Source organism: Phragmites australis, chromosome 2, assembly GCF_958298935.1.
Source record: "Phragmites australis chromosome 2, lpPhrAust1.1, whole genome shotgun sequence".
Lineage (NCBI taxonomy): Eukaryota > Viridiplantae > Streptophyta > Magnoliopsida > Poales > Poaceae > Phragmites > Phragmites australis.
The window spans coordinates 1,506,761-1,557,808 of record NC_084922.1 but is presented as its reverse complement, the minus strand read 5'-3'; the positions used below and the strand labels follow the sequence as shown (position 1 = coordinate 1,557,808).

The 51,048-nt window shown below is 43.7% G+C and overlaps 4 protein-coding genes and 1 pseudogene across 5 annotated transcripts; 3 read left to right on the top strand and 2 right to left on the bottom strand.

The window, feature by feature from the left end:
* Positions 1 to 5,175: 5,175 nt before the first annotated feature.
* LOC133892899 (protein transport protein SEC13 homolog B-like) lies at positions 5,176 to 9,250 on the bottom strand. Its single transcript, XM_062333891.1, has 2 exons — positions 9,141 to 9,250; positions 5,176 to 6,436 (listed from the first exon to the last, which is right to left on the bottom strand). The coding sequence occupies exon 2, from the start codon at positions 6,365 to 6,367 to the stop codon at positions 5,450 to 5,452; it is 918 nt and encodes a 305-aa protein (XP_062189875.1). The 5' UTR covers positions 6,368 to 6,436; positions 9,141 to 9,250; the 3' UTR covers positions 5,176 to 5,449.
* Positions 9,251 to 9,649: 399 nt separating this feature from the next.
* On the top strand, positions 9,650 to 14,619 carry LOC133909748 (protein DJ-1 homolog B-like; annotated as a pseudogene).
* A 3,573-nt stretch (positions 14,620 to 18,192) lies between these two features.
* On the top strand, positions 18,193 to 21,594 carry LOC133892888 (transcription factor bHLH30-like). Its single transcript, XM_062333880.1, has 2 exons — positions 18,193 to 19,637; positions 20,793 to 21,594. The coding sequence occupies exons 1-2, from the start codon at positions 19,338 to 19,340 to the stop codon at positions 21,273 to 21,275; spliced, it is 783 nt and encodes a 260-aa protein (XP_062189864.1). The 5' UTR covers positions 18,193 to 19,337; the 3' UTR covers positions 21,276 to 21,594.
* A 15,116-nt stretch (positions 21,595 to 36,710) lies between these two features.
* On the top strand, positions 36,711 to 41,749 carry LOC133892879 (inactive TPR repeat-containing thioredoxin TTL3-like). The gene is made up of 7 exons (XM_062333869.1): positions 36,711 to 37,851; positions 38,513 to 38,708; positions 38,794 to 38,978; positions 39,362 to 39,695; positions 39,788 to 39,992; positions 41,015 to 41,121; positions 41,206 to 41,749. The coding sequence occupies exons 1-7, from the start codon at positions 36,998 to 37,000 to the stop codon at positions 41,356 to 41,358; spliced, it is 2,034 nt and encodes a 677-aa protein (XP_062189853.1). The 5' UTR covers positions 36,711 to 36,997; the 3' UTR covers positions 41,359 to 41,749.
* Positions 41,750 to 45,824: 4,075 nt separating this feature from the next.
* LOC133892865 (phosphoacetylglucosamine mutase) lies at positions 45,825 to 48,779 on the bottom strand. 2 transcript variants are annotated; one of them, XM_062333850.1, is made up of 7 exons: positions 47,957 to 48,779; positions 47,698 to 47,840; positions 47,357 to 47,608; positions 46,853 to 47,271; positions 46,567 to 46,742; positions 46,282 to 46,378; positions 45,825 to 46,173 (listed from the first exon to the last, which is right to left on the bottom strand). In XM_062333850.1, exons 1-7 carry the CDS (start codon positions 48,425 to 48,427, stop codon positions 46,031 to 46,033), a joined length of 1,701 nt encoding a protein of 566 aa, XP_062189834.1. In that variant the 5' UTR covers positions 48,428 to 48,779; the 3' UTR covers positions 45,825 to 46,030. The 2 variants fall into 2 exon arrangements, with proteins under 2 accessions (XP_062189834.1, XP_062189841.1); XM_062333857.1 differs by having other exon boundaries at positions 46,567 to 46,736.
* Positions 48,780 to 51,048: the final 2,269 nt, after the last annotated feature.

Genomic DNA, 51,048 nt, shown 5'->3' with positions numbered 1-51,048 from the left:
CTTCGACTCTTCCCGCTCAAATCCCTTTCTATTTGGGCACCAAATCGGTGGGAATGTAGAGAGGAGGCACCAGCGGGGTTTTGGGGTTCTGCCTCTGCTGCGTGCGGGAGAGAGGGCCGGCGCCCAGCCTGTATACTCCTCTGTCACGCCAAAGGGGTTGGCGTGGCTGGAGTCGTGCCAACGTCCTTGGCGTGACAGAGGGACACAGCCGGCGCGCCTGTATGGGCCTCTGTCGTGCCATGGGGCCTGGCGCGACTCCAATTGCGCCACGCACTCTGGCGTGACCCAGGCTACCACGTGGCACGGGGCGGACTGCCCGCCCACGTGGTATGGGGCGGACTGCCCGCCGATGTGGCACCGGAGTCACGCCAGGCTCTTTGGCGTGACCAAGTGGTGAGTCACGCCAAAGCCTGTGGCGTGACAAAAGGGACAAATTTCTGAAAATATAAGTCCCGATGAGCTATTATTAAAATATTAATTTTAAAAAGACTAAAAAAAAATTGAAGCACATTTAAGACGGAGGACGCCCCCCGCTTGAAGGCAACGAGAAGGGCGACACGACGAACATTCAACCAGCCGAACCACCACAGCTTCATGGGGGTACCCTATCGGCCCCAAACCAATTCGGCTGCGCTCCGGCTCTTTCAAGTGAAGACTAAGGAACATTGTCCATTTGTATGTTGAAGTGACCAATCTCATGCACGGTTTATCTCAATGATTGGTGTTGCATTAGAAGGAAGCAAACGAACAAGTGTTTAGTTATTCCCAGGATGGGGTATTGGGGTCGCAGACTCACATGCAGACTTGAGACTTCCAAGTATACGTTACTTGTCTTGGGGACAATGCAATGCAAGGCCTCAGGTTGGCCGCTTGAACCGCACACTAATCATGGCAACAACACACGGAACCGACGCAATCTTTGTCTTGAACTCTTGATTAATCGCAACCAACCTGCGTACTCCGTACGCCAAACCGGGAGGGGTGGACGAATGTTCTGCCTGCTTGGTGAAGCCGGCCCGAAAGTTCCACGCAGAGCCAGCCGTCGGCTTCAACTAAAGCAGCGGCGAAGTGGACGTCCTTGCACACAGCCATACTACCACTACACTAGCCGTGCATGACCATGTCCCGTGACCTCGAGCTGATAGCCTTTTTTCCCGGGGCGGCCTGGTCCGATAATGCCAAGGTCGTCATCGTCAATCAATGTTCAGTTCAGGGTTCCTCCGTTTGTTATTGGCTGCACAATGTTCTCGATCATCCGGTTAAGCGACTGCTCTGTTCTGTCTGGCAACTGGCAGGGTGATTCCTCTAATCCACTGGGTCACAACGCGGCCCGCGACTAGGACTGCTCTTTGTTCGATTCTGGGTTCTGTTTCATATCGATCCGTTACAATCCTCTCCTTTTTTTCATTTTTTGCAGGAATACCGAGTGCCTAGCCACACGAGATGACAGCTTTCTTTTGACTCTGAAAGATCCCTGTCATGGATTAATCGTACGTGTAAATTCGTTTTGGAATGTTCATTAGAGATGTTGAGAGCTTTATATATGCTAGCTCACCCTTGAATCGATGCCCTGCTGTTCTGCAGTTCTCCCAAGCAATTCACGTGTCAGGTTCTTACTATGTTGTCCTCAGCCCAAGATGAGTTTGCTGGCCAGGCAAAGTTTCCACAGGCTGTTGGGCTTCCTCTCTTGCCCCTCGCGCTCTGGAGCGCGCATGATTTGGTCCAACGCCACCTGCATGACCCGAACAGTTCCAGAGGGGAGCTGAGTTGAGCCGCTGAAAATTCAGCGACCACGGAGTTCGCTGCACGCCGGCCAACCAGCTCGGAGCTCGCTTCTGCCGCGCGCACTCACTAGCCGAACTTTTTTCTAATAATATTATTTTATTGAAAAATTACAAAAATAATATTTAAAATCTGATATTTATTTAAATAGATATATGTCGGCACGTTAAGTACCGATTAGAGACTTATCGACACTCTGCTACGTGGCAGTAGGCGGAGTGCTGATAGTTTTCATATCTCGCAGATGATATTTAAAGAAAATTTTATAATTTTTTTATTTAATCTCGAACGAATATTATCTTTATATAAAAATTGTACCTATCAACAATATCTACAACTTTGTAATTGAACACTTTTCTATTTGAATATGTCTAGATACCCAATAAGTGACTAGAAATTTCAAATCTAATTTTTCAAATTTATAATTTATAATATTTTTTATCTAAACAGATTTAAATGAAAAAAAATCAACTAAAAGGTTATAGCTACAATTGTCATATAAAGATTATTTTCATCTGAGATCATATAAAAGATTATGATTTTTTTTAAATATCGTCTGCAAAACACAAGACTTGTCACACGCGGAGTGCCGATAGACCCTAGGGACTACTGCCACGTAGCATGTTGGCCGTAAATTTTAATATTATTTTTATAATTTTCTAATAAAATAATAATATTTTAAAAAAATCTCACTAATCTCCCTTCCTCGTTGCTCCGTCGATACTGTGTAGTGGAGTAGCAGTGTGACAGAAGAAACGGACGGTCGACGGACCGTGTGGCAAGTCGACGTCGGTGGCCTGCCGGCAAGGCCCACTGTGCACATCATGTACTCGATCGACCGGCGGGAGACGGTTCGAGGTCACATGGCGGTCTTCGGTCGATGAGCTCCTGAGGATGTCGCAGGAAGATTTTGGGTTCGCAAGGGATGGCGGCAGGATCATGTGGACCTCTTGATACATATCAATCGCTACGCCCCCGTAGTCTGATGGCATGTGCTGGGAAAAATATTCTAGCTAACAGATAATACTAAAGGAAGTTGTTAAGAGCTTCTCTGAAACTCTCAGGGTCCGTATTCCTTATAGAAGCTAAGGTTATCAGAATCTACGAAGCTCTTAGACCACCGTCTTTCTACACAGGAGAAAAATTGGTCTCCAGAGATAATATCAATAAAAAGAGAACACTAAAGATATTGGTCTGACACGAAGTAACCAACAGTTAATGCCAATATAAATAGTGACCACTCTGACCTCCTGATGTAAGTAGAGGCCACTTTGACACCCGAGACAATACGACGTCACAATTAACGATTGGTTAGGTACCGTGTCCTTAAGGTCACTTACACTACTATATTTGTCATAGTAGATAATATCTTTCGAGTATAGTAAACGTATCTAGACCCAAAATATATGATTCGGCCGTTCCTAAATCCTTGTGGTATAGTGATAGTTTGTACCACTATGTCTATAGAGTATACTTGTACATTTATACCCTAAATAACACTATAAATACATATCCTTGGCCACCAGACCAGGGGATCCAATCTTTGTTACAATCAACATGTCTTTAATTCTCCCTCCTCTCTACTTCTTCTCCGAGCTTGAGTCTCCTCTCTAGAAAATACTCTCGTCACACTTTATACATAGAAGACGTCTTTTGTTCCGCCAACATCGTGTTGTCTGTGCGGACTTAAACATAGAAGTACAAAGCGAGGTAGGACACCACCAAAGACCACCACGACGCTAGCCCAAGCAGCTGTTTCCATCGCCGCACCCATACAAACGAATGCATGGCAGCAACGAACATGCACATCATGTGCACCCACCAGTTCCGCAGCTGGGCAGAATGACGAACATCTGACCACCATCGACCTAACAGCTTGGGTTGGCACGGAGGCCCAAGCCAGCGCGGAGGCATTCCAACAGTGGCACAGTGAGGACCCTGTCGCACCCGAGGGGTTATGGCTGAGACCACAACCAGACAGGCTGCCCTATAATGATTCTGGACGCTCAAACCCAGGGGCACTCACACGTGGGCCCTGCCCCTAGATGCCTCCTATGACGACGCCCATGGCACCTTTATCGAGCTAGTGTACTTTGAGAGCTTAGTCACCCGACGGCCCCGATAGCCTCCCCGTGTGGAAGCAGGCTCCAAGGAGACCACCGGTCTCGGGGGCCCGAAAGGACAATGATGCCTCCTAGAGGGAGAGATGAATATGCGTTTTTACAAAATCCGTCCCCTTTTTTCTTTGGCCTAAACTTGCAGCAAAAAATAAACTAACAAATTTTTCACAAGTGAAAATCCTAAATATGCTAGACTCAATTAGTGCATAATCACCATAAATAAGTGTGGATGTCACAATCCTAGGGTGACAAAAATTACTCAAGTCTAGCAAAAAATATGCAATAAAACTCAAAAAGAAAAATCCTGAAAACATTGTTGACCTGGATACACTGGATTCATATTGTACAAAAACCAGAGTTTCTGTGTTAACTCGGATTCTCTAGATTCAATATAGAAAGAATTTGAAGCTGAAATTAAAGTGAGCCTAAAGAGTCATAACTCAAACCAAATGAAATCGTGTGTTCAAAATAATAATTCCAAATAGATCCATAGAGTACCTATAATCAATTTTACATGAACAAATAGACCGAGTAATATGCATAAATATTGAGCAAGAACATAAGAACAAGGAAGGAGGCACAAGATTTATTTTTTGAAATTCAAACACCTCCTCTAGATGTTCCTACGTCTCCGTTGAAGATTTCTTTTCGATTTTGTTTTGGTGCTTGTCTTGGAGAGGATCCCGTAAGCCAAACAATTTTTTTTTTTCATAAGATCCTAGTCTTGGAGAGGATTCTTTGGGTACATAAATTCCTAGGATTAGATTTTCCTGATAGGAATTGTATCCTGAGTTGCCACACAAGCACTGACTCTTTCTGAAAACGTTGACGAAAATGACCAGTCGAAAGCAAGTGCTTGCTGGAGGGTCAGGATAGAAGCGGCACACGACATATTCGGAACGGCACTAGGAGAGCTACTTTTGGCCCTTAGTTGGCACTAGTGGACCAAACTTTGCCTATACAGCATCCTCGTCTGGTTTCTTCTTTTGACATGATTTCACGGCAGAAAACTTGTCCAGGTAGCTCAAACCTGCAATGAACGAACAAACCGCATGGGCCACTCGGAAATGCAACGCATGGAATGCGGCTGCAAATTCTTGAGATCTCTGGAATCCAGATCGGTTCTGGAATGCCCCCAGTGCAAAAATTAGGCTGCTAACATCTCAAATAGGAACTCTTAAGATTTGTGCAGGTAATATTATCCTGTATACAATAGCTAAAATCTCAACTACAGAGCATCATAATCAACAGCGGAAGAGAAAGACACCGAATCAAGACACAATATGATCCATAGAACTCATAATTAGCAGTAGTGTCGATTATCCTACAATACGGGACACCACACACGAGCACAGTTGAAACGGTAGAGCTAATTTCCTGCCTTTGTTAGAGGCAAAACCATGTCCCATACCCTGTTCGCGCCTTGCTAATTGCTATGAAAGCAGAAGCATAACAACTACGAACAGCTCCACCTGTGACCAACCCACCTTGCCGGAAAATGACATTATTATGATAATGTAACAAAGGTCGACGAATAACTCAAAAATCTATGGCTCTACAGTGGTCACTTGCTGCCATTCACCATCCACAGCTTCTTTCCACAGGGTCACATTGTTGTTGCCATCAGACACTGCCAGTATATTTCCAGTCAGCGACCACGACAGCCTCCACACAGGAGTTCTGAAATCATACAGGACTCGGCCTTCCCACTGCTCACCCTCTTTTGCTGCTGTCCAGATAACAACCGTTCCATCCTGAGAGGCACTGGCAATAGTGGACTTTGGGAGGCCTAGGTTTGGTGCCCATGCAACGTCTCTCACCCAATCCCTGTGCATCTGTAGGGCGGGGAAACAATCCATCCTCCAACTTCCGTTGTTGAGCTTCCACACCTTTACTGTATTGTCGCAGCCACCAGAAGCAAGTTTCTGAACATATTCAAACTGGCCAGAAGATCCTGGACTGATAAGAGCACCCGGTGCCACTGCTGGAGCCCAAGAAACTGAGGTAACACCCACTGGATGCGCCTGATCAATGCGTGTTGTGTCCCACACTCCATCAGAACGAGCAGTGAAGACTGAAATGTTCCCATCAGATGAACCACAAGCCAAGCATAGACCCAGCTCATGAGGTGCCCATGCAATGGAATTGACAGAGGACTTGTGCTCAACAAAAGTGTGTACCTGAGCCCATTCATCAGGTTTGCTCCCTTCTTTCCAGATGATAACCCGGCCATCATAGCTGCAGGATGCAAGCATTGAACCAAACTTAGGATGAGCCCATGCGACTTGCCAAACTGGGCCCTGGTGTCCACTCAAAGTTGCAAGTTGCTGGTGCGAGGTGCCACTTACGCCAATGATCTTTATCGTGTTATCAGAGGAGGCTGTAGCAAGACGCTTCCCATAGTAATCCATGGCAATATCATGCACCACATCTTGATGCCCAGTCTCGATCTTATGAGGTGGCATTGCTCCAATGATATAAATTGAACAAAAAAGAATGAGAACCAACTCTTCTGTGTTGACCACTTTGAACTCCTATTTGATTAAAAAAAAGTGAGGGCATCAGGTCAAAGATAAATCAAAGAATGATATAATGTGTGAACACTTAACTGAAAATAAGGATATGCTATAAATCACAATATCACATGGAGTTGATAGTATGCCATATTGCAGTTACAACAATATTGATACACAACAGTGATGGTCCAATACAATAGCTTCTAGCTTGTACCATTATTTAATTGTGGATCTTTTTTTCACAAAAAGGTCAAACAATTCGTCATTCATCAGATTGCTTACAAGACACAAAATCATTGGGGATACACCTCTGATCAATACTTTTGATTAAATTAGCTTAATAAGGTAAGAATACTGGGCAACACTATATCTACCACATCATCAGGAAAAACAAACCAACACTCATGAATAGCGATTGGAAAGTATTTTTGTATGAGAATAAGCAAAACAAAGTCTAGCAGATGAATAAAGTACATCACATTTGGTATAATAACACAGTTTCCCACTTTTCGGGTATTTTGCAATCCTCTCTAAACCACTACATCTCATAATGAAGCTCTTAAATAGACTGAAATAGATGGTAAAAAGGATTCCACAGAGCTTTAACAAACTTCAGCAGCTGACAGAAGGGCATCCTGACCTGAAAAGCTGCAGAAGCAGAGGTTGAACCAAAAATATGCGCAAATGGTGGTGCTAGTGCTACTAATCTCACAAAAATAACTCAAGGGACTCGGCCACAAACTTAAGCAGATGGGGTTAAAATGTAAAAAATACTGCAGTAGCAGGTTTGATTGTCCAATCTATAATATCTATACAAGTCATTCCTCTAAACCTCGCACCAGGTTGAGCCACATCATCCGAAATTAGTCCAGCCGTTGGATGTTGAGCTTCCAATCAGATCTGTCCTTTCGTGTGTCATCCCCTTTCACCCCACCCCTGCTGTCAGTACAATTTCTCTCCCACCGAACAGAGCATTTCCCACTCTCTCATCATCAACGCCATGCTCCTGCTCAGTTACCATTTCTTCAGCCGAACAAATAAATTCCAATTACACACCTCTCTACTCCCTCATCCCACTAACTACAGCAAGGTGCTCCAGCAGCCGATGAACTTATCCACGTCTGTAACTGCACAAATGCGGCGAATCGCTCTGACGAAATGGTAATTGCCTTTATTATCCTCAGCAGCTGACGGTGGACAATGACATCTTGATCGGATTGCATACCCACACAATCCTATCAGTGCCTCCACGCCGCCGTTGTCACCAACAACTACAAGGAGCATCGTCGATGCCATACCGCCGTGGCTTCGCCAATCATGACGGACGCAGCTCCAATCGATCGCCTGTCGTCAGCTGTCTTCTTTTCTTGATTTATCATATTTCTGACACACCATTCATTCATTGCTCAATAACATAATTTCTCCTCTTTTCCAGGTTCAATCTGAATGACACTTATACCTTGGATTCAAAATAGTTCCCTATATATCATTTTTTGGCTTGGTTTCCCTTGGGTTTCTTAATTTGGATGGTCTGTATCTTATGTTCATGGTCTCCTTGAGCACACGGTATATTAATTTGGATGGTCTGAATTATTATGAGCCACAAAACAGTAGCGACTGAGCTTCTCCGAGTTCTTTTGTTCATTTTAGCTATCGTATGAAATGTCTCCAATGCTGAAATCAAATTTCCATATATTCACTGCTCCAATGGATAGTCTCATCATGTTTTTGGACTGCATCCGATCGAGCTCAATAAAATTGTTTGAAGCAGGTGCCTGTCTTTACTACTGCACCTTTTCCGAATTTCAAGTTGATCCCTTCTCCCTCAAACATACACACATAGACATAGTTATCATGGTCTACCCTTTTCATCCAAATTACTTGACTGTAAAGTATTGTAGTTTTTCTAATTTTTTTTATTAACTTGGCTGACATTAATCGTACGCAGCATGCAACCCATAGTTTTATGCACAAGCAACATATTGTTTTTCTTTATCATAAATCATTTCAGCATCCCTAAATCTTAAACAAGAAATCCCGCCACAACATGCAGAGAAGTCATCTAGTTCCTTTTTTGCTTCAGTCCAAACCAGCAAAAGCAAATAAACTTCCCAAAAGCATTCAACACGAGCCAGTAGTGAAACAACCAATTTATAACGATTTGGTCGAGATCAAATCAAATATTAACATTTAGCATCAACATGGCAGTAGACATTCGCATTTGAATTTAGTAAGAACCTAGCAGCATATATTTGCAGCAGAAGATGTATCTAAAAACGCCAAAGCTGAAATTTTTCTTTGCCCTCCCTCACCTCCCTGATGCAAGTTTCCTCAGGATTCACCTACAGGAGTACTAGAGGATGCAGAAACGCGTGGGATACAAAGATATCTCAGGGAGTAAACATGTCCTGGACAACAAGTCACCGGGCCAAGGGGCCAATCTGAGAACCCCCTACATGGCTACATCTCAAACCAAACTATTCGTCCCCAAATCCTTGCCTGCCCCAACATCCCAACAGGATTCCTTGCCACACAATCCAGGCCATCCTATCTCACGGATCGGAAGGACCGAATCCAAACCCTGAATCACTGTTTCTTGGCCACTCGCGAGAAAAAAAAAAGAAACAGGCCCATCCAAGAAAAGGGAAAACGCCATGAATCAAGAACAAGCCACACGCTACATCGGAGGAGAGGGCGAGGTCATGGGAGAGCTCTTGCTTACCCTCGGAGGCCGGAGGGGACGACGAGGAGCTAGATTGCGATAGAAGCCGACGACGAGGAGCGAGATCGCTGCGGCGGAAACTGGCGACCTCTCCGCGTCGGGTCGTCGATCTATAGGGGCTGGGGTTGAGCCCACTATGCGATCGCGCGTCTCATGGGCCGGATCCGTTAGGCTACAACAGCCCAACAGGACGATTTTATTTCGGCTTGGCCAATCGACGTTGTTAGAATTATCATGGGCTTGGCCTATTTTATTTCGTGGATAATTCTCAATAAATTTATTTTGTTAGAATTATCATGTCGAAAGTTTTCTTGGAATCCTTTCAAGGTTTTTTCTCGGATTGAAGGAAAGTTCTTTTGTCCATGATGGTGGCCGTCAATGGCGGCCGCGGTGGGGACCGGAGCGGGAGGCGAGAGATGGTGGAGGGCCGCAGATCGAGCTGGATGGTGAGTAAATCAGCGCGAGACGGGAGCCGGCGGCGATCTGGATGGCCGGCATGGGGAGGAGAAGTCAATGAACTTCTGCGTGAAGCAGGCCAGTCCAGGCCTTCTTCAAGTCTCCTCCCGTACATGAAAAACGCGGGCTCAGTGATTGCACGCCCGTACCCTACCCCGCATCGTCACAGCCGCCCGCACGCCATGTCGCGCCGAGTCCTCCACTGAGCCCTCGCCACCTCCCCACTCCACATGCATCATCTCTGACCCATCGAGCTGGACAGCGCTTGGCCGACACGATGAAATGTCCGTGTTTAAGGCCACAGTTCCACACCTCCACAGCCTAGTTTGATCGTCGCGGCGATCGAGTACTCACTAGCTAGGAAGCGAGCGAGCACCCGTCGCCGTCAATGGCGTCTCCGGCTCCCGTCAAGACGGTACTGTTCTCTGGCCTGCTAGTGCGCAGTGCGGTCTCCCGGCCGATCTTGCCTTGACGCGTAAACCATGGCGGAGTGTGCATTGTTGCGCTGTGCAGGTGCTGGTGCCGATCGCCGCCGGCTCGGAGCCCGTGGAGGCGTCCGTCCCCATCGACATCCTCCGCCGCGCCGGCGCTGACGTCACAGTCGCGTCCGCGGGGGACGCGCTGCTCGTCAAGGCCATGTACCGGGTCAAGATCGTTGCGGACGCGCTCGTCGCCGACTGCGCCGACGCGTCCTACGACCTCATCGTCCTCCCTGTAAGAAGCCACCGCTTGGTTTGCCAAGACTGCGCGCGGTGGCGGTGTGCTCTGCCCGCTCGCGCTCCCGTCTCGCGCTGATTGACTCGCGTCCGTCGATTTCCTGCGATGCAGGGAGGGGTTCCCGGCGCGGAGAACCTCGGCGGCTGCACCGCGCTGGAAGGCATCGCGAGGAGGCACGCGGAGAAGGGGGGGGGGGGGCTCTACGCCGCCATCTGCGCCGCGCCAGCGGTGGCCTTGGCGCCTGCTTAACGGCCGCAATGTATAATATCTGCATGGCTCATCCTGACGCCTAGTTTGTGACTTGTGAGATCGCTTTGGCACAATGGCAGCTACCTACTCATTGATGTGGCTTGTGTTTGTGAAGGCAACTGCTCATCCATGGTTCGTGGGGAAGTTCCCACCCGAGGTGACCGCCATAGACGCGAACGTGGTGGTCGACGGGAAGGTCGTGACAAGCCGTGGACCGGCGACGGCGATGGAGTTTGCTCTGGCTTTGGTGGAACAGCTCTACGGGAAGGAGAAGGTTGAGCAAATTGCTAAACCAACGGTACGTGACTGTGTGTTCCTGCTCCTTGATTTCACTTTCACATAAAAAGCAGTTTACAATGCGAAGAATTTACAGGAATCCCGTAGAAACTTCACAGAAATAGTCATTAGGATCCTTCTTTCTTTTACAACGTCTCAGAGTTTCAAACTGTATCATATGTATATCAAAAGTGCGTTCTTAAATAGTTTCATACAGAAAAATATCTATATCAAGCAACCATCAGACTTTGAACACATCAAATATCCATATACAACATACAAACTTTAAAAAGTTTTATATGAACTTAAGAAAGCATACCTAGGACTTGGTATGATAAATTTAGTTCTTTCTTGTTAGAGTATGAGTATGTCATGTAGTCGGTTGATAAAACTTTATTCACTCTTAGACATATTAAAGATTTTCTACTTGTTCAGATTTACGTGGATAATATCATTTTTGGTAGCTCTTCTCATGCACTTGTAGTCAAGTTTGCAAAAACTATGAGTTGTGAGTTCGAGATGTCGATGATGGGTGAACTCAACTTCTTTCTTGGAATTCAAATTAAGCAATGCAAGTAGGGTATATTCGTTCACCAGATGAAGGACATCAAGGAGCTGCTGAAGAATTCAACATGGGCGATATGAAAACCCTTGGTGACATGTATGGCTACCTCGATTGTGTTTGATCCGGATGAACATGGTGAAGCGGTGGACTAGCAAGAGTTCATGAGTATGATTGACTCCCTCCTATATCTGATGGCGACAAGATCGGACATCCACTTTGTTGTCTGCCTCTGCACGCACTTCCAAGCTTCACCGAGGAAGTCTCACCACCAAGCGGTGAAACGCATTCTGAGATAACTCAAGCACACTCTCAAGTATGGGCTCTAGTTTTTCACTTTCTCTTTGAGGTTTTTTCGATGCGGATTTTGCTGGGTGTAGAATTGAGAGGAAGAGTACTTCTGGCACGTGTCATTTTTTGGGTACTTCACTTATGTGTTGGTCTTCTCGCAAGCAGTTTAGCGTTACACAGTCTACTGCTGAAATTGAATATATAGATGCCGCTAACTTTGTGTTTCAACTCTTTCTTTGATCTTCATATGTGTTGTCAATAGACTCATCAAGGGGGGATTGAGAAACCAAGTGGATATATGTCTTGATTTGCTTGTGATGAGTCATTGACAATAATTGATTTGAGTTGATCTTGGTTGGCATAAGTGTGTTTATGTATAATTTTGCTTATGACTAACCACTGATGGAGAGTACATTATAGTTAACATGAGGCTAGGAAAAGAGTGATCACCAGATAATTCGGTGTGAGAAAATTTATCTTTATCAGATAGTCCGGTGTTCTAAACGAGCAGACGCTGGAGTATTTTTGTGAAGAAGCCAAAGTGGAGTTAAAGCATCAGATGATCCAATGTGGTGCTGATGCTGACACCAAAGGTTTTCAGTTTGGTGGTAAATTTTGAAATAGGTATCGGATGGTCAAGTGTTGGCTACTTGTGTTCACCGGACTATTTCCAACAGAGAAGGGTCCAAACTGAGTTCTAGTGACTTGTACTCACTGGACAGTCCAGTATTGAGCTGTGTGAACGCCGGAGAGTACACCAGATATTTTCTTGTAGAGAGCAATTTTTCAGTGCATGTGGGACTTTTGTGCACAGGATTGTCCGGTGGTGGACAGTGTGCACACCGGAGTATATCATCATTTTTTATAATTCTTGCAGAGAGTAAATTTTCAGTGCAAAGAAAGAACTACACTCACCGGATGGTCCGATGTTCAGAGGATGAACACATCGGAGTATCCGGTGTTCACGATTTCTACATGATGTGCTTTCATTTAAGAATTTTTGTTTTCAGCTAACCTGGAGATGGTTTTGGAGTGGAAGAAACATGTTTGCTTATTTCATGGTGTGTAGACTATGAATGTGACTTGGTGGTCAATGGCGAGATGATCGGGACCAAGCGAGAGGCTTGTTGCTGGATGGTAAAAAAGACTGGACGGAGGCAAGGGTGATCCTGGCGATACACATGGAGGTCAAGCAAAAGCATAGATGGAGAAGGATGAATATGACATGTTGACAAAATCAAATGAAGGGGATACCGATGCAAGTGATGAGACGGCTCAAGGAATCTGGAGCAGAATAGACTTGTTAGCGGTCAAGATAGCAAAACGGAATACACGCGTCAACATCGGAGCACTTGCTTAAGGCAAAGCAAATAGCAGCTAGTCATGCTTTGAGAAACATGCTAGGGTTTTATGTTTTGGCCACAAAACTGCGGGATGACTAGAGGGTCACATGGCATCATCGTGAAGATTGCGTCGAGATGAAACTAAGTTGTGAAGAAATCATGACTACTTGATGGACGGAGCAAAAAATAGATCAAAATGCCCCAGTAGTAGGTATGAGTGTATTACCAGTGAGGAGTATTTTGGGAATAAGGAAACGTAAGGGCCAAAACACCTCTCTAGGCCTATAAATAGACGGATAAAGCTGTGAGAGAGTCTTAAACTAGCCATTTAAGAACCTAGTGATAGGTTGGAGGAAATAAGATGATAGACTTAGTTTATGTAACAAGCTAGAGGTTTTATGAGAGAAACAAATTTGTAATCTGTCGAAAATAGGGTTAACCTCTGTACTTAATAAAGATTATTTTCTTGCATATACTTGTGCTCATCTCCTTCTAGTCTTTTTCTTTTGGTTCTCTTGTCTTCCTTGCAAGTTTTTTTTTTATTTTCATGTTGATTTTCGTTTTTTCCTTTAAACTGCAATCTTTTCATCTTGGAAAGTTGTTTTCCCTGTTGCTAAGTATAAATTTCACATATTCATATATATGAGAGGGTCTTGAGTTACATTTCCTCTAGATTATCAACCTGGAGAGTTTTTTTTGCCCGGTAATAATCTTTTTTAGTTTCTTTGCAAGTTGAGAGCTTTCGAGTGTTAAAGACACATGTAATAGTCTTGAATAGAACCTAGAGTTCATATTCCTTCTGTGGAGTTATGTTGTCTCACAACATTTCTTTTGAACTTTATATCTATTTGGCTTCTGCTTGTGCGTTTTTTAGAAATGTTTGATGAACACGGAGTATGTTATCTATTTCGCAAGAAATTTATAAGATATCTATTCATCTTCTCTAGTTGTCTACCTGATCCTACGTTATCAACTTGTCATTAACTTGAAAGTGTCTGTCATTGTAGGGCAAGAAGGCAATGGCATTCTCACCCATGTCACATCTGCTCACAGATCAGAGTGCATGCAAGCACAGGGTTGTCGTCGATGGTAACCTTATCACCAGTAGAGCCCCAGGGACTATAACTGAGTTCGCCCTAGCCATTGTTGAGAAGCTATTTGGTTGAGAAAGCAGTCAGTATAGCAAAGGAGTCTGTTTTTATGTGATTATACACTGTGCTGGCGTTTTGTGCAGTGCAATCACGTGGATAAACATGTCAGGAACCTGTTAGTGATGCTTCTGTAGTTCTGTTTATATGCATGTGGTGGTAAGTGCTGCCTGAGCGTAATAATTCATTGGTACTATAACATTACATTGTAAACTGTGATCCAGGAATGTACATCACGCATACTACCATACCATATGTGCAAGGAATCATTCTTAGATTTAGTGAGGACTACAGGGGCATTCTTTTACTTCACAAAAGCAGAGGATCTGAGTCCTTAATTTGTTTGCTGAAAGATATGAACTGGAGTTGCATGCCACTCCATGGCTCACCTGCTCTGATCAGCATGGATCACAGCCTCGAACATAGGAAAGAGTGACCTAGTCTTCATGTCATAGTAAACTGTACGTATATGCTACCGACTTTATATGCACTGTATTCTTTCCTTGGTATAAACATTTTATCCTTGCTAGCTACTTGTACAGTTCTTTTGCTTTTGTTCCTCTTATGTGCATGTTTGAGATATAGGATTCGGTTAGAAGAACTAAGCAATGGATACTTTTAAGAGATCAAAGTATAACTCTTGAAAGCATTCTGTGTAGCTTATCCCCTTTAACTGTTATTTCTGGATTTCGAATCTGTTGGATCCTCCAGAATACTTGAGAAAAGCTTATGGGTTATGATTGTTACTTTCATATCAGGAATACTAATTTGTGGATGGAAATAACATGAGCATAAAGCAATAGGAAAGTGGCATCTTTCTCTTTTGTCCTGGATCGAGAGTGATAAGTGGATGTGAATCACTTTTACTTTTGGAGAGTAGATCATGCTAAACCAATCTATGACTGGATCCCTTCAATAGACGATTCTCGCTTTCCTAAATCTTGAAGTGCTTTGAGCTTCTCTGTCACACAATATGATAACTCTCTTGTTGGTTGTTACTGGTATTCCATCTGTTGTTTAGCATCCTTCTGAGTTCTGATCGGCAAACCTTTAGTGATGAAAAGGAAATAACTCTTAAGTAACTTTTGGAAACTTCGTTATCGATATGTTTAACCCGCACTTGAGTACTGTTGCTTTCCCATATCGTGTTGTCCACAACTGACCAAAGAATAGTTCTAGTTCTACTGCTAGAGTATTGTGAGGCTATTTTTGGAAGCTGTCATCCTTTTTATTCTGATCTGAAAGCCCCTTTCGGTGAAGTGCATTGGTGCTTTCACCGTGTCCTTTGGATATCCAAGGTTGTGTGCATCATGCACAGATAATTGATTACATTGACAACACAACTGTTATGATAGGTGCTAAAAAATGTTACTGCTGACTTAGCATTGTAGTTTTGTTTCTCAATTTTCATTGTAAAATAGTTTTGTTTCTCAAAAAAAAAAATCACTGTAAGACATTTGACTTGAACAATCATAAGGCTACCAGGAAACCAAAAATTTTCACCGAAGCAAACCTCACTGGAAAAGGGAAGCAGTACATTCCTTAGTCCTTATAAAAAAAACTACACTCATTTGCAATCTTTCAGTGAACAAATACCCGTACCAAGACAGTAATGCTCAAATTATTAAATTCAAAACGCAAGGCTCTCTAAACGCCAGGTGTTCAGGATTATCCCTGGTTCCTTATTGGTCCCCTGAAGGGATCAGCTGTTCCCGTTGCTATCAGCTTTGAGTTGTCTAGCCAATTAGTCCCGCTTTCTTCTGATACAGAAGATCCATTGAAAGATCACGAGCAACTATCTCGATGTTCCAGTCACCGACCTCACTAGAGCCTCCGATATAAATTGATTTGTCCTTTTTTTGATGCTAAATAGTGGCATCCAATGATAATTATTTTTTTGGAGGATCAATACTAAATATTTGAGGGCAGTGTGGTGGCATATGTACTTGTTTGTCTGATGCAACCTGGCGTCTAATCATTTCGTTGTTTTCTCTTTGTAATTTGTTTTAATAGTTGATGTCTACTTAGGTTCATGCATATGAACTTAGTTTGGTCAGACATGTTGCAGTACTTTATAAAATGAGACATGTTGAAGCTTACAAGTCAAACAAAAAGAATAGGTTGAGTCATCTCATAACAACATGTCTGCTTGTTTAGTTAATGACAAAATTAGATGGATGTTATTGTAAAAATACCTATATTAAAAAATATTATCGGTTGTGAGAATATCATATGGTCCAGAACCCACATGTCATCCTCACGCCGATGTTATTTATTAATTTTTATAATTTTTACTATTGTAATCAGCAAATTGCTCCGTTGCTAGTAATGCCAAGTACGAATGTTGGTCATCTATACCAAACATCATGTCGTGAATTATTTTAAACTTATGAGTACGGACTTGAGAAGCAGAATTGTATGCGGAAAGCTTGATGTCATACCTCACTTAGAGGCAAAGAGGATGGTGAAATGGCAACGTCAAGATGCTTAGAGCTGTGCTTGTTCACAAATAGATAAGGTTGATTGAACTACCTATGTAGTAATATATATTCTTTCCTTTCTGTATTTTCTTGACAAAATTTATCCGAAATACAAATCTTCCAAATTTTTTTGGCAAAGGTGTAGCTGCAGAAAACATGCAAAGGTATTATAAATCAACAGTTGGGAGTTGTTGCTCCAAATGCCCCATCACACTTCTATATTTTGCTTATTCGTATACTACTGTGTAAGAATGTTTGATTGGACCATCGATAGCCACTTGTAACTCTTTGTGCATGTTTGTATTTGACAATTTGGATTCAAATCATTTTTATTCAGATTTTCCAACTAAGCTCTAAAAACCTACTTTCTATACTGATTGTACGAACAATATTAGTCAACCGAAAATTTTGCATTTGTGGATGGAACCTGCAAATCCATCGCCCTGAGCCAAAGGCCCTAACAGTATTAGTACTATACTTAGGAATACGAAAATCTTTCAGCATTCTGCGGCAAGCTTTAACAGTTGGAAATCAAATTTCTTAGACTCAAGTCAATCTTAAACTTAACAAAATGAACTTCACCCTGGCTTCTTTGATTACTGCTTGGCTTTCTTCTCTTGTATAGTGTTTCCTCTTTTCTTTGTGGATCCAAATCCTCTGACTTCACCCTGGTAAAGTCAGAGGTAAACAGGTATTGTAGCACCAAATGATGTAGTAATATTGTTGTTTATAGAACACTGTAGCATCAAATTCTATCCATCCACTTGAGATCCAACGCCTCCGTGAAGTTAGAGGATATGGTTCTCCTCTCTGCCCCCTCCCCCCTAGTTTTGTTCTTGGTTTTGGCCTCCTTGTACATCTAGAGTGCTGGGTCTTGTATAGTTTTGTAGTTCCCTTTTATATATTTAATAAAATACAACAACAGGGTTCCCCTACTGTAATCCTTCAAAAAAAAAAATAGTACTATACTTCAGTTGCTGGCTGACGCAAAGTTTGATAGCTAAAGTCAGGGATAGGTGAGAATATTTCAAATTTAAGTGTCCACACTCCACACGACAGTACCTCTAAAACAATGATATCTCTTATTATGTTGTCCCTGTAGCAAGTATACGTTTTTTTCCAAAAAGAAAAAAGAAAGGGAAGTGATGTTGGCATTGGTTAGATATGTTGAATCAAATTTGATCCATGCTTCTGAGTTCCCTTGCAAGTTGCATAGTTGCTCAACGGTGCTCGTATTAAAATTTTCAAGACCAATAAATAGAAAAAATATGCGCAGTTCTTGTCTAGTGAAAAGTGATAAACCCTGAACATTACGTATGCGCATCACGAAATTCTTGTACCGCTGTCAGGACAGGGAAAATATATCCAAACAAAGTGCAAGAAGCCAAGAAAGCAAACCAAAAACAAACACAGCAAGTAACATAGAAAATTTACAACAAGTCCTTATCCTCTACGTCAATTTGCAGAAAACAACCTCTAATCAGACAAGAACACATAGGTTACATATTGTCCCTCGCTCTCAACTGCTTCCCTCACAAAGAGCTAGAGCTAGATCTTCTTCTTCTTCCTCCAAGCAGTATTCTGAGAGCTCTTTCCTTCCCTTCTCACAGAAGCTCCTGAAAGCCACAAACCAACAGACCAATCGCCAAGAAACCAAGAGGAAACTGTATTCAGACATATATCACCTGCGTCAAGATGATCCCTTTCACAAAGCAGAGGAATTCCAAGATGAAACATTGCCTCCACTAGACATGACCTTGAACAGGAGTTCACTGAAGCCAGTAATGGATGTGCAACGCGGCATGCGAGGAATCGGCACCGGTGGAAGCAAGGAGGATTCGGAGCAGAGGAAGCTGCAGCGCGTCAGGCTCCCCTTCTGGTCCTGTCCTCCAAATCGGCCTCCAGGCACCTGAGCTGGTCTGGTGTTCTCGTTTGTGTTCACTTCCAAATCAAGCACTTGCCTCTCTGCATCCCCTTCTCTTGGTGTCCTCCTGACCTTGAACAAGCTGAAGGGCATAGGCCAGGTTTCCTTTGCCCTTGTGCTTCCTGTCTGTTCCTGTCCTTTTCCCACCCTGGAACGACATGGCTCCGCTTTTCCTATGATTTCGTTGCGAGTTTGTTCCTGCGATTCTGCGTCCTGAGGCGATTTTGGGAGAAGCGCTCTTGTCTTGGCAGTGCTCTTGGGAACCAGGGCTTTGGTGTTGCTGCTGTTTGCCTCCTTGTTTCTTGCTCGCTTTCCTTGTCAAAGCTTTGCTGGTCCTTGGGAAACAAAGGTGCTTGGACTTTGCTCCTCTCTTGTGTGCAAGATCTGTGACATTCTGGAGGCGTGTTCTTGGCCCTTGCGACTGTAAGTTCTTGGGTGCGGGTTGTCTTGTCCCTGCTGATCCCTTGGAAGAAGCGACAGCTCTTGCTCAACTTGCACCACGGCCTCGTTGTGATAATTAGCAGAAGGTGCAGAATCCTTGTAACCTAGTTTTGGGCCTTGCTCTTTATATATCGTTCGCCTTGTACCGTGCCGGGCCAGTTCAAGAAACTGTACTCCGACTTCTGAGTTCCTGACACTGCATCTGCACCGGGAAAGTTGGGAGTTTGCTTCTCCATAGCTGCAGTTGCACTGTTTTGCCATTTTTGCCTTCTGGGTCATCGACGTTCCGGCAGCTTTAATCCGCGACGACATGAGCTCTGTCCCCTTCAGTGAATCCGGGCTCTTTGACGGCTGCTACGCTGGTTTCGGCAATGGCCATGGTCGTGAGTACGACCTCAGCCAGCTGGGAGCGTCGACGTCGTGTGCCCTTTTAGACGGGAACACACAGCAGTTGAACGCGGCCGCAACGGAGGTGCCGAAGAGGAAGGAAGACCGGGCCGAGAAGGCGGCGATGGCCCTCAAGAGCCACAGCGAGGCGGAGCGGCGGCGGAGGGAGAGGATCAACGCGCACCTCGCCACACTCCGGAGCATGGTGCCCTGCGCCGACAAGGTACATGAGTGCTTCCCTCTTGCTGTTGTACGTCTCGTGACAAAACCGATGTCCAACATGCATGCGATGTGTTAGAGATTTAGTAGTTTTACTTTCGAAGAACCTAGGGCATATTTGGTTATTCACTTCAAGAAGCTAAATCAAAAAAAAATTCACGTCTAGAAAATTTAGCTTCCATTTCTATAGCAAAGCTAGGCAAAGTTCTATTATCCAAAATAACCGTCTCGATTTTTATTCGGCCAAAATTTTAATTCGATCTTAAATCAAACACTACTACTCGATTTACTTCGATTTTGATATGACATATGGCCAAATTCGAAGTTGACTTCTTAAGTCGAGAACCAAACATCCCTGGCCCATGAGACTCTAGATGTGGTGGTGGGGGTCGTTGCACGGCCGTGCGCCTGCCCGCCCCGTGCCGGCTAGGGTGACGCCGCTCGGTCGAGCAATGGCAAGTTGGCAGTTGGCAGCCGATGGGACTGGTGACCGGCGAAGCCCAGTCTAGATAAAGCCTGCTTACTGGTCATCGGTTCGTTTTGGGTGGTCCAGATAAAGCTTGGTCCAGGTCCAGATGGCGAGCCCACTGAGCCAACCCAGGCAACTCATGGTATGATCGATCGATTTCCTTGATGGCTACTTATGGCAACCTTGGCACGGTGCCGAGCGGACGGCAGAGTGCGAGGATGATGCCGCGACAGACAGTAGAGAACGGTTCGCACACAGGACGGACCTGCATGGTGACCAGAAGCAGCGGCCGGCACGGTACGGGATCGCGAGAGAGACGGTCGCGCCGCGGCGCGGGGGGCGGCTGAATTCAGGGACGCGCCGCCGGCTCGTGCGCGCGTGGCGCCGTGGCGGAACGCAAGCACAGCGATGGTGAGTGAGCGGCGGCGGTGCCGACAGGGCGCGGCACGCGATGCCAAGCCAAGTTCTCGAGGGGAATAGCGTAGGTTGCACCACTAGTTACGTGCGCGCATGCATGTTCACAGATACGTCTCGTTTCCAAATCTTGACTGGCAGCCCAGTTTCCGCACGGGCGAGATTCTTTTTGCTCCATCGAAGCTACCTTCATCATCGATCAGTTCGCCACCCCGTGAACGCACATCAAAACACGTTACGGTACGGCCTAACTGCTGGATACTCTTGTTCTTGCAGATGGACAAAGCCGCGCTGCTCGCAGAAGTAATAACCCACGTCAAGAAGCTCAAGGCCAACGCGGCGCGAATCAGCAGGCACTGCCCCGTCCCGGCCGACGCGGACAACGTCACGGTCGAGCTGGTCCCAGAAGCATCATCATCCCGCGGCACGATCGTCGGCTGCAACGGCGGCGGCTCCCTCGTCAAGGCGACGCTCAGCTGCGGCGACGGCGCCGACCTCTTCGCCGACGTCAAGCACGCGCTGCGGCCCCTGAGGCTCAAGGTCGTCGGCTCCGAGTTCACCACGCTGGGCGGCCGCGTCCGCTTCACCTTCCTCGTGTCGTCGTGCGGCGACGACGACGTGAGCCTGGGCTCGGTGCGCCAGGCGCTCCAGTCCGTCCTCGACAAGGCCAACCCCGAGCTCGAGTTCGCGCCGAGGGCGTCGCTTCTGAACAAACGCCGGAGGGTCTCGACCTTCGAGTCCTCGAGCTCTTCTTCTTGACAGATTCAGAAAGGACCAGTGCTAAGTGTCAGAATTCAGGTTATCATGCATGCATGATGCATGGACCAGATCGTACTCCTTGCAAATGATCTTGCCATTTGCTAGGTCAAGAAGAAGCTGCACTGATTTCTAAAACATTGGCTTGCAGTAGTGCTCGTGTTGTTTAGTACCTATTAATTTGTAAGAACATTTTACTCCCTGCATGCATGCTTACTTTTGTAAGAGCATCACTCTCCACTGTAATTTAAATTTACTACTAGTTGGTCCCTTTTATGTATCAGACGACAGCTTTTTAATTACTCGGTCGTTGTTTCTTACTTCCTTCCTGACAGAGACATGTCATTGATAACCTTGACAGAGACCTTGATGTACCTAAGTCAGAAACAATGAAGGCCACAGGGAGTGGTCCTGCATAAAAAAAGGGAGAGACAGACAAAAAAAAAACACTAATGAGGATTCTCATTTGAAATGCTAGAGATTTGGGCAAGACAGTTAGGAGGAAACAATTAAAGGACTATATTGTGCAGGAAAAGTTGGATATCATTAGTATCTAGAAAATTGTGAAGAAGGGCTTCACAGAAAAATAGCTTAAAGAAATTGTTGATAATAACAATTTTGTTTAGAGGGTTGTACCTGCTCATGGTCACTCTGGGGGGATTTTGGTAGGGGTTAAAGAGGACCTTCTGGAACTAGAGCATTGCGATATCGACCAATTTTGTATTCACATTACCATGAGGGTGAGGGTCACTAACCTCATATGGGAGTTTATAACTGTTTATGACCCTGCAGATCACATCAATTCAAGGGATTCCGTCTGTGAACTGGATGACATATGTGATAGGATATCACTGCCAGCTCTTTTGGGTAGTGACTTCAATCTCATTAGAGATGCTGAGGATAAAAATAATGACAACATTGATAAGAATCTTGTGGACCTCTTTAATGGCTTTATTGAGAAATTTCACTTAAGGGAAGTGAAAAGAGCTAGCCCCAAATATACTTGACTAACAAACAGTTAGCTCCAGTTATGGTAAAACTTGATAGGTTCCTTATGTCCAGTGGCTGGGAACAATCCTTTCCTCTATGTCATGCATGGAGCATGACTAGAGTTAGCTCTGATCACACACCGGTTTGCTTGGACTCAGGGGAGGCTAGGATCCAGAGATGCAAACACTTCATCTTTCAAAGACAGTGACTCTTAGTTGACAACTTCAAAGATTTTGTATGTCAGAGGTGGCTAGAAAAGAAAGCAAAAGGATATGCTAATTGTTACTCTATGGATAAATGGAATGGCAGTCTTGGTGACATTAGGCAGTTTATGAGAGGATGGCATAGACAACTGGTTGGTGAATAGAACAAGAACAAGCTGGATATGTTGGCCTAGCTAGTTGTGCTTGATGGTAAAGCAGATTCTGAAGTGTTATCTAAAGTTCAATGGGAGATCAGATACAAGCTAGAAGAAAGCATTGAGAAAATTCTCTTCATGGAGGAGATATTTTGGAAACAGAAATGTGAGAAGACCCTGGTGAGAGAGGGTGACAATAACACAAGATTTTTTCATTTGTTAGCCAATGGAAGAAGGAGGAAGAATCTGATCCTATCTATGAAGGCTAATCATGAAGAAATCAACTCTCAGGATGAACTTAAGGAACATATTTATGACTTCTATAAAAAGTTGTTTGGCCATGACTCTAAATATGGGCTAAGATTAGATGAAGCCTTCTGGGATAACCATTGCAGACTTTAAGATGAGGCCAAAGACACCTTGATTCAACCCTTCTCTGCTAAAGAAATTGAGACTGCCTTCACATAGATGAAGGAAGGTTCCGCCCCTGGGTCTAATGGTTTCACAGCTACCTTCTTCAAGGTCTTCTGGAACTGTGTTAAGGAGGATATTTTCGACATGTTCCATGACAACCATGATGGGAGGTTGGATCTAAAAAGACTAAATTGTGGGGTTATAACTTTGGTGCTAAAGGTCAAGGAGACCAACACCATTAAGAAATACAAACCCATTTATCTTCTCAATGTTGATTATAAAGGCTTTACCTAGGTCCTTAATAATAGACTGACCCCAGTAGTCAAGGAGGTTATTGGTCTAAGTCAATATTCCTTCATTATGGGGAGAAACATTCTGGAGGGTGTTGTGATCCTTTATGTAGTAATTTATGAGTTAAGAAGGACAAAGCAATATGGGGTGTTGGTGAAAAATAGACTTTGAGAAGGCGTATGACAAAGTAAAATGGAGTTTCCTAGAAGGAGTCATGGAGGGGAAAGGGTTCCCTCCTATGTGGGTAGAATGGATTATGCAATCTGTCGGGGGGGGGGGTAAAGTTTGCATAAATATTACTGATCAAAGGGGGCCTTTTTTCAGAACATACCAGGGTTTGAGATAGCGTGATGCACTTTCTCTTTTGCTCTTCAATATTGTTGCTGATGTTTTGAATACCCTGATGGACAAAGTAGCAGCCAAGGGGCTGTTCAAGGGGGTTGTAGACCACCTGATTCCAAGAGGAATCACACATGCTCAGTATGCTGATAATACTATACTGATGATTGATGGCTCTGACAGCTTTGTCTTAAACCTCAAGATCATTTTTTACTGCTTTGAATGGATCTCTGTTCTTAAAATTAATTTTCATAAAAGTGAGGTCTTTGCTTTTGAGATGGAGAAAAATGATCAGGAAATGATAGCAAATATGCTCAACTGCAAGCTGGGTTAGTTCCCTCTGAAATATCTGGGTATTCCTGTTTCTAACCACCACCTAGGCATGGTTGCCTCCTCTAGTACTCTTAACAAAAATGATCAAAAGGCTAGACCCATGGAAGGATAAAAACTTGACTTATGGGGGCAGACTTACACTGATAAACTCTTGCTTAACCAGCTTGCTCATTTTTACCATGGGGTTCTATCTCCTCTTTGGAGGGGTTCACAGGAAGATGGACACCATCAGGTCCAGATTCTTTTGGAGAGGGGCTGAGGATGTCAATAAATATCATTTGGCTAAATGAGGAGCCATCTGTAGGCCTAAAGACTATAGAGGTTTTGGCATTCTAAACACAAGAATTATGAATGAGTGTCTGCTTATCAAATGGGTTTAGAAGCTTTGCTCTGGATCTGAGGACACCTGGTTTAAGCTCCTTGAAACCAAGTACATGCCAAATAGCAATTTCTTTACGTCTAGGAAGAAGGACACTTCTCAATTTTGACAGGGCTTACACAAGGTGAAGCTCATTTTCCAGTGGGGAGCTATTTATAAGGTGAATAAAAGCAACAAAGCTCTCTTCTGAAAGGATATGTGGCTGGGAAATACCCCACTCAAAACCCAATTCCCTGACTTATTTGTCTTATGCTCTGATCCTGATGCCTTAGTTTTGAAATGTTGGGTCAATAATGAGTGGGAGGTTCAATTTAAAAGAAGTTTGACTGCTGCTGATCTGCTTTAGTTGGAGGAGATGCTACAAAAGATGCAGAATGTTCAGTTGAATGATAATGGTGATGAGGTAGTCTGGGCTCTAGATAAATCAAGGAGGTTTACCACTAAGCCTCTATGCCGGTTTCTCACCTTTGAGGGGGTTTCTAGCAAGGGGGCTATGAAAATTTGGAAATGCAAAATCCCTCACAGAATTAAGATCTTCTTGTGACAAATGTTACATAATAAACTCTTAATGACCTCCTCCCTTAAGAAGAAGGGTTAGAAAGGGAGCTCGATCTGTTGCTTGTGTGATAGTCCTGAGGACGTTAATCATCTCTTCTTTAGATGTGTACTGGCGTAATTCTCTTAGAGTGCCTTGAGAGATACCTTTGGCTGGAATGAGTTTCCCACCTCAGTAACTGACTTATGGGCAAGCTGGCTCCTGGAAAAATTTAATATCTTTCAAAACCTTGGGCTTTTCTTTTTTGCAGGTTTAGCCTGGCTCTGTGGGGGACTCGAAACACCATGGCGATTGAGAAGAAGTTCCCCAACAAGCCGACTGAAGTTCTAATCCTAACTATGTCGTTTGTGCAGAAATGTAGCATACTTCTCAGAGGTGACAATGGACTGAAGGTGAACAATGCATCATCTCTTATCTGTGAGTGGATTCGGGGCATCACTCTGCTGCTGGTTCAGGCTCAGATGTGTATGATCTCTAGTGTAGCGCTCAAGTGCCCTTCATGTAATTAGCTAGACTGGTTTGGTGTTCTGACGTTTTTCTGTGTTGTACTCTTTGGGCTCTGGTTTACTAAGTAGCCAGCTTTCTCGTTTGCTTTATTTCTTCTCTTTTTTTTTCCTGAACTTGATAATTAGCTTTCAATATAAATCGAGACAATCTTTGTAAAGAAAAAAGACAGGCATGTTAATTTTCTTTTCCCTGCATGTCGGTGTATCAGGAACCAGGGGTCCCTGAGTCCCGAGACTGGGCCGGCCATCCGCCACGCGTCACCATCCCGCGAGGTCCGCCCTGCAAGATAAGAAGAAGCTAAGTCCCGGGAGAAGGTGCTCGGGGCTGCCGCCTCTGATTCCCGAGCACCCCAGTTCCCCGATGATCCGCAGAATCCAAGTACTGGGAAGGAAGTGCTCGGAAGGGTCCTCGCCTACCCCCGAGTACTGTAGTCCCCCGATGATCCAAACGGCCAAGTGCTCGGGAGAGAGTGCTCGGGGCTGCACGTGGCAGCCCCCGAGGACTCGGTTCCCCGAAGGTCTCCCCCAAGTGCTCGGGAGAGAGTGCTCGGGGCTGCACGTGGCAGCCCCCGAGGACTCGGTTCCCCGAAGGTCTCCCCCAAGTGCTCGGGAGAGAGTGCTCGGGGCTGCACGTGGCAGCCCCCGAGGACTCGGTTCCTCGAAGGTCTCACCGGAGTGCTCGGGAGAGAGTGCTTGGGGCTGCACGTGGCTGCCCCCGAGGACTCGGTTCCCCGAAGGTTCGTGCAAGATCGTCCGACGACCCGAAGGGTCCCATCGTCGGGGTGTCAGCCAGTCAAAGGCCCAATGCCGCATTTAATAGGCACGCGCGGCCTGACATCCTGACATTCTCAGCTGCCCACGCCCTAGTGTCAGACACTGCCATGCTCTGGCAGGGGGGCGTGGGTCCATTGAATGCACGGGTTCCGTCCCGTTTCACCCGGGTGCCTCGGGATGACGTTGCCAAAATTGAAGCGCTCCGCCTGCCCCCCTGCCCCGGCAGAAGAATAAGATAGGGTGGGCGCACCGGGCACCTCTGTGGCTGCCCGGTGGGCCCTCTTAATGGCGCCGGAGGACCTCCACAGTAGCGGGTGGTCGGATGCACGCCGCAATTTTCCACCGCCCCTGTCACTTCGCCAAGACGGAATGATGACGTCTTTCTCCGTGGCACTTCGGCACTCGCGCCCCCTCTTTCCCATTCAGGATAAGACGAGGTCGGCGCGCCTATAAAAGGAAATGATAGAGAACACATAAAACGACGACTCTCTCCGCCTCAGATCCCGAAGCTCTCAAGAGACAACCCGGAAGCACCCGAAGCTCAGATCAAAAGACGAAGAACATCATAAACAAGCTCAAGCCAAGCTAGAACACGAGAGCCTCAAGCTCTCTGTAGACGGCTCACCCCTGTAGCCAGATACATCCTTGAAGAATTCCCCTCAAGGAGAGATATAACACTCACACAGGAGTAGGGTGTTACGCCTCCGTGCGGTCCGAACCTGTCTAAACCCCGGTGCACCCATCTTTCTTGCACTAGGTCGATCATCTCCTACCACCAGCCACTGCATTTATTTCCGTTCCCGTTTATTTTCCAGACAAGCTCGTTCAGGATCATCCCCCGGCCGAATCTCTAAAAAGGGGTCTCTCGGGATCCCTGCGACAGGAGTTCATCCTCCGACACTGCATATGTAGAACTCAGATTAATGCAGGTAAGATAGTCCAGCTACCGAGCTGATGAGCAATCAAGACTGCTAGGTAGATGTTGATTTTCAAACTGGAATCTTGCAAACAATTGGCCAAATTGAATCTTCTGTGACGACATTGCGTCTGGAACCTTGCCCCAACATACATCTTGCAAACAGTAACCCTATGATCAGTTCGATCAAAGCCCCTATGGCCGGAGCTGGATGTTCAGTGGAACGATCAACAGTCCCTACTCCATCTACTGTGCCCGCCATAAGTAGACGACAGCAAAGGATCTCTGAGATCTTAAATTCTCCACAAAACGTTCTCCCTTGTACCAATGACGCTAAGCATATCACAGGTGATACAGATGCGGCCATAGGTGCAGGAAGAGAGAGATCGATCCCCATGTGTTGCAACAGTCAAATCCACAGCAGCAGAAGCTGCTGGCCGGGGCAACCCAGAGCTTGACCCATTCTAGGAATCTATCTATCGCTGTTAACCTCGTGCAAGCACTATTAAACTCGGGTACGTAGGTACTATTCCCATCCGAGAATGAGATCAATCAACTCAGATTCCCCTGCTTTAACTGATCTCAAGTTGATCTCAGCTAATGAATGACTATTAAGGTTGCACTGTCCCAATGGGCTTGATTCAACGTCCATTGCTGTTCACACGTATTTGCATGAGAAAAATGTAGGTTCTCTATTCTATCCTCTTAATTGATACGGCGGAGCTCCTTCCGTTTCCGTAAAAAAAAATTATAGATTCTCTAGATCAATTGGTCTGGAGAGGTAGAGGTGAACCAAAAGGAGAAAGGCGAAAGATATATAGGGCTAGATAAATGTTACTCTACATAAAGCATAGTAACAGTAAACTACTCCTTCTATTTTTTTATTTGTCCTTTTAGAATCTATCCGGTCAAAATTTTAAAAGTTTTACCACTAATATGTTAAAACTATTAAGATTGGTTATATGAAAATTGTGCTATTGGATTTATCTTTAGAAATGCTTTAACAGAAGTACAAGTTTATTAGTATACGCGGATATTATGTTATGAAAACTATTGATCAAAGTTATATTTTGAAAACCATGAAAAGTCAATAAGGACAAATAGAAAAGAATGGATGTAGTATTTGGTGATATTTTTGTCAATTGAATAACATATCCTGTGCTACCGACTAAGAAAACACATGGTGCGGAAGGGAATGACTTGGGGACTAGGTTCTTTCCAGATCCCGGAGGAGCAGAGCAGTGCAGCGCAGGGTTGTCGATCCCAAAAAATAATGACTGATAAACAATTCGAGCAAGTTCTTCCTGAAGCCGGATAGTAGTGATGTGTTAATGACGATTAGTTAATTAAATCAAGTCTTGCTCTGGCATTGGGTTCCTCCACTTGATGAGCGACCCGCATGTGCCGCTACCTCATTGAGATCTCGAGCGATGAGAATAGATTCTCCTGTGTACGATATTCTTACATTGTAACTGTAATTTAGTGGCAATTATAGGATGAGTCTGGACCTAAACTATTATTCCTATCGATTGGATAGAGCTCGTGAATACGTATCAGGTTTCTACATTACTACTCGGTTTAAGTAACCTTCGCCAAAATTGATCAACCGCGCTATCCAACTTTAGAAGCATGTGCCTGTGGTCATCAAGAAACCGGGATTCCATTTCCGGTTTCTGAAAATCAATGGTGCAGATTGGTATATAGAAAATCGTGAAAGTCCAAGTTTACAAGTAGCATATAAGGAATTATCTCAACAACGAGAACTAACCTCCTGTATGAACCACTAACCACAGCCGGCGTTCCTAGTCCTAGCAAACACACATACACAGCCAGAGTATCCCTAATGGCCTGGTCGATCCCTGTATGTCCAACGCCAATAATTTCCAGGGTTTTCGATCAACAACGCACCTCCAAATGGGCATATCCTACCTGGTGCGTCGTGCTTGCAGCTATAGACACGCGCAGAAGCCACTGGTGCCCCAGCTCATCGTGCGCAGGTACGTACATTCCAGCTTGGCGCCCCTATGTAGTGTAGTGTATACCGATACACACACACACGCTGATCAAACATACACCTGTGTAGTGTAGTGTATACCGATTGATTGATTTATTGATAGAGGCCAGCCGGCCGGCACCGGATTTGTTTCTTGTGCGTCGAATAATAGTCGAATTTCAATCATGTAGTTATTCAGGACAAACGGGGGCAAGCACTGCTGGCTTCACCATTCATTCGTATGTACACGCAAGAGCACCTGCACAGTGGAGTGGAGACGATGTGACGGATCGCTGGAGAGCTGCTGTGTACGTGATACGATGCGTGAAAAATGAGGAGCTGGAGTGTGCCGTTGCTCGTTGCCAGCTGCACTGCAGATGGCTTTGAGATCTCCAGGGCTCCAGTGCAGGGACGTGGGATTTCGGCAGCTCGTCGTCTTTCTTGGGAACACGGCCGGGGTGCTCGATTTGTTGTCGCCTCTTTTCACATTTTCTTGGAATGAAAAATACTCCTCTCTTTGGCGTATTTTTGGAGGCTTGACTGATCCCAGATGGTCTTATCCTAAAGCACGTGAACCAAGATGGGTTCTTCACGAGCATGAGAGATGAGACTCTGACTGACTTTACCCTCTACTAAACTGTCCAGTGTATGGGGCTCGGCCGCTCATGATTTGGCACACTCCCTCACCAAGGGTGCAGTGGCTAGTGGGTGGCACTGACAAAAGCGGTCCATTCTTTTTCTCTTGTCTGCAGAGGGGCGCCGTGACGTTGCGTGACGCCAGTAAATATTCCCCTCTGGAGGACAGCATCATGTTTCCAGAAAGAGAATAGATCCGCCCAGAGCACGACTAAATTAGTAAAAAGCACAACACCCTCGGCTTTCTGACGAAACGACCAACTCCTCGCCCAGTCCTATCCTACCTGGCAGGCACGGTCGGCGGAATCGCTCGTCGAGATCTGATGAATGCGATCTCGAGCCAGTGTTACATTCCTTTGGATCCAGCTGATATGGATTTGGGACTAGTTGACACTGATGTGATCATGCATGCACAATGTTTAGGCAAAGTTGCTGATTCAGGGTATTGGCATACAGTATATGCGCAAATGACAAGACCGCATTCCTAAAATGTCTTGGAATTAAGGTCTTGAGAAGTTCAGCTCAAGCTTTCGATCGGTATTTTCATCTTCTCTTGCTGCTAGCTCTAAAATGTTGTTAGTGTTTGGCTGAATTTTAACTCCAGTTATATTCATGTCCGCCTCTTGTCCCAATCAAATCCGCCTGTCCCTTCCTCTCTCTCTCACTTCCAAATTCAACTTAATGCGGTACATGGGCGCGGCCATCTTGATTTACGAGATAGATAGTAACATACTCTATTAATTTTTTTTTTGCAGCATAAGAATACAGATATAGAACGAAAATTGCAATAACTACCAGGCTGTTAATTTCCTAAATATATGAATATTTACGTACACCCACACCCACCTATATGAGTGTGTTTTAATATATATCTAAATTAGATTGGAGACATATCTTATATTTACTAATTGGAGGCTCCTTTTGATGCCTCCACATTAATCCTAAGAAAATTCAAGAAATTCTCATAAAAAAGCAAAACATATAACCGTCAAATTAATTGATTAATTAACTGTAAGTATGGATCAACAATCAGTCGAAACAACATAGAAGATTAAAAAATAAATCATAGAGTCCAACCAAAGACTACTTCTTATGTTATCTTTTTTTCCTTTTTTGTTGTAGATACCATTTGTCCAACAAGATTACGTTAGCAAACTCCAACTTACTTACGTTAGCAATCAACACACTTTTCCAAATCAATTATAATCAAACATTACAAAATTAAAACAACAGAACGAAAACATATTACAGATTATCACACAAAAATAATATCAAAGAATTTATAATGTATTTTAAAAAATAATATGAGATACGGTGACGAGATTAAAAATAATAATAATTTCAAAAAATTAAGAAACAAATAAAAATCAATTTGCATAACACATAAGATGAAAATTATAACTTAGATCTATTCACAAATAATAAATATGATTCCAATATTATGAAAAAAAAATATTTATATTTTACATTCTAATATTTATATATAAATAGTTGATGTATCTTAAGTATACAACTATTATTAATATAAATATCTATAATTCAGTCGTAAGCTAAATTTTTAAGTTGTGCAGTCGCACAGGTTGATACGCTAATTCATATAGCACGATTATACTTTTTAACTACTAAATATGCCCACACATGCATATACTATTTCTCTTAAAACTTAATAAAAATTAAGAACACATATGCCGAGTCCCACTCGAACCCAGTGAATAACTTCCACTGCAAGGACCCTAATATAGCTCCGTTTGCTAAAATGAACGCATTGTGGAATGACATCATCCACGAAGATGGTTACATGGACAAATATTTGCACAAAGGAGCGGCCAGTAACGTTGAGTTGCCAGCGAATCAATTGTTGAGTCTTTTAAGGATGGATGGGTCATGCATGCTGCTGGCATGTATGATCTGAATAAAGTCTGAATTCTCGCCGAAGGGACCTACACGCATCATGCATGAAAATGTTTAACTAAGGGGGAATCACATGCATGGTTCACATCACTCTTTGATTTGCAGCTACAACAGTTAGGGTTCTTGAAAAAAACAGTCTTGTAGGAGCTAAAATGTCTAACCCGCCATCGTTTTGCTGCATGGACAATAGTATTCTGCTTTTATACCTACAATGCTAACTAGATAAAGGGCAGCTACGCATGTGAATCCTAGGCATCATTAGATGATAAAGTAGTTGCAAGCTGAGATTGGTGGTGGTTGATCAGTGCTCAAGTTGCCATTAACAATATATATTATGTAACGAGCTCATAGCATTTTATCTAAAGTGATACAGTAATAGTGTGTGTATATATATATATATGTGTGTATATATATATATATACACACACACTACATCTAAAGTATAGAATATTATCCTACACGTACCAAACTATCATCCAGCCAACCCAGCCAACGAACCATCCGATCTGGCTTAGCCCAGCCCAACATAGCAACACGCCTGCCGCCCAAACCCAGGCGACCCTGTTTTAGTGATTTCTATAATTCGGATGCTTCAGTATATCAATAGTTTTGTTTAGTAGCTCTGTTCAGTAGTGTTAATTAGTTTTTTTTAGTAGTAGTCATCATTTGGTAAATCTTCAGTAATTTCTATGATTTGGATGATTCAGTATGTCAGTAGTTTTGTTCAGCAGTTCCAGTTAAGCAGTGTTAAGTAGTTTTTCAGTAGTATTCAATAGTTCAGTAGTAGTCCTGCAGTTGTTTAGTAGTCATTTAGTAATTCTTCAGTATTTTTGCTATGGGTTGATTGTTTTTTTTCAATAGTTCCACTCATAGCAAATTCATCTAGCTCATGCTTCATTGGTCCCAAAGCCATAGCCAAAATCGACAGATAATATGATTTTTGGGTTTCCATCTCATATATCAAGGTTCAATCGATATGATCTTTATGTGTGCTCGAGAGTCAATATGTACCGCTATGTACCACTATTGACTTGCAATACGAAAAAGATTTTCGTGTCACGACCGTTTACACATAAACCTAACGGGTCACACACTTAAAGGGATGTAATTTAAAACTTGCATGAATCGACTCTAGTGCAAGTGGAAGACTGTTGGTGATATGTCCTAGAGGCGATCATATATGCATATTTGATCTGTGAATGAGATTTAATATGATTAAATGTCTATTAGTTTTTAGAATCATGACATATTTTAATGTGATTAAATGTCTATTAGCGTACTCTATATAAGAGGAGGCAGGAGACGTGGGCGCATGTGTTGATTTCTCCACCAAAACCCTGGCTGCCACCTCTTCCTTAACTCCCTGCGAAACCCTAGTCGGTTACACGGTGCTAGCACACCGGTGTACGGTGTTCTATTCCTGTATGTGTGGATACCGTAGAGGCGTTGCTGCTACTACAACGTCGATCTCTTCGGTGTGAAGATCACTGTGTTGATCGTGCTCTTTGACCACGGTGTTGGTCGTACTCTGTCATCGAGGAGTGCGACGCACCCGCTTAGGGGTGCTCGAGGAGTGCGAGTATCTAGTCAACAAGGTGGTCGATGAGATCGACTACTTCCTTTTCATGGTTGAGGACGTGGTCAAGGTTTCCCCCTTCGTGGCCGTGGATCGCGACAACGTTGCTCGGAACTGGTCGAGGAGCATGACCACTTGCTTAGAGCTAGTCGAGGAGCGTGACCACCTACGTAGGGCTAGTTGTGGATCTAATTGAGAAGTTGCTCAAGGAGTTTGACGCGCATGACATTGGATCAGCATACTTTAGCTTTTCTTCAGTTGCACTGCGCATCAAGTGGTAACAATTTATGATCTCCTACTTGCATGATTTTTTAGATGAATAGGTATTTTTTTTTTGTTTTAGACTAGAGTAGCCTACCTGTTCCTCAACAACACAGACACCCTGCGAGCCCGACCTCGCGGGAGCGACTGACCAGGACTAAATCTGGATATACCGGAAGCAACACCGTAGAACTGGAAGTTTAATCAATTCTACCGGAAAATTACTGCCAACGTTGGATGGAGGATTTAAATTGAATAAAATGCCACAAAACCGAAAATCTGAAGCATCCCACTGGAATATATGTAATAAACGCCTCGTCCCAACAAACATTTCAGATTTATATATCAGGAAAACACAAGTAAAAAATAAATCCTTGTGTCGGAGTGACCAAACATGTCCATAGGTGGGAAAAATATGAAATTTTCATCCTGTAACTGAAAAATCTTTATTATAAAACAAGAAAATAAACATGATAAGATATGAAAGCCAGAAAACACAGGTTATAAATAGAAAACGCTATTAAGAAACCGAAAAACATCTATTGACTTGAAATGGAAATATGGCATGGCGTGACCCTAAAACATATGACTTGGTGTGACCGGAAAACATATGTTGACATGTCAAAGAATAATTGTTGCATGACCGGAAATTATATGTTATAACAAATGAAACAAAAATTATGCATATGTTGATTTATTTGATAATATCGCACCAGATATGGAGTACAATAACAGCCTGTGAGATTTCATATCTAAATAACGAAACTAGTCGCATATTTAGGAAAGCAATGCTTAACTAATCAAGTAATGATTACAAGTGTACAATAATTAGATCACCCAGTGATTATTACAAAAGGAGCAAAAAACAAAAAAGAGTCTGACAGTGCATGCTACTGCTTATACCTAATTCTTCAGCCTAGACTTCACTCCCTTTGTATTCACGGGAGAGGCGGCACCATTCTTTCCCGTGCTCGCTGGATCGGACGACTTGCATCCAATCACAAAACCCACTGGAACATAACTAAATAGTTCAATTCAGCAAAATACAAGAAAAATAACCAATGGGGAAAGAAGCTATATGGTGTTGATTGGATGGTTCTACCGGGAGAGATTTAGGTAGATTCACGAGAGAGGCGTGTTGTTCTTCCCTCGCACTCATCAGATCTGACATCATGCTTGCTAAATTTAAGAGGGGAGAGGGCGAGGAGAGAGAATGAGGGGGTACAATTGATCTGGAGAAAAATACAACATACCAGGTTGAGTCATATAGTAACCATTTTTAAACTCCACGACTCGCAAATCACACACTCAACGATTTTAGTGATAGATTTTTCGGATACGGAAAATCCCTCTTTAATGATCGGAAAATAGCCATTCTAAAACTAGAGAATTCCTATTTTTTAATCTGAAAACAACGGATTGCTTTTTCCGGTTGTGAGTCTCTTTTTTGGTTTTGGTTGGTTACAGGAGTGAACTTACTACTTTTTTTTATTGTGATAATATATTTCCCAAAAATACTTCTAAGATTTGTATTGCCACATGTCAGACTGTGTATTATACCAGAATAAATCTCATCCCACCAGAATATTAGACGATTTAACCAGAAGACTGACACATTCCATTGGAATAAGGCTCCCGCAACAGTGAAACAAGAAGATTGACCGAATAAATCGTAATATTTAATGATTTCACGGAAATAAGTGTCCGACCTATAGTGTCAGGTCTGACGGGCGTAGGATGTACTGCCAGGTTGGACATGTATTAAATAACTATTTAAGACACTGTATATATCATTTTCAGCATCCCTACCCCTTTGGGTATTCGCATTAGAAATGAAATATCGATCTGGCCAAGCGGGACTCGATCGTTCTTATAAATTGCACAAGAGATGCTCTTATCTCAACTATTGTTTACTGAGGGTCAGTTCATTCTGTTTCGGTGGAAATTGTTGCAGTTTGTTGCACTTGTCCCTGATGGAAATAGCAGTATAGAAGTCTTTACAGAATCTGAATTGTTGCAGCCTTGTAGGACACCGAACTCTGATGAGAGGCGAACTAGAAGAAGAGTAGTGCACAAGCAAGAATCTGCATAAAAAGCCCCGTGGAGCTTGAACAAATCTTCATGATGGCGTGTGAACGGATAAAGAGTCTGGAGAACCGAGTAAACAGGGAAGCAAATACTCGCGTTTTGAATCGCACGCAGTCAAGCTATCTAAACTTTTACCGTCAGTAATTTTTACATACTGAGATTGAACATGTGAAAATAATATAGACATATAATTAGATTTGTTTCTAAAAGTAGTTTATAAATACACTGTGATATTTAGTAGTCAAAGTTAAGTTTCGAATCAAATATCAACAACTCTTTTCTTACCAAAAAAAAAATGATGCAAATTGGGACAGTTTCAATTCATATGCGTTGATTATTTACTACCTCGTTCCCCACAAGCACACAATTATGGAATGTCATCGGGAGGGATCATCCTAAATCACAGTGTCCTAAAATTTGGGCGAGGATCAGCCACTAATCGTGTAAACTGAGCACAGAGGACCACAATGCTGACTTGCTTCTTCTTTCTTTGAAACCAAACTTGTTTAGTTTCCCTCCATTGAAAATCACGCACCGTCCCGCTCGCAAGTCGCATCCCAGTCACGGTCGCTGTGACCAGAGCCCGCCGGTGCGGACCGCGAGCCATCCCAACCAACGCCGCGCCCGCGCGTAGGAAGGGAGGGGAAGGGCAACCGCGCGGTGAAGTCAGGTGGCTTTAAAACCTCACATACTGTTAGTTTACAGATGAATGAATTAGATTTAATGCTACAGTGTATTATAAACAGTAAAAAGAGGCAGCAACATACGAAAGTGCTACAATATTTAAAATTATAATACTATTTATTATCCCACATTTTACTGTTTATCCATACTTCAAACTCCTGAGATTAGACTATCTCTAACCATATTTCTTTCATTTCGTTTCTTTTTCGATTCTCTTTCATATTTTCATTTTCTTTATTTTCTTTCATATTCAACAGCTTCACTTCGAGAGGAATTACGAAATGAAAGAGGAGATAATACCACCTTAAAAGGAATGATTTTACAAATACTTTCGTGACAGAAATAGTAAAAAAAAAACTATTGAAACAGTGAAAGAAAATGAAAATTGATTGGTATTAGGGACCACGCGCGCCTCGCCGAAAACCAACCGAAAGAAGCGGCGCGCCCCTTTGTTACTGCCGCTGCCGTCCACGCCGCGGCGGTCTCCCTCCTCCTCCTCCCAGTCAGTCAGTCAGTCAGTCCCCAGCTTCCTCCCCCAAATCTACCCCGCCCCACTCCCACCTCGCCTCCCTAGCCTTCATCATTCCTTGCCTCCTCGCCCGACCCCTCCCTCCCCTTCACGAGATTTCCCATCCCCGTCCCCGCCTCTCTTCCATGCCGCGCTAGCGAGCCAGCACCCCACGCGCGAGATCCAGCGCCGCCCCCCAGGTGCTCGGCGGAATGTCCCACCGTCCGCCGGCGCCAATGCCGGACACGCTCTCCGACGCCTTCGCCGCCGCTGTCCTCCTCTCCTCCACCGACAAACCCGACACTCTCCCGCCAGGCAGGCTCTCCCCCGTCTCCCCGCTCCCGCACTCCTCCAAGCACCCCACCCCGAGCTCCTCCTCGGGCTCCTCCGGCTCCGTCTCCAGGGTCCCCCTCGCGCCCGCCTCGGGGCTCGCCTCGCGGAGGAGCCACTCCGGCGAGATCCCGCTCCCTTCGGACGCCCTTCCCCGCGGGCCGCGCCCGGGCCACCGCCGCACCGGCTCGGGGCCCCTCATCTTCACCTCCGGCACCAGCGCCTGCTCCAGCTCCGCCACGTCGCCGCTCACCAACGCGCTCCCGGCCGGGAACATCTGCCCCTCCGGCCGCCTCGCCAAGCCGCTGCCCTCGTCCTGCTCCGCGTCCATCCCGCCGCCCCCGCCCCCGCCTCGCGCCACCCGGCACGACGTGCTCGGCTCGGGCACCGCTAACTACGGCCACGGTAGCATCGTGCGCTCGCGCAGCGGGGGCACCGCCGCGCCCTCCACCGAGGAGGACGCGATGGTCAGGCGGGCCATGTCGGCCGCCGACCCGGAGGAGGTCAAGAGGGCGGGGAACGAGCAGTACAAGAAGGGCTGCTTTGAGGAGGCGTTGAGGCTGTACGACCGCGCGCTCGCTATGTGCCCGGACAATGCCGCGTGCCGGGGCAACCGCGCCGCCGCGCTCATTGGGCTCCGCCGCCTGGGTGAGGCCGTCAAGGAGTGCGAAGAGGCTCTGCGGATTGATCCGTTGTACGGCCGCGCGCACCACCGCCTCGCGTCCCTGCATATAAGGTGAATGGATTGGTTGCGTGGGCGGCACAAAGATCGGTTCTCGGATCTGTGGCTTTAGTGCTAATTTTTTCCTTTTGGCATTGTCGGTCAAAGCAGCTTCTTTCACAGCATCAACAGTGATTTGCTCCGACGATCTCAGCTAAAGAGTAGAGAGATATTTGCTCTGATAATGCATCTATAATTCGAATCTAAACTTTGCTATTTTTAGTAGAGCTTACAAAACAGTCATGGGGTATGTTGGTTCAATATTGGTTGTTCATGGAGGACTATTTCTACAACAGGCTCAATGTTTTTGTGAGCACCTTACTTTAGAATGCTAGGCATCCATGTGGAACTGGGTTGATCTGCTTATTGAACACTGCCTTGTTTGTCTCTTCATTCCCTTCCTAGTTCGAAATTAGTTGCTTTTCTAGTTTTCGGAGAACCAGAAATGCTAGATTTGGTACAGAACCATAAATAGTAAACCTATAGACGGTCAATGTGCTCCTATTTGCCAGTTCGTTTTAGCTTTTTCTCTGGTTCAGTAAACTGTTTGACATCGTTTAGTTTTGTCGTTCATCATTGGTCCTTTATATCGTTCACATCGCTTGGCGTACTAGATTAAGTGGTTCCTAAATTCTTCACTCATGCAAGTTATTTATCTGATCTTACTGAAGTGCAGGCTAGGACACATCGAGGATGCTCTGAAGCACCTTTCCCTGGCGACCCCACAGCCTGACCTCCTAGAGTTGCACAAACTACAAACAGTGGAGAAGCACTTGGGGAGGTGTTTAGATGCACGAAAGACTGGGGACTGGAAGAGTGTCCTAAGGGAAAGTGATGCTGCTATTGCGGCTGGAGCTGACTCCTCTACTCTGGTTAGATTCCATCCTTCACCTATTGATATCGGCTAGCCGTCTCTTGGTTCAAAGAACACATTATACTTACTGATTCTCATTGCAGCTCTTGGCCGCTAGAGCAGAAGCGCTTCTCAGGCTCAATCTGCTCGATGAGGCTGATATGGCTATCTCAAGTGCCTCCAAGTTGGATTATTCATTTTCATGCTCCTCAGACACCAAATTCAGTGGATTCCTTGCTAATGCGTACCTCTTTTATGTACATGCCCAAGTTGACATGGCACTGGGGAGGTAATTCAGCGACTTTACCTGTTTCCCACTACAAACAAACAACAACAAAGCCTTTGTCTGAAGCAAGTTGGGGTAGGTTAGAGATGAAACCCATCTAGAGCCAAAAATAGATGATACAATATATTAGAAGAGTAAAAAAATTAACTGATCGATATGTTCATACTGTTCTCACCTGAGTCAAGGGAAAAAAAGACCGTACCATGTCTGTGGAACTTTTTTTTTAATTTTTCCTTGATTGTAGTAAACTTTAGTCTAATAACATCTTGCTTGTGAGCATAGCTATGGGAGAGAAGCTCTAAAGCCTTACTCAATGTATTTTGACCTAGCAATTTACCTGCTATAACTTGATATCCAATGACTTGACACTCGTGAACAATTTGCAGGTTTGACCATGCTGTCTCTTCCATAGATAAGGCCAGAATAGTAGATCCAGGAAACACTGAAGTGGTAACTATGCATAACAAAGTGAAAGCTGTGGCTAGAGCACGGTCTCTAGGGAATGAGCTCTTCAACTCTGGAAAGTTTTCAGAAGCTTGCCTAGCTTATGGTGAAGGGCTCAAACAACACCCTGTGAATAAAGTCCTGTACTGCAACAGGGCAGCTTGCAGGTTCAAGCTAGGGCAGTGGGAGAAGTCTGTTGAGGACTGTAATGAAGCTCTCAAGATTCAACCCAACTATACCAAGGCTTTGCTCAGACGTGCGGCTTCCTATGGCAAGGTAGCATTTTTTTCTTTAATCCTTTCTGTTTTCCTGATTTTAAGTTTGGAAAATTCATAACTTATTGCATTTATTGCTCTTGTGGTGGTTAGATGGAGAGATGGGCAGAATCTGTGAAGGATTATGAAGTTCTCAGAAAGGAACTTCCAGGTGACACGGAGGTTGCTGAGGCCTATTTCCATTCACAGGTTGCTCTCAAGTCATCTCGGGGTGAGGAGGTATCCAACATGAAGTTCGGAGGAGAGGTTGAAGCAATTACAGGAACGGAACAATTCCAGATGGCTATATCTTTGCCAGGTTTGTCTTATAACCAGCCATATTCAATGTTGATTCATGTCTTCTTTTTTGTTGGTACTTCGAGCTAGCTCTAAAACATGTAGTTGTGGATCATTAGTCATTATGTGCATAGTTAGAATTTCCTAAAACATGTATCCATTCCCCAATTTCTACACACTATTAAAGACAATCAGAGGATAGCAAATAAGAATACCAACTTATCAAATAATAACCTCCAATGTCGAGAATAGTATCGGTGATGAACGTAATGTTAGAGCATAGCCCTTGCATATGATACTCAACATCTGAACATCTCACCCAACTAAATGTTACCATAATCTAATTGAGCTGATCCATCGATTCGATAATGAGTTGTGGCAAATCTTTGGCAGATACAAATGACGAATCTCCTCTTAGCTGGCACTGATCCATTGTACCGATCAGGGTCCTTGACTCCTTGTCTTGCTTGTTCATTTTGTTCGTCTATTGCAAAAGGAGCGATAGTTGTTGACTTAGCTGCAGTGCAACCAGATCACACAAGTCACCCTCCTTTATTTTGTCCTCTATTTTTCTTAGATTTACCTTGCCACAGATAACCGACTCATATTACTATTACTCATTTATAATTGCTACTCAAGAATAAGCAGTCCCGTTTAACTGTTTGGATTAAAATGGATTTCTAAATGTTTTGCTTTGTCTGCTCCTCGTTCCTCGCACATGCAGTCAATGATGTTGACTTGCAGATGAGTAATAATTGAACAGTACATTAGTACGACGATCTTGACTTTTGCTAATAGGCATGAGGTTGTACTACAGGTTGGCAGTACTTGTTACTGTTTTCTGCCGTGCAAGCAATATTCACATGGCATTTGCTTTCCTGTCATTGTAATAATGCTAGACTGGTTCGAAGTACATAATTTAGTCACTCTTTTGTCTTTTACTGTCTGGTCACTTGCTCTCTATCACTCTATGTTCCAGCTGTAATGATAGTTCTCAGCTCTTCTTTGTTTGACGTGTTTTATTCGCCTGTTTCAAATTTACAGGTGTTTCGGTCGTCCATTTCATGACACCTTCAAATCAGCAGTGCTGCAAAATTTCCCCCTTTGTTAACACACTGTGTACCAGATACCCATCTGTTAATTTCCTCAAGGTAACTGACACCGTTTCATGGTTCATCCACCTCTTCGTCCTAAATCTGGCCTTTATTAACGCCCCATTTTGTTCTTGATTTCAGGTCGATGTAAATGAGAGCCCTGCTGTTGCACGTGCTGAAAACGTGAGGACCATCCCAACATTTAAAATCTACAAAAATGGTATAAGAGTGAAAGAGATGATCTGCCCCAGCCAGCAGCTGCTGGAATATTCAGTGAGGCATTATGGGATTTAGGCCATGAAGCCAATGATTTGATGTTTCCTTACGCCTCCAGCTTCCTGGAGCGAGCGCAGGCTTAAGCCGGAGCAGAGCCAGTGAAGTTCATCTTCATGAGGGCAAGCATGAAAAACGAAGAGCAACTTTTCCATCCTACAACCCTTACATTTCCACCCTTTTCTCCATTTGTTGATTACCTACTCAATTTATTCTTTCCATCTGTCTCGTGCATACATCATTGTTGCAAAATTCCTTTAGAACAAAAACATCTCCTGATTCATGTGAAGAACGACTGTAAATTTTTTACTTCCATGTTTACCAGAAAACCAAGGAAAGAAAGGTATAGATTGCATTTGTACTCTCTAAATCCAGCTACCATGCAACATGGAAGTATAGAACCCCCTTTGTCGTTCACAGTTCGTACCTCGTGGAACTGTCTATACAAATGAGATTTAGAGCTCAAACTTTGTCTACAAATGATGGGCTTGCAGGGTCTATAGTTTGTAAGTTAAATAAAATGATTTATATTTTTATTTTTAATATAAAATACGAATAAGTTCTACAAACAACTCTTATAATATCTATTGCTGGATACATGAACTATCAGCTAAGCTGTTACTCTCAGGAAATTACCTATTTTTATGATATGTCCTCACAGTTCCATCGGATATATGTTGAGGGTCCCTTTGGAACATAGAATCTTTGGAGGCATTTTTGTAGGATTCGAATCACGTGGAAATGTACACTGTATTGTCCTTTTGAACATGGGACTGGTATGTCAGGAATTTGGGAGGAAATCTAGCATTAGGTCTAACCACATGAAATTTTTTCTTTTGTTGTCTTTATTTCTTCAAAACTCCCGTTTATTTATTTGTTCTCTGTCTTGTCCACCAACACGTGGACCCGGTATCCACGAGGCCGACATGTTAACATCGAGACCTACTGGTGTGTTTAGACTGGTTGCTTTGGCTTGTTCAGATCGGCATGGCATGCATTTCTGTCCCATCACCATACCCAAACCATATGTGGACTGACAGTTGTTTCTTAGAGATCTGGGAACAGGGCGCACTTTAGCTGTTCCATGCTGCATGTGGCGAGATTTAGGGTCGGTTTGACTGGCCACTAAATTTGTCTAACCTTGTGACAAACATTATTCACCTGTTTAGGTTGGTATCATAATGTTTGGCAAAAGTTTATGATAGTGTTTGATGTTTGGCAAAAGTTTATGATAGTGTTTGATTTGCAATCAACACTGGGTATAGTCATCAAACAAATTAGAGTGATGAGGATACATTCTCTTGATATTGGTTGTTTGGTAACTGCTATTACAACGTATGTGCTTGTGTGATACCTGTTTTTCTAAATTCTTATAACGTATGTGCTTGTGTGGTAATTGCTCTTACAATATATGTGCTTGTGTGATAACTGCTATTACAACGCGTGTGTTTGTGTGGTAATTGCTCTTACAAATTCTTACAACACGTGTGCTTATGTGGTAACTGCTCCGACACCAAGAACCTTGATCTCACAAGAAAACAAGCTCAATACAAACACATGAAGGTAAGGATGAGAAAATAAGAGCAAGAGTCAAGTTCAAGCGAATATGATGGTGATCAAGATGAAGAGAGTTATGAAAAGGATGATCAAAACATATCAAATAAAAAAAAATTGATCATAAAATGATCAAACTCTTCTCAAAATTAGAGAAGAATATGAAGAGAATCAATACCAAGGTTGATCATACAATCTACATTGAAGACTTGGTCAACATAATTGATCATATCAAGAAGGAGAAGAAGAAGGCCAAGAACAAGAGGGAGACAAGGGGAAGAACCAAAGTATTCACAAGTATAGGGAGATAGGTGAGCAACGATGAAGAGTCAAGCTCTAATCACCGGACATTACGCGAACATTTATTCTGGGGGTTCATAGTCACTGGTGTATAAAAGATGGCCATATTAGGTAATGATTGTAATTTTGGTGATTAATAATAACATAGTCAATAAGACTAACATGTTTATTAAAAATATATGTTAGTAAGTCTTATGAATGCAATACATGAAGAAGCCACCACAGCCGGGACAAAATTTGATCGAATTGGAAAAGTCTCAGAAAGATTTGCCTCACTGGATGATCCGGTGCTGTGGATGTTGAGCTCATCGGAGAAAATTTGACAAAGGAGGAGAGAGGCATGCAGACCTCACCGGAAGGTCCGGTGATTAGCAAGTATGCTCACCAGAGCAATTCTTCCAGAAAAGGGTCTCGTGCGGAAGAATAAAGGCTAAGCATCACCGGATAGTCCGGTGATCAAAGCATGACAACACCGGAGTGTTTCTGTCCAGAAGGCAGATTGGAACAAACCACTGGATAGTCCGGTGATCAGACGAAGACACACACCAGAGCATTTGCACTAGAGAAGGTTGCAGCCGTGGAAGATCGACGATCAACGTGCCGGAAGGTCTGGTGATGAAGCAAGGCTATACCGGACAATACATCGAATAACGAATAGTGCAAAGAGACAGAATGAAGTTCAAGGCATTGGATAGTCCGGTGATGAAGTGATGTGCACCGGATGCTTACACCAGAGCAATTTACACAGAGAGGATGTAGTTAGCTCCAATACTAAGTATATACTCACCGGATAGTTTGGTGATGGAGACAAAGTATACACTAGTGTGTCAAGTGTTCATAGAGGTTTGAGTGGGAGGTTTATGAGAGTGTACTCACTGGATGATCTGGTGTTAGTACTATTATTTTTACTGGATCATCCGGTGTTAATAACTTTTCTAAGTCGTTAAATTAACGGCTAGCGTGCGGGTTTGAGGCTATAAATACGCCTCAACTCAGTCATTTGAGGTTGCTGGAGTACAGAGAAGTTTATGTACACCTGAGAAGATATCCAAGTCACCAATGTGCTTAAAGTGATCATTTAAGATGATTAAACATATCATTAGAGAGTGATTAGCACTTATAGGCCTAGAGAGTGTGTTGCTAGATGTTTGCTGCTTAGAGATTGGATCAAGGAGTGATCCAAGCTTGTGCTTCTTGGTATGCCGATACCTTGGAGTCTTGATGACTCGCTGATAAGCTTTTTGACCCTCCAACTTATTGCGGAGCGGTGACCAGAAGTGTGTACGGAGACACGGATACCCTTGCCTTGGTTGCTCAAGCTCTGAAGTGATCATGGTGGCAAGGAATCGAAAGAGAGGCTAGTGGTGAGATTTTATCTTGGTGGCTCATCCAGGTGGAGGCTTTATCTTTGTGACTTGATGATTCAAAAGCCGTGATCAGGTGCCGATCAGGAGCATATCCTTCGTGGAGCTCTAACGTGGACTAAGTTGATATTCATGCCATTGATACTATGGAATAAAAAAAAATTTGTGCCGAATTTGCTCTCTCTATCTTATTTACATTTTCTTATTTACATTTTCGTATTTACATTCTTGCAATTTACCTTCTTAGATAGGTTGAAAGTGCTTTGATCGTTAGAGTAGACTCACTAGATAAACCTAGAGCATATTTAGATAAAAATTAATATAAATTTATCTAGTGTAGTTTTTAGAGCCGAATAGTTTGTAATTGTCCTAATTCACCTTATCTTAGGACGTCACCGATTCTTCAACTGGTTTAATTCACTCACTCTTAAGACGTCACCGATCCTTTCAACTGAATTGGTTAAAAGACATAGAGAATTCTAATTTCACTAGTAACTCTTTCCTGCATAAAAAAAAATGAAAATAAGAAAGTACTAGTGCACCATTACCAAGGTGAGCAACAATTCAATCAAAAACAAGCCATTTAACTAAGGAAAATGCTATACATAAGGTTTCTACGTACAACCATAAGCCTTAGGCCCAGTATGACACAGCTAAAACTTATAAGATTTTGCCAAAAACTGCTTATGCCTTTTAATTTTTAGCCATTGATTTTTATGAGAAAATTTTAATTTCTCAGCGCACCAAAAGTCACTTTCAACCATCTTATCAGCTTTTAGTTCATTTCATTAGAAATCAACTTTTCAATTTTTCAAAAAACCAATAATAAACCAATCTATTTATTTCAGCTTTTAGCTTCTAAAAAGCAAAAATCAACGATAAACTAAAATAAACAGAGCTTAGGGCCTTAGTTCCTCCTGGCCACCGATATCCCACACAGTGAACATACATAGCCTACCTGAAATTGCTCCACTTGGTTGATGTTAGAACCGTCGTCTTACGTCTGATATATACATTGATCAATATAGGGCATTGCATCTGCATTTGACTGGTTAAGTAGGGCATTCCATCTGCATGGCAGGCAGTAGTACAGTGCCGTCTTGTTAAGTAGGTATCTTCTGGCAAATGTTGAGAGGGCAACCAGCAGTGGTGCTCCGCGAGAAAGGCTCTTCCTTTGTTTTGGTGATCTGATGAATCATGAATATCGGATCCAGGATTTTATAGTTTGCAGCAACACTGATACTGTATGAGCAAATACCGTCAGGAAGCTTGAATACTGCATCGGAATAATTCCACAGCTGTTAAAATTTTCTATGATGTTTTGAAACAAACACCTATTGATTTCTGTTCTGTGCATATCAACTGCGAAATTCGAAAGTTTGGACCCACGGGAGGTAACAGTTACAAAGGTAACAGAAATGGGGTAATCCTAAAAAATGTTGTTGAGGCAAAGTCGCAAACAAGACAGCAAATGGTTATCCAAGAAGGCTTTCAACATGGCACGCCACAGATTTTGCAAGACTATCAGCTGCCTCCTGCGTAGATGCCTCTGCATATACCCGTACAACATCTTCTGTACCAGATGGACGCACAAAGCATCGCCCGTGGGCGTAGTTGGCTGCAGCGACATCAGAATTTGAATATCAATCACATTAACATGAAGCAATTTTCAAAGAGTGCAAAACGGAACCATTACAATGCATGATGTAATTAAGTCGGTGCTTACCAATCTCCATATCTATCAATTCTTGCAAACCAGATGGTTGACTAACTTTTGTTTCCGCGTCTGTTGTGATAATAGCAGTTCGATCTATAACTTTCACCTGAAAGACACTAACAGGGTTAAGAAATTGCAATATGAAAAAATGATTAAATATTTATAATCCAATCATCTTCAGTGAACATAAAATAGCTAAAAAGTAAAAAAAGTTACTTCAGTGAACATAAAATAGCTAAAAAGTAAAAAAAGTTACTTCAGTGAACATAAGATTAGCCAAAAAGAACAACTTACCTTCAGCTGTCTACTGGGTAAATCACTGTATAATTCACACCAATTCTGAAATGACCATCCCTTATACTGCAAAATAGCCTCCACTAAAAGGAAACCACTTAGAGCATCACCTACAGCCTGATTGATTAGCTGACTTGCTGCCATCAGTCTCATTGCAGCTTGATATTGTGCTGAAACTAGGAAGAGCATTGTGATCAGCACACCCACATAATAACTCATACAACCACATCAAACAAATCGTTATAAGGGAGAATAAGACGGAGAAAGAACTAGAGTAAGAGCTTGCCAGTGTCAGCTCGAGAACAGAGCTCATTGCTCAATGACTCTAGTTGAGCGATGAAATCCTCTGAGAATAGCACAGTCCCATGTCCATTGGCTTCAAAATAGATACCGATGTCATACTCCAAAGCTTTCTTGTGCAGATATTTCACTCCTGTTGGAGTGAATACCACTTCAAGGCCAAGGCTCTTGAGAAATTTTGTGGATGCTCCATTTGCATAAGCTGTCTGAACTATGCCAAGCCTTGAAGGCAATGGTTTGTTTGCTTGACCACCATTATCACTAATAATATCTAGCTGCTCTCTGATAAATAGGGCAAACAGAGATAGTATCTTATCACCATCAACAAGGGCAACACTATTGTTGCTAGCTGATGACACATGGAAGTAGACGAGTCGATCAGCATCACCATCCAAACTTGCACACCTGAAATGTTAGAAGAAAATAGTAAGCTGACGGAAACAAAAATTATAGACAAGCATCAAGAATGAGTAACAACCGGTCACCTCACCTGACACCAATATCATCAGGGCTAAACCCATGAGGAGTGACTCTCTCCTTTTGAACAAAGTCTGCACCACACATGTGATTAAGTATCCCTTCTCCTTCCTTGCCTGAATTCCTCACAATAATATTTAGGCCTGAAAGCTCTGCCTTTATTTGCTCGAGCTTCACCCCACCAATACCATTTGCCCCATCTACAATTAGTTTCTTGGATAGATCATCCCCACCTTTATCTTTTGGCACTAATTCCAGCAAACGCCTGATGGAATTTGACGTTAGAAAGTCGCCATGAAAGTCGCTAGTAGCTCCGGAGAGCCTAGAGCAGCAGGGAAATGAGTAGAAAAGAACCTGAACGAGTCGATAAGTTGCGTGAAATAATCCGACTCGGAAGCCTTGATGCCTTTGTTTTTGCTCCGGACCATCCAATGCAGTTGAGGGGTAGTCAAAATTCCCATATCAATTGCGCGTGCACCAACTATCGCGTTTATCCCCTTGGTGAAAGCAAGCGATTAAGAAGAACAATTGCTCCGATTAGATCGAGTTTGCAAATATCAACTACTATCTGTACAAAAGAAAGGGAGTGGAGAAACGGATCGACATGGCACACCTGCAGTGCGGCATCGAGGAGGTACTCTCCCGTTGGTCTGGTATCTCTGCCAAGCAGCACCTGCGCCGTGTGGTGCCCTCCTCTACCCAATGGAATCCCCTCGTCCTTTGCAAACTGAAGCACCAGCTGGAGGAGCGCGTCGGGATCGGGCGCGTTGGCGAGGGTGTCGGCGAAGGGCTCCCAGCACTGGTCCATCATGCCGCCATCGGGGTCGGCGATCTTGACGCCGTTATCGCGTACGGGGTTGTGGGAGGCGGTGATGACGATGCCGACGGCGGCGCCGGCGAGCTTGACGGAGCGGAGCGCGGCGAGGAGGGCGGCGCGGCAGACCGCCGACGCCATGGTGGCGCCGTCCGCGCGGAAGCCCGCCGTGCCGTAGGAGAATCTGGCGCCATTGGGGAGAGGGAAGCGGGAGGCGACGGCGAGAAGGCGTCGGCGCTGCTCCTGCTCGTGATCCTGATCGGCGGCCATGCCGCCTCCGACAGTACGGGTCGTCGTCGTTGGCTCAGGGAAAAAAAATGATTTTTTGGGCACTCCAAACTCCAAAGAGTAGGCTCTGGCCCGGATCTGACGCACTTTGAAGAGATGGTTGATTCGTTGGCTCGTTGGTTCTAACCAATCTACTTGTGCCTACGGCCTACCTGGAAACCGACTCGACTACAGAAAACAAGGTCAATTCGTCGGAATCGGATGAGAGACCGTAGATGCGAGGACAGATCTCAGTTCAGTTCAGTTCAACCGTCACAGATCGGAATTATAATGAAATTGCACTGCTGGTTAAGTAGGAATTTTGGGTTTCTCAGCTCCCTCCGGCTCCTTCCCTCATGGATGAAGTTCTTCAGAAAGTTCAGATATATTTTTTGAATTATTCCTATTGTTAATTATGAATTGCTTTGTAATATTTTTTCCCTATAACATAATTACACTGTTCCCATGTCACTCATGAGGTGTTCCATGGTATATTTTGGATTGTCCTGCAGTGAATATTGATTGCTCGAATAAAACAATTCAATTGTTCCTCTATAATTTGGAATGCTCCATGTTCATTTTTTAATTTTTCCTCCTACATAATTTTAACTTATACTATTTTATACTTTTTGAATTGGTCGTGTGGCATTAGTCCCGGTTCCAGTGGTATAATTTGAATAAAGTTGAATAACAGAAAAATGAATAATGGTCACAGTAGGACCGTTCATCCAATTAGTATGCTCCCATCCGCTGTATCCTTTCAACTTTTGTAGTACTTCTGTCAGTCTTTAGTTTGTCACACTATATATGTCATGTTTCTCTCTTACTTCCCATTTCATTGGAGCACAAATTTATGCAGGTCGGAATAGCAGTAGTTGGTTGATACACCAATCTTTCCAATGCTCCGTCCTCGAGGTGGATGATGAACCTGGGCAACTAGTCCGCAGCAATGTCTTTTTCACCTCATCTTAGAGCATGCTTAGACTCATCAGTTCACCTCAAGACATTTGAATATGACCTGTGATCCTGACTGCTTCTAGTAATGTTCGATGTAGTAGTACTCATCCTCAGACTCATGTCTCCACAAAAATCATTATACATTGATCAAGATTTTTTCTTTGTCTTTCAGGCTATCCTTCATGCATCGGTTGCGTGCCGGAGAAGGCTTGTCGTCGATTGGGTCACTGCTTCTGACCTCGATGAACAGACTGCAGATGAGGATCCACAAGTTCATATTCTTGCTTTTTTTTGGATATGCTATCTTTGACCCCTGCCTTCGTTGGGGGCATATATTCTTGCTTTCATAATCACTATAGTTGCTGTCATGGTCTAATCTTAATGCTTGTCTGAATTTGCTGTTGCAGTCTACTGAACTCCATGACAAGGCATGGAGCCTGCTGAAGGTGCCACGAGACTGGCACTACCACATAATAAGTAGAAATAGATAGGGTGGTATAGACGGTTATATATGATTTATTACTAATAAAATATTTTTAGACGATTGTTAAGATAAATATATCTATAACAAGATAATTGTTTGGATATATCTGAACTCATAGATAGTTTTTACAAAACTATTTGTTACTAACATACAGTCACAGATGATTTTTTATAAGATTTATCCGTGTCTATATGATATACACAAATAGTTTTTATGAAAATCTGTTTGTAGTTAAAGATCTAAAAACTGCTTTAAATTTGACTGCTCGTCTTCCTCAGCTCTTTTGACTTCCCCCCACATACAAACCCCTCATCTCCCCGAGCTCTTTAGCTTCCCACACACACAACCCACTCGTCTCTCCTTAATATAAAGTGACGAGAAGTATTCATCTTTCTCGCTCTACTCGTTGCAATCCGAGTAGTAATCTTCCACACACACAACTACAGATTTTTTCGCTTCGAAAGAGCGAGATCTAGGCGCTAAATCTCCTTCACTGCACTGAGGTGAGTATCATAGGGTTTTCATCGTGGTTTTGTTAGAGTTTATTAGGGTTTGCTTCGATCTGTGTAATTAAGAGTAATGACTTGTTTTCGTCGCAGATCTTCACTGCTATCAAGCGGTGGCAGGATATGGTTGTTTCTATGCCTGCTTCCACGGTACGGATGCTTGACGTCGTTTTGGCCAGGTGGACTTCGTGTTCTTCACTGCTATGATGGGCCCCTCCGTGGATCTTGTTTTTGCCGTGAATTGCGTTCTCCATTTTGTTCTTGCAGATGAAATTTTTTCTATTGTTGTTCGTTACAATGGAGATATTTTCGTGAACTAAAAGATTGATTTGAACGTGCTTTTCTTGCTTAACCATGGCTAGCGGTTTGCCAACAGTGTATTTGGTTCTAGACCATGCATGAGATAGTCAGGATAGAGGCTGATCCGGATGACAAAGAGATGCTCATTTAAGATGATGCTTGGGTTGACATTATGCTGAAACGCAGAAGGCTGAGATGATGTCAATCATTTCGTCTTATTGGAAGAACATAACTTAGCATACTCCATCCACCCTAGTGCTACAAAGATGTACATAGACCTAAAAGGAAAATACTGGTCGAATGAGATGAAGGCAGAAATAGCCAAGTTTGTTGCCCAGTGCGACACCCGCCAGAGGGTCAAGGCAGAGCACTAGAAG

What these genes read in the sequence shown, in the direction of transcription:
- LOC133892899 (XM_062333891.1), bottom strand. Translation starts at nt 6,367, where the DNA reads ATGCCACCTCATAAGATCGAGACTGGGCATCAAGATGTGGTGCATGAT.
- LOC133892888 (XM_062333880.1), top strand. Translation starts at nt 19,338, where the DNA reads ATGAGCTCTGTCCCCTTCAGTGAATCCGGGCTCTTTGACGGCTGCTAC. An exon ending in TGGTGCCCTGCGCCGACAAG is followed by an intron (nt 19,638 to 20,792) that starts GTACATGAGTGC and finishes TTGTTCTTGCAG; the next exon opens with ATGGACAAAGCCGCGCTGCT.
- LOC133892879 (XM_062333869.1), top strand. Translation starts at nt 36,998, where the DNA reads ATGTCCCACCGTCCGCCGGCGCCAATGCCGGACACGCTCTCCGACGCC. An exon ending in CTCGCGTCCCTGCATATAAG is followed by an intron (nt 37,852 to 38,512) that starts GTGAATGGATTG and finishes ACTGAAGTGCAG; the next exon opens with GCTAGGACACATCGAGGATG. An exon ending in GAGCTGACTCCTCTACTCTG is followed by an intron (nt 38,709 to 38,793) that starts GTTAGATTCCAT and finishes TTCTCATTGCAG; the next exon opens with CTCTTGGCCGCTAGAGCAGA.
- LOC133892865 (XM_062333850.1), bottom strand. Translation starts at nt 48,427, where the DNA reads ATGGCCGCCGATCAGGATCACGAGCAGGAGCAGCGCCGACGCCTTCTC. An exon ending in TCCTCGATGCCGCACTGCAG is followed by an intron (nt 47,841 to 47,956) that starts GTGTGCCATGTC and finishes GCTTTCACCAAG; the next exon opens with GGGATAAACGCGATAGTTGG. An exon ending in CTGTTCTCGAGCTGACACTG is followed by an intron (nt 46,743 to 46,852) that starts GCAAGCTCTTAC and finishes TGCTCTTCCTAG; the next exon opens with TTTCAGCACAATATCAAGCT.